Below are 72,089 nucleotides of genomic sequence, written 5' to 3'. Positions count from 1 at the left end.
CAGGGTACATTCTTCTGAGTCTCTTTCTCTGAATGGCTCCCAGGTAGAACCTGGTTTGAAAAAAAGAGCCACACAATGCAAATAGGCAACCTGAAGACCAAAGGTCTCCATTACGGAAGAAAACGGGCTAAAGTTAGAATTAAATGCCCACTTCTATCTTCTGTCAGGCTGGCTGGCTGGGGAGTAAGAAAGACCTGAGGGCTAGTGTAAAAGGAAAACTCCATTGGCTACACCAAAGAGTAATATTCTGCAGGAGATCTGCATTGTTCATTAACAAACAGGAAAAACTGGATTTGGTGGTTTTTCCTGTCCTTCCCATCAGGAAAGAGAAGCACCATTGATTTTGAGGTAAGGAGTTTCTCCATCTAGCTGGTGATAAAGTGTTTGGAGCCTGGACCTGATGCAGTGTTCTTGAAAGGGCCCTTTTGGTTCTGACTAGGTCCTGAAGCATAGTGTGCATATATAAATCATGTTTGACACAGAACGAAGGCATGTCTATCCTTCACTGCACTTACAGAGCTTACCAAGAACCAAGCACTCAGGGACAAGAAGGCCATCCTTCCTTTGATTTGAAGTTACTGTTTGCTCTCACATAGCAAAGGACCAGCGTGGGAGTTTAGCACCAGTCTTTGGTCTCTGCTTGTGCAAAGTGAGTGGAAGCCCAGTTTTCCCTGAATGTGACCAAGGATTTATAAAATAGCAAATTGGTGGGAATGGCTACAAAGGAAACCAGGACATACATTACATATGGGAATGGGGTAATGCTGGGCATGTATATCTACCTTCATTTCTCTTTCCTGCATGTGTAAGACCAGTCCCTCCCCAAACCTCTGGGATCTTCTACACACATCCACCCATACCCAACTTGGCACCTTCACATGCCCTAGGCCTCTCATTGTGAACAGAGTTCTCATGGGAATTTACAAGGGGTCCTGTTGCCAATCTATGCCAGAATCACCAGGACACAGCCAGAGTCCCCAGTTTAAAGTAAAGGATATTGCTCAGAGACACTGATTCTGAATGGACTCCAGCAAGATCCTAGTTTGAAAAACAAGAGCAAAAGGAGGGAAATAAATCGACAGAGGGCCAAAGTACTTCATTACAAAGGAGAGCAGAATGAAGCTGACAAGGATGTGCACAACACAATCTCTGGAGAAGCTGTTGTCTATAGTAAGAAGCCCCTGTGGGTAGGGGCAAAGGGAAACACCCATTGCATGCTCCTGAGTGCCCAAGTGGCAAAAGGCTTGCACCTTTCTTTCAGAAAGAGAAGGAAGGCTCCTGACCTTGGCTCCTTTGTATTCCCTAAACCTCAGGGAGGTGATTCATTGGTAACAGTTAGTGCTCCTGAGGGTGCTGTACGTTTTTAAAAACCAATTCATGGTGCAGTATTCCTTGTGAGGGCTTTTTTAAGCTACATTTTCCTGCAGTCGACTATGCATGCCGCATCCATCAGCCTGAGAGAATGAAGACAATTCAATAAGCCAGGGGATGGAGGCAAGCTGGCTACCCATCACAGAGATTACCTGGGCCAGTCAAGCAACAGGCGCTCATGGACAGGAGGGTCATTCTTTGGGATAAAGGAACTGACTGCTGTGACATACCGCAGGACCAGAGTGGTATTGCATCACAAATCCTGGATGTTGGTTATGTGGCTGAAAGACCAACTCCACCTGGTTGTGACCCATGACCTATTTGTGAAAAAAGAAAATTGCTGGGAAGGGCTATAAGGAAGGCCAAGCTTCTACATTACAGAGGAGATTAGGATAAGGCTGGGAATGAAAGGTCTAGCATGGTTTCTCCTTCAAGCAGAAGTAAGGCCAGCTCCCTCCCAAATCCTGGCATTGCCTACACAGGGACACTCTGCTGGGCACCTTCAAGGACCCTATGCCTTCCATTGTCCACACGCTTCTGAAAGGCACACAGTGAGGGGTCATGCATGCCAAGTATGCTAGAGACATCAGGACTTGGCCAGATTCCACAACTTAAAGGAAAGGCTACTTCTCTGAGACACTGGCTCTGAATGACACCAAGAGAGAAACGACTTTGCAAACAGAAAACAAAATATTCATTGAAATGGAAATATGGAAGGTCAAGGTGCTTCATTATTGATGAGAATGGGACGCAGAGTGCAATGAAGTGTCTAGGATGACAATTTCTTGTCAATGTCCTCTGTCTAAGGAGTAAGAAACACCTGTGGCCAGAGACAAACTAAACCTCTAAAGGGAAACTTCCTGAACGCCCAGTCTGCAAGAGTTCTGCATATTTCCTTCTGAAAGGGAGGGAAACCTTCTGGCCTTGGCTGTGTTTCCTGTCCTTCCCTACAGAGGATAGAAGTAGCAGAGATTCAGGGGCAGTGGGTCCATATGTCAGGCTGTTGCTCAAGTGTTTGGAACCATTCCTGTGGTGCATTAGGTTTTGAAGGGCCACTGTCTGCAACTGACTAGGCCCTGGAACATAACTTGTATGCATGGATTATGTGCTCTTCAGAATTTGAGGCCAGGCACTAAATGCTCTCTGACCATAAGGCAATCTTTCCTGGTGGGTTGCCAGAAACTAATTACTCTTGGTTAGCACAGAAGCAGAGAACTCACCACCAATCTCTGGGAGCACACTGTGTGCTTGACAGCCTCACTGACCCACCCAGCCTGCAAACCAAGTCCTAATTAGCAAATAGCAATGGGATAGGAATGGTTTTCTGAATGGCCAAAGTTTCATTTTCGGTGAGAATGAAAGCTGAGAGGGCAATATCTCCCTCAATTTGCCCTTGCCCCAGAAGTGAGGTGAGTTGCCTTCCAACACCTTGGGCTACACACAAATATTCTGTGCTGAGTGCTGTCCACTGACCTACATGGAATGTTGTCAATATAGATCTTGAAGGCAACATTGCAGGGCTCCTATGGCCCAACCTATTCTGCTGTCTCAAGAACTCATGCGAATCCCCAATTAAAACCAGAGGGATTTTCTCTGAACCATGGGCTCTAATTTGTCCATGGCAGATTCTAGTTTCAAAAAGAGTAAAAGGGGGCGCCTAGGCGACTCAGTTGCTTAATCCTCTGGCTCTTGGTTTTGGCTCAGGTCATGATCTTGCAGTTCATCGTTAGAGTCCCATGTCGGGTTTTGTGCTGACAGCTCAGAGACTGGAGGCTGCTTAAGATCCTCTCTCTCTCTCTCTCTCTCTCTCTCAGCCCTTCCCCCTGGTCGTTATCTCTCTCTCTCAAAATTAAATATTTAAAAAAATTAAAAGAGGAAAAGTATGGGGCTTTTGAGTGTCTCAGTTGGTTAAGCATGGGATTATCACTAAGGTCATGATCTCATGGTTTGCAAGCTTGACCCCCACATCAGGTTTTCTCCTGTCAGCACGTAGCCTGCTTGGGGTCATCCATCCCTCCTTCTCTACCCCTCACCACATGCACACACTCTTTCATCTTCCCTCTCTCTCAAGAATAAAAATAAACACACAAAAAGGAGGAAAAGGGTCAGTATTCCTATGAGAGATGATAATGGGCTAAGCCTGCGGATGAAATGACTAGTACAATCTCCTGGCAAGCTGACCGTCTCAGCAATAAGAAACACATATGCGCTAGGGTAAAGGGAAGCTTCCACTGTTTACAGTGGGAGCCCTCATGGCAAGAAGCCTGTATCCTTACTTGAGAAAGAGAAGGAAAGCTTTGGGATTTGACTGTTTTCCCTTCCTATCCTATCAGTGGATAGAGGCAGCAGTGATTCAAGGGGAGTGGGTTTGTGCTTAAGTGTTTAAAACTGGGCTGTGGTTCTTGAATGGTGTCTCTCAGAGCTAAGAACGTCCTTGAGAATACTGTGCATGGGTGAACCAACTGCGCTCCAGAGTGAAAGCATCTTTTACAGCCACGGACTGGGACTAGTTGGATAACCATCATTTCTTTGATCAAGCATCCAAACACCAAGTACTCCCAGGAAAGCAATCTTTCCTTTGGGGTATCAGAAACTGATTGCTCTTGGTTAGCACAGACCAGAGTCAGAGCTCATTGGGAATGGCTGGGCACTATGTGGCGGACAGCCTCATTAGCCTTGCCTGGGGACCAAGACTTATTTATCAATACAGCCAGGGAGTTGGGATGGCTACACACAGGGCCAAAGGTTTTCATTTCAGCTGACAATGGGAAACAGCTGGGAATGAATGGTCTAGCTCCATGTTCCTCTTGTTCCAGAAGTGAGGATAGCTCCTTCCTGATATCTCTCACCTTGACTATTTGCAAACATTCCTGGTGGACACCTGGAAATGCCCTGGCCTTATCTTTGTCAACAGGGTACTGAGACTGAGACTTTGAGGGACCCTGTGGTACAGCCTATCCCAGAGTGACAAGAACTTGGCCAGACTCCCTAGTTCAAAGAAGAGGAAAGGGCTCTGAGACACTGTGCCTGAATGGACAACAGGGAGAACTGACCTTGAAAAAGAGCAACAGGGTGGAGGAGAATACACGGAAGGCCGACTTTATTAACAGAAGAGAATTGGATATAGCAAAAAAGTGAAGAGACTAGCACAATCTCCTTGAGAAGATGGTTGTCTCGGGAGTAATGATACTGTGTGGGCTAGGACAAAGGGAAACCCCCTGCATTGTTCCTTTAGAAGGAGAGGGAAAGTATCTGCCATTGGATTTTTTTTTTCCTCTGAGGCAGTCATGCTACACAGTTAGCAGTTTCTGGCTTGGGGCTAACCTTCAAGTATGTGCAAAGTGGCTCTGTTGCACTGGTCCTTGAATGGGCTGTTTCTGCACATTCTGCATGTCCTGAAGAATACTGCAAATGGGTGAACTGTCTGATCTTCAGACAAAGGCATCTGTAGCAGCCAGTGTTTGGAGTGCTGCTGCCAACTCCTGGCTTTCAAGCACCAAGTCATCAGTGACCGGGGTCACTGGATCCTTTTGTGTATCAGAAACTGAATGCTTTCAGTTATCAGGGGATAAGCGTGGGTACTTTCCACCAATCTGTGGTTTTTCACTGAGTTATTGACAGGCTCACTGTGTCTAGTGGGAAGCAAGATATAATTAGACAAAGCACAAGGTATGAGGCTCCTGGGTGGCTCAGTTGGTTAGGTGGCTGACTCTTGAATTCAGCTCAGGTCATGATCTCATGGTTGTTAGGTCAAGACCTGCATCAGGCTTTGTGCTTATAGCATGGAGACTGCATCAGATCCTGATCTCCCACTTTCTGCCCCTACTCCACTCATGCTGTGTGTGTGTGTGTGTGTGTGTGTGTATTACTCAAAAATGAGAAATGGTTAAAAGCGAGTTTTCAAAAAAGAAAGAAAACCAATGGCATAAGGGGAATGGACCCATGGATGGCCAAAGTGCTTCCTTTCCTCTGAGAAAGGGATCAGGCAGAGAATAGAGTGGTGCACTTAAGTGCCTGAACAAGACATGTCAAAAAAAAAGGGCAAGAACTATAATAGTGAAAAGAATGAGTGTGCTGTTAGGACACAGCACTGTTGGGGAGTCACTGAAGGGTATTACAGGCCTCACTGGGGTGACATTTTTTTGGTCCAGAATGACAACAGGGAACCACACTGCACATGCCTGCCGTGTGTCAGGGAGAAGATAGGCTGGTGTAGAAAATAGGACACAGAATTGAGTTTGCCCATTAGAAACACTAGAAAGGTGTAAAATGGGGCGGTGGGTTCCTGGGAGGGGAGAGGAAGGAAGAAGGCAAAGCATAGACCGGAGCTGAGACCTAGTAGACTGTCAGTTATGCAATCCTCGCTGACAGCATTATCCAAATACCTTGAATCTTAAAACTACAAATATTTACTAGCTCCCAATTTTTGTGGGAGAGGGAATCCAGGCACAGCATAGCTACGTGAAACTGACTCAAAGTCTCAATGAAGCCAGGGCTGTGGCCCCAGTGGAGACTCAACAAGATGATAATTTTGCCCAAGCTCACTCACACGAGCCATGTCAGAACTCTGAACTGAAAGCCTGTTTCAATCTTTTAACTGGGGAACTTCTTTCTCTCCTGTATAGGGGTCTCCTGCAGTAGTCCTGAACTTTGCTTGATCCCCCACTTCCAAGTGGTAGAAGAGAGACAGAGAAAGCAATTGAAGGAAACCAATAGAGAGCAGAGGGAGCGGGAGGGAGAGAGACGGCGAGAGGATAGAGGGAGAGAAAGAGGAGCAGAGGGAAAGAGAGAGAGATGGACCAAACACAAGACTAAGCAAGAAGAAAGTGGCAGAATTTGTGTCATGAAATCTTCAAACTGACCTCCCATCACTCGAACTGTGTTCTGTTGGTTAGAAGGCAGTCACTAACAGCTGAGTGGTTTCACAAGGAGTGAAGTGTCCTGACTGGACACGGATCACTATCTTTGTCCCCTGGGGAAGTCTAGGAGAGTGTGTTCAGCAAGCTCATCCCTGAACTGAGAACACTGGATACATTTTGCAAATGACTGTAAGTGATGAACAACCAGCCTCACTCATCATTAAAAAGTGAATATGGGAAAATGGATTTGGTGTAATTTCTCACCTATCAAACCAGCAAAAGTATTTCACCAAACTCCTGAAACTAGACCACTTTTTGGACATTAGAGATAATGGCACTTATGTTTCAGTAGTGAGAGTGGCCTCAACTCTGTTATTGGAGGGTAATTGTCATGATTTCAGCTGCCATCACCTTCGATTCCAGTGGTGAGGTGTCTGCTTCTAGAAACGAATGACGGTGGTTGGAGATTTGCACAAGTAATTCATGTAGGCATGTGTCATCTCTACTTTGACATTAAGAGCCCTGAATGGAACACTTCCTCATACAGAGAGGATCCATTTCTTCTGGCAGCAGGACTATGTTACAGCCATTTCAAATGATGGTGCCAAACCTTTTAATGGACCATGCGCAAGTGCTTGTATGATTTTCTTTTCTTTTTTTGATTTAAATGTTAGTGAACATGTTGGTTTCAGAAGAATTCAGTGATTCATCACTTACATATAACACCCAGCGCTCATCACAAGTACTTTCCTTAACATTCATCACTCATCTAACCAGTCTCTCACCCACCTCCCTCCAACTCACAGTTTGTTCTCTATCGTTAAACATCTTCCTTTCTTCTCTTTCTCACCTTCATATTTGTTAAATTCCACATATGAGTGATATCGCATGATCATTGTCTTTCTCCGATGGACTCATTTTGCTTAGCATGATACATTCTAGTTCTATCCATGTAGTTACAAATGGCAGGCCTCCATGCTTTTTGGGGGCTGAGTAATATTCTCAAGATAAAAGCTTCTGCACAGTGAAGGAAACAATCAACAAAACTCAAAGCAGCCTACGGAATGGGAGAAGATATTTGCAAGCATCCTATCTGATAAAGAGGATCCAAAATCTAGAAATGACTTATCAAACTCAACACCCAAAAAACAACCACCCAGACACTCATCATTAGGGACTGCAAAGCAAAACCACAATGCGACACCACCTGAAACCTGGTAGAATGGCTATAAACAACACAAGAAATAAGAGGTGTTGGTGAGATATGGAGAAAGGGGAACACTCTTACACTGTAGGTTGAAGTACAAAGTGGTGCAGCCACTCTGTTATGATTTTTTGAAGAAAAATGTTAGAAAGCACTCCTCCTTCTATGGTTACTTGTTGTCATTTCTGTGTATTATTTAGGGCACTGTAAGCAGGTGAAATTTATTCCCTATGAGGAAAAGAGGAAAAAATTTGAAAACCAATATGAATATTTAAAGATATGGAGTAGGATTTAGTCAGTTTAAATGAAAACTAAACAACAAAAAAGTTTACCCAACCCAACCAAATTCACATTGTGATTCCATTCTGTGAAAAAAATGTTCAAATGTAGAAAAATAGTACAGGCTGCGATTGTCTTTGAATGCCAGGATTTTTAGTTTCTTCATTTTCCTTATTTTGTCTTTCCAAATAATATGGAAACCTGCTGGCAACTGTAACCTGGTTTGCTTAAGCTGTTTCGTTAACAAAGAAGGGGAAGTCTATAAAGAAGATGACACAGTGGAGTCACAGAATTAGATTTGATTGTCACAGAATTAGAGAAGCTGATGGAAAAATTGAAGAAGACTAGAAGATTTCTGCCAACATGCTATAATTTGGTAAGACAAACTGTCAGATACCTGGTCCATTCCAGTTTAATTTTTTGTTCTAGGAATAAGTACACAGGTGACACTCTCACAGACCTTTGTTCAATATAAAAATATACTTTTCCGGGGTGCCTGGGTGGCGCAGTCGGTTAAGCGTCCGACTTCAGCCAGGTCACGATCTCGCGGTCCGTGAGTTCGAGCCCCGCGTCGGGCTCTGGGCTGATGGCTCAGAGCCTGGAGCCTGTTTCCGATTCTGTGTCTCCCTCTCTCTCTGCCCCTCCCCCGTTCATGCTCTGTCTCTCTCTGTCCCAAAAATAAATAAATGTTGAAAAAAAAATTTTTTTTAAATATACTTTTCCAAAAGCTCAAACTCGTTCCTATTATAAGACTTATGTGCTACGTTTTCCTTTTGGAAGAAGCTTCCTTTGAAGTGCAGGTCTCTATTTTAAATGACTCATTGCTGTTGTCCACCAACATGCTAATCCCATGGACCCTCTTTTACTTCTGTCTTCCTCATTGGAAGTCATCTCCACATGGCACAGGTCACGTTTTGTCATGGTCAATAATAAAGATATAGTGCTGGGCACAGAGCAAGCATGGGTGTTGGCTAAAGGAATTCATACAAAATTAACAGGTCAAGAGGGTCACAAGTACAGGCCCAGGATGGCATGCAACAGAGGGTTTACCACTGACCTTTCTTTGCAAAGCCTCCTGTATCTATCTGTAAAATATTGTCATCCTGATTTTTCTTAAATGCCTGCACAATTACTGCTAAATATTTCTGCATGCAAGGAAGCAGGAGGAGGCCGCATGAGGGGGAGTCTCTGTGCTACGTGCCTTAAAAGACACTGTAATTTCCTCCAATGCAGGAATGGCAAGAGTGCCATAACTCAGTTCTCATGTAATTCACCTAGTAAATGACTGGATATGTCCTCATTTAACTTTCTTTCTTTTTCACAGTGTCTTTTCTTTTTTGTTTCTTTAATTCCAGTTAGTGAATATGAAGAGTTTTAGTACTTTCAGGTCTACAATTCCATATGCCACCCTGTGCGCATGATGACAAGTACACTCCTTAAACCCCATCACCGATTTCACCACCCCCACTGCCATCCAACACCCTCTGGTGAGAACAACTATCAGATTGCTCTCTAATCTTAAGAGTCTGTTTCTTGATTGCTCTCTCTCTCTTATTTTTTCCATTTGCTAGTTTGTTACTTCAATTCCACAGATGAGTAAAATTATTGCATGGTATTTGTCTTTTTCTGATTGAATTATTTAACTTAACATCATACTCTCTACCTCCATCCATGGCCTATATATGGATAAATGTATATATGGGTATATATATATGGATATATATGTATTTACATGTATATGTGGATATATATATTTAGATGGATATATACATATATAAATGGATATATATACATGGATATGTACATGGACATATATATGGGTACTGTATGGATATATATACATATGGATATATCTATATGGATATATGGCATATATATGGATATGTAAATACATGGATATATATGCACATATATAAATGGATATATATGAATATATATTTGGATATTTTTATAGATATATATGAATACATATATGGGTATATATGATATAGATAGATATAGATATACAGATATATAAGTGTATATATATAATATATCCTTATACATATATATGTATGTGTGTATCTATATGTATGTATGTATATATATATGTGTGTGCGTATATGTATATCATTAGCCAAAAGAAGGAATGAAATCTTTCGCTTTACACGGACTTGGTGGGAACTAGATAGTATGATGCTAAGTGAAATAAGGCAGTCAGAAAAAAAATACCATTCAACAATTTCACTCGTATGTGGAATTGAAGAAACAAACAAGCAAAGGGAAAAAGGTAAGGGATATAAAGCAAAACTTTATTAGGATTCGCTGCCACAGAACTTGTGAGAAATTTGTTATGGGAGACTGTCCCCAAAACAGGAACAATACATTCATATTTTACAGTCATTGGAAAAGGTGGTCGACACTATCCTCAAGCAGAAATTACTCCTTAAATTATTAGTGGTTACCAGCAACACTGCCTTTGGTTCCCAAAACAAGGAACTGGTGGTCTTGATATTTGGGAACAAGTAGGGAAAACATTTAAAACTGAGCAGTCTGAGGGAGATAATGTTCCCCCTGGGGTAATTCCCACTTGGTCCATTGTCCATACTGCCCTTCTCTCCTTGAGTTCAGACGATGTATATAAAGATATAAAATTATCCAAAATAGAGGCAAACCCTGAGCTTTTTTAGGCAGCCTGTGCCATTGGTGGCTTTACAGCCAAAAAACACTCTCCCTCCCCCAAACGAGTGGGGGAAAATGGAGCTCTAAAAACCTCACCGACCAGTTCTGATAAAGTCCTCACCCCAATGCACATTAAGTACATTAAGGAAGCCCATAAATCTGGTAAATTCCAGCCTTTTCCTGTTGTCAGGCAAAATGGGCAATAGGTCCATGAAGGTCTGCTCTTTCCAACAGTAAAAGAATTGCAAAAATCAGTTCAGCTCTATGTCCATCACAGCCCTTTTACAATGGGCACTTTAAAAAATACTTGTGGTACTTTTTCCATGTGTACCTGGGACTGGGGCTCTCTTATGAACATCCTTTTGACCCCAGCCCAATATGCTGTCTGTGCCCAAGAGTTTCATGCTGCTTGCGTGTCTTCTGCTATGCAGAACTTTGATGCTGTTATTGCAGCGTCTTTTGAACCACTGTCCACTACAGGGCAGTATTCCCAACCAAGGCAGCAAGCCCAGCTTCCAATCATTGTCAGTAAAACAATGCACTGAAATAGTGTGGTGTATTTTACACAGGCCATCCCTAATATAGGGGACTCTAACTCTCTCTCACTGTTTCTCCCTATACACTCCAGTTAGTCTATATGTGGTGGCTTCTCCTTTTTTCATTTCCTGGATTAAGAACTGTGATGATTAGAGCCAATTCTCTCTAGCTAGCCTACATCGGAATGGAGATTTTAAGGAATATTCCCAAGAAGCTGCTGAAACTTCTTTTGTTTCAGGGAACTTCCCTGTCTTTGGCCTGACATGGACTGCCTAATTCCACTAGTGGAAAACCAAACCAAACCAACTAGTACAAAGCAAAGCAAAACAAAACAAAACAAAAAGCGGTCTCTGCTCATCTAGCTGAGCTGACAGGCTTTAGGACCACATGAACTCTTTCCTCTGCCCTCTGTGCCTCTGTCTGCCTTCATGCCCCTTGGCCCCACCTCACCTTTCCTGCCTTCTCTTCCCCCTCCTCTTGTTTCTGTACCTCCTGGGTTTTGGCTTGCCTCTCTGGCTCTTCAATTCCTCAGGTACTATCAGCTACTCCTCCCCACATTGTCCAAAACAAAATTACCCACTTAAACTTCAGATTTCCTCACTGGTTCCCTGGGGAAAAATTGCCAATGGTAAGCTTTTAGGGGGACACAGATAAAGTATTAAGATAGTCATGCCTTTTAAATTATAAAACTTTATTCGAGTAAGGTTTACTAAAGGTCAAATAAGCTCATGTTATCTCAGTTCCAATTTGTTAGCAAAAGGGTGAATTAAAGTAATGGTGAACTTTGTCTCATAGATTTCATGGGGAGTTGTTAAAATAACTTTCAGCGTCTTTGGTAACCTGAAACTTGAACATTTTGATTAAAATACTTAATTGAATTAAGTTCATCGGACATTTAGGCCACTTCCAAATCAAATGGAATGCTGAAACATTGCTTACTAAATATAGGTTGATGCTTCTGACTCCTTATGGCAACAAAACAAAACAAAACAAAAACACTAAAACAATTTCAATCCATTAAAAACATGCTTTATGATTAATGGATTCATAAGTCTACCACCTAAAAAATATTCTGGTGTAACAGGTCACAATTGGTTACTACTTAGTTTTCCCTGGAGACTAAGGTTTCTAAGAGTTAAAATTCTGCTAAATGTAATTAAGGCTAATGGAAAGAAGTAACTTCATATATTAAAAATTAAGAGATATGTAAAAAAGATATAAAAAGGAAAAATGCATTTTTGTTAAAGGTAATGAATAAATAAACAACTAAGTACATTAATGAACTGTTTATTTATAAATGTTTTATAAATAAATAAAATTTTTAACAAAAGGGTAAAACAACAGGACATCATGTCTTTTTCAGTTGTTTACAATCCACAAGACCAAGCAATTGTAAACTGAGCACATAATAAGCTCAAAAACATGTAGAAAAAAGGGGGGGGGAGGAGATACGCCTGGCTATCTGCATTACAACCTCAGCTCCTTCTTGATCGTGCTAGGATTACTCTTAACTTTTTAAATCTTAATCCTCATGGACTAACTGCAGCTGAGTTATTCAAAAGAAGATAAACCCTCTCACCCTAGGGTGCTATGCAAAACACCTGGAGGGGGTCCACAACGGACTGGGCCCACTCAACTTCTCACCTGGGGTCGAGAATATGCTTGTGTTCTTTCAGATTCCCAACCTCTGTGGATTCCCTCTCAGTTGGTGAAGCCTTACCATGGCATGGTGGAGACCCCATGATATTTTCCAATGAACCAAGACTTCCAGAGAATGACTCTGAGTGATCAAGCCACTGCCCCACCCCCCCCCTTTTCAAGATGAAAGAAGCCTCTTCATGGACTCCTCATCCTGAAGCCACTCCACAAATGCAAGTCCTTGTCCCCTGATAGAACATGGGGAAGCCTTAAATGCCTGTCTAACAGGGCAGGCATCCTCTTACAACACAATGATGTTGCATATACCCCTAACTCACATCTGATGGCCATGATTTCTGTCATGAGCAAAAATTCCATATGTGGAACCCTGATTCTTCTCCTTGCCCTCATTTGTCCAGGCCAGGCTCAGTATTCATATTGGGCTCATTTCCTTAACCAACCTCTATTTGATAGCTTAACACTCTTAGATGGGGACATTTTTATTAGCAGTAATGGCAGACTTCATGGAAGGAGCCAATCTTAACCCACCTTTCCAAATGGAACAAGAGCATTGGCTTTATATGCCAAGACCTCAATGGTGGCTTCCTCCAGCACCTCCTGTGTGTGTTACTAAACTTAGCAACTTATCTGTTTGTCTCCAACTAAAACTCAACTGGCTTTTGCACGTACAGCCCCAAACCTCTACAAGGCCAGACAATCTTACCCTTTTTTTCAGCCACAGGCTTTTATATACCTCAAAAAACAAACATATCTCATACTCCTAATGTTATAGCTTTCTCTAATCTCAAATATTCAGACCACGCCTGGAATAATATTCCTGGACAACTTGTTATGGAGAGACTGAGCATCATCTTCACTGGGGTAACTGGACTATTATTGACAGGGGTCCTAGAGGACATTGTGAAACAAAATATTCAAATAAGACCATATCCGCTGACCAGTCAAGTAGGAAGAATGTTTTCTGGAAAGATGAAGGCTTGTCTGTCCCTCTAACTTCTGCACATAAAGGGAAATGAAAAGGGCATTGGCTTGTTAATCTTTGGAAGCTAGGCCTTCCCTTTTTCACTCTTACTGTTGGCCACACTGAAATGTATGCAAATTGACATATCAACATCACTTGGGCCTCCCTCCACAAGGATCAACGTGCATAGACCACTATTGGTGTTCCCTCTCCCTATGTTTTTTTGCTACCTCCACCTTACCGATCAAACCACTAGAAAATAATTATAGTATCTCCACCTCCCAGTGCTTGCTGGTTTATGTCCTGTGTAAGTAATAATATCACCCAATTAAATAATTCCTTTATTAATGCTTAGCCAGTGCGTCCTAGTCTGGGTTCCTGTTAATGGCTCTGAGCCCTATATGCACACTTCAGGACAGGGTGCACTTTCCAAGCTTATTCACCTCAGTGAGGTCTCTCATACCTTCCAGTGACTCCCCAGCCTGTGCTCAACAGCTCAGTTCCTTTCACTGTTACAGTTCTTGCTCCCCCCTTTTATTTTCACATGTCTTGTCTTTCATATCTTTGTTCATCTCCCCACCAGACTGTGGAGTCAGGGCAGGGCAGTCAGGGACCACTTTGTCATTGTAATCCTTGCACTTAGTCCCACCAGATCCCCTAGCACAAGGTGAGTGCTTGGAGAAGTTACTGAATGAAGAAGAAATAGAGGGACCCTGGACCCCTCCATCTGGATTTTGTTTGGCTTCCTCTGTGGAGATATATGCTAGTAATGGGAGATTCCTGTTGTATCTGAGGCAGGGGAAATCCAGAATGACCTCTGCATGACCTTTCCCTTGTTCCATTCCTCCAGAAAATCTCAGTGGGTGCCACTGACACAGGAGGCTGCCTGTTCCCTGGTTCCAGTACTAGCACTGGAGCTGCAGGCATGAAGACCCCCCCAAACAAAATCGGCACCCTAACCCTAATCTAACCTAACCTAAAGTAGCTCTTTAAGGTCCATGGGTAAATCTCAGAACGTACTCACTCCAGGGCTGTGAAAAGGATCTCAAGCTTCTGCCATTGCCTTTGTCTGTCCATCCCCAGTGTATACTCTTGACTCACAAAGCAGCCTCCTGTCAGCCTCCTGTTTCCAAACGAAGAGCCTGGGGGTCCTACATGGACTGGTATTGGGCTTGGGCTCTAGACTCAGTGTACAGTGCTCTGTCATGTCCTTACCTATCCCACGTCTTCACCACCCCAAGTCCCCAAGCCTTTCTAGGCTCTAAAAGCCTTCTTCCAGCAAGAATCAGGCGCTTCTCTAGTATCTCATAACACAGTGAGTCACTGATGGAGAACCAAAGCCATTTGACACTTTATGATTCCATGGAACTCTGGAGGAACCCACTGGTAACACAACAGTATATGGGAGAACACTGAAGGCTTTTCTTCTGTAGCTATTGTCTAAACTAAGGGGAGTTAGCTCATCATAATTCCAGGTGCCCATAGAGTTGGGCTGCAGCACCCTAGTCCTTTCCTCTGGAGGCTGGGCCAAGGATGACCCTGAGTCCAGCAGAAACCTATGAACTTCAATAATTCCTTGCCCATCTTTGGGCCTTTGTGCATACAGCTATGAAATTGGATGCTGCTGCCCCATGTCAGAGCTCTCTCTAACCTCTTTCTTCTTTCTGTCTTGTCATTTCCCCAGTGTCCACTCTTTCTTGAACACATCTTTCAGTGTGTGTGCGTGCGTGTGCCAGTGCACATGTGAGGATTTGGATAGAAAAGTGACCCCAAATGGACAAGTGCTGGCATGATTCCTCCCAGAGTATCAGAGTCTCTCATTTTGAAAGCAAACATGATGGGAGGGGGTTTGAGCCATTGCCTAAAAGGGCAGAGCCCAGCCTGCAAATGTGTGGAGCCAGGGAAGAAAAATCAGGTCCACCACCGGGTACGCAGGACATCACTAACCCAGCAGTGCATGAGTGTGTTCCCTTGCCTTGTGAGGCATGGCAATGCAGCAAAGACTCTGCCCAAGAAGTAGGTCTTCAGCAACCACCCCACCCACCACATACTATTCCCAGTACAGAGGGCATGGGTATCAACCAGGCAGGAGCACTATATCTCTGAATCATACAGTCTACTTCCACACCTGCCACTGCTGCTAGGCATACAGAGATCTGTCTTTCAGAAGGACATACATCCTTTCCACAGTCACACAGTGTTACAAAGGTAAAGTTCTTGCTTTGGTTAGGGTTATATTTGGGCCCCTGTATTAGATGTCTAAGTAAGAAACAGGATATAGATGTTTCTTTCTCATATAAATGAAACCTGGACGTGGCTAGTCTGTACCTGATTTTGGATTGCCCACCGTGGGAGATCACATATCATTGATCTCCCTGCTCTAACAACTTGATATATGTTTCCTTTCTAAAAATTTTAAAAAGCAGAATCTACACGTCATGCATTATGCCATGGCTAGAATGTCAAGTTCTTTACATAGAAATTAATTGGTGCTGAAAAACATTTCATTATTAATTATAAAATAAATTCAGATGAACTATAATCTGTACATTGAGCTACAGTGTTTTAAATTGATCAAGTAATTGAAATGTTTTATTTTTCCCTGAAAAGCACTTTATCCACAAGCATCTTATGTTGGTATATTTCTTTGATGTTTATGAAGCACCTCACAAAAATTTTCGTGTGTGAGCAAAGTTCTCCAAGATAAAATGTCTGAGTCGTGATAGCAGGTTCAAAATAGAGGTGTAAAATTATCAAGACCAAATCATCTGCTCATGTTTTTCCCATTTTTTCCCAAATATGTATTTAAATTCTCATTAGTTAACATACAGTGTAACACTGGTGTCAGGATTAGAATTCAGTGATTCCTCGCTTACAGACAACACCCAGTGCTCATCATAACAAGTGCCTTCCTCAATGCCCATCCCCCATAGCCCATCTTCCACCCACCCAGAAAAAGAAATCAATGACTCGATCCCTTTGACAGTTGCACCAAAGATACTTTTTAAGATACTTAGAAATCACTTTAACCAAAGAGGTATAAGATGTGGAGTCTGAAGTCTTATGAAGGAAATGGAAGAGGACAAAAAGAAATGGGAAAACTTTCCAGGCCCATGGTTTGGAAGTACAAACATGGTTGGAATGTCTGTCCTACCCTAAGCAATCTACAAATTAATGCAATCCCTATCAAAACACCACCAGCATCTCTCACAGAATGGATTCTAAAATTTGTTTGCAATGAAAAAAGTCCTCAGGTAACCAAAGCAATCCTGAAAAAGCAAAGCAAAGCTGGAGGCATTATTTTGAACACATTACTAAGAGCAGTTAAAAGAAAAAAAAAAAGGAAAAAGAAAAAAAAAACCTAATGATTTATTGTGACTGACTCACTTATTCCAAGAATGCTTGCATTTATTTTGTCTTTATGCTTATACTTCAGCAGTAATCAAATAAAATCAAATATTTGCCATTGATATTTAGAATGAATGATGAAAAACATGAAATCAGTATGCATTATCCTGAAGTTTCAATGTTTATTTATGACATTTTCTAATCAGAAGTGTTTCGAAATATTCAGTCTCCTCATTTCTATGTGCTAGTGGAATTTGAAAAAAATGCAGGAACCACAAATGACAGACTGTCTTTCAAGTGAATTTAGATATTTCTATATTTGTGTCAGATATCAGTTATCTGTGTGGAGATCACACAGAATTACTCAAAGCTCAAACTCTGGGAGACTTCCCACTTTAGTCAATTATGTTACTATAATGTCCATGTAGCCAAAGGCATAAAAACAAAGACTGATGTGTCCCTGTGTGTTTAATACAATCCGAAGACAGGTATCATGCTGCAAAGCAATCAGGTTAGATGTTAGGATAGAGACACTAAAACGCAAATGCACTTCAATGCAGGTGGTGCAGGAAAAAGCCCACTTCAGGGGTAAGAAGAGACTGAGATCAGGGGTCAGAGTCAGGAATGACTGGTCTGTTCCCAGACAGTGACAAAAAGCTTTAGGTGAGCTCCCGCTGTGGTGGTGCGCTACCACACAGCAATTCGTTTTTGATGGGAAAGAACATCTGATTCTCTATTACTGAGAATTCAGTGCTTGGCAGGATTGTATTGGCGCAGATGGTCACTTCTTGCTCTCTACCAACCTTCTGGAATGACTGCGCTTCCTACACTCTGAGATTAGTATCTCAGAGTTGGTTTGTCCATGCAAAGTCCATACCTTGAAGAGGTGAGGTTAGAAAAAATAAACTCCATGACTCAAAAGACCAGAACCCATTTCCATGGACTTGGGTGTCAGCCAAAAGCCAGACAAGAGCCCCCAAATCACCACTGCTTTATCACTGAAGGAAAGGAATGGAAAATAGTGATACCCCTTTTGCACACAGGGCTTGTAAGTGTAGCTAATGGATGTTCCCCTTAGACCTGGCCCACAGATGTTGGCGATGACACCAACCTTGCCAGGGAAAAGTGCTAGTGACTTCATTTGAAGTTTTATTCCATTTTCTTCAGTGATGAAGAAATTTGGCCCTCTGTACATCCCTTCAGAGTCCCTTGCTCTTTCATTAATGAGGATTTCATTAGGGGACCTACACAGACATGATCTGGGAGCATTTTCTGATGTTAACAGAAAATGGAGTTGTGACCAGTTCCCAGTAATCTGGGATGGCGTGGTCAATATGAGTCATGGAACTCCTCTGCAAGACCTACCTTGGCAAAAGGTGTCATAGGGCATCAGAAGCTGTTCAGCACAAGAGATTTGCTTGTGCACAGGAACAGATGATGTTCAGAAGGATCTGATCTCCTTTCTGGAGCAAGGGCTTAGGGCTAAATTCAGGAGCTATAGGGCTGTCATTCAGACAGTGCCCAGCCCTTCCCAGGGAGCCTGCACTCACATCATGTGTCATCACATAGCAATTAATTTCTGATACCGAAAAGGAAAGGTTGACCTCCTGCCAGGAAGAACTCGGTGTTTGGCTGGTTTCTGTTACCATGGGACCATTGTCCTGCTCTATGTCCACCCCTTTCAAGAAAGCCTGAGGTACCTAGCTCCTGAGACACTGACGGTTCCTGTGTGTAAAGTCCATTCACCGAGCAAGGTGGGGCATAAAAATACTCAAAGACTAAAATACCAGAGACTGAATCTGCAAATTTGCCAGGAGCAAGAGCGAACCCTGTGAGCCACAAGTACCTCTGTCCACAGATGGGGAGGGCTTGAAAGCTTGTGATAGCTTGACACTTTCCTGACCTTATTGACATTGGGATGCATAACGTTGCCCACAGGACTCCTTTGTATAGCTAGTGGGTGTTCTATTTCTCTTCAGGCCGCAGGTCTTTTCTACTCCTTGGACACCGAACTTGCACAGGGAATTGTGATAGTAACATTATCTACAGCTTCATTCTGTTCTCATCTGAGATGAAGAACTTTAGCCCTCAGTATATCTTTTTCAATTTCCTTACACTTATCCTAACTCTGTGTTCACTGGGAGACATTCCGTGCTGGAGTCTGGCAGCCTTTTTTTCCAATTTTATTTGTGGAGACTTGCCAAGTTTCCATCTATTTGGAATCGTTTGAGGAACAGGTGCCCCTGGGGTGTCTGCCAGATCTACCTTGGGAACAGGAGGTATTGGGGACTTGAGTGTGCTAAGCAGAAGAGGATTGCTTGTGGGTAGGGGCGGGTGATATTGGGAGACAGTTGACCTCACTTATGTGACAAAAGTTGATGGAGATGTGGCCACAGTCAGAAGTAAAAAAAAAAAAAAAAAAGTCACAAAGATAGGGCTAATTATTATTTTTTAACATAATTTATTCTTAAATTGGCTTACATACAACACCCAATGCTCATCCCAACAAGTGCCCTCTTCAATGCCTGTCACCCATTTTCCCTCTCCCCCACTCCTCCATCTACCCTCAGTTTGTTCTCTGTATTTAAGAGGTTCTTATATTTTGCCCCCTCTCTCTCTGTAACTAGGTTTTCCCCTTCCCTTCCTCCACGGTCTTATGTTAAGCTTCTCAAGAATTACGTATGAGTGAAAACATATGATATCTGCCCTTCTCTGACTGACTTATGTCGTTCAGCATAATACCTTCCAGTTCCATCCACGTTGCTGCAAATGGCATGATTTCATTCTTTCTCATTGCAGATAGGGCCGATTAACTCCAAGTGAACATACATGAAAGTTGCTTTCTACCCGCACAACAACTAATTTCTGATATCAGTGAAAACATGTTGCCCTCCTCAATCCTTGGGGCATTGAAGTCTTATGTTTGTGCAGTCGCTATTACTATACTCTCGCCCCTGCGGTAGACTGCCAGAAAGTCCTGCTTTCTGAGACTCTAAGGGATCCTGCATGCCCAGTCGTTTTTCCAGCAGGTGATGGTAGAATGAAATGAATCAAAAAAATTAAACAAAATCAGAACCCAGTCCCACAGACTTGGGCATCAGCCCGTATTCAGACACTGCCCTCCAAATCACGACTGCTTTGACCCACTGACAGTAAAAGCTGCAAATCTGGCAGGAGCCCAAAACCCTCCTCCTACATTGTTTGAGGTCAAATGTAGGGTTTCTTATGCTACATTAGGGCTCCCAGGTGTAGCTAAAATATGTTCCAGTTTTCTATAGCCCACAGGTTTTCCATAGTCATAGGACACCAAACTTCCCTGGGGAATCGTGCCAGTCACTTCATTCACAGCTCTATTCTATTATCATCTGAGACAAAGAATTTGTCTTATTAAATATAATTTACTGTCAAATCGGTTTTCATACAACACCCAGTGCTCATCCCAACAGGTGCCCTCCTCAATGCCCATCACCCACTTTCCCTTCTCCCCCACCCCCAATCAACCCTCAGTTTGTTCTTAGTATTTAAGAGTCTTTTATGGTTTTCTTCCCTCCCTCTCTGTAACTTTTCTCCCCCTGTCCCTACACCATGGTCTCTGTTAAGTTTCTCAGGATCTATATAAGAGTGAAAAAGATATGGTATCTGTCTTTGCTTGACTTATTTCACTTAGCGTAATACCCTCAAGTTCCATCCACATTGCTACAAATGGCCAGATTTCATTCTTTCTCATTGCCAAGTAGTATTCCATTGTATATATAAACCACATCTTCTTCATCCATTTGTCAGTTGATGGACACTTAGGCTCTTTCCATAATTTGGCTATTGTTGAAAGTGCTGCTGTAAACATTGGGGTACAAGAGCCCCTATGCATCAGCACTCTTGTATCCCTTGGGTAAATTCCTACCAGTGCTACTACTGGGTCATAGGGTAGTTCTATTTTTAATTTGTTGAGGAACCTCCACACTGTTTTGCAGAGTGGCTGCACCAGCTTGCATTCCCACCAACATTACAAGAGCGTTCCCATCTCTCCACATCCTCTCCAGCATCTACAGTCTCCTGATTTGTTCATTTTAGTCACTCTGACTGGTGTGAGGTGGTATCTCAGCATGGTTTTGATTTGTATTTCACTGATGAGGAGTGATATTGAGCACCTTTTCATGCAGGACAAAGAATTTGGACAGCTTGATCTCTTTCTAACCAGGTTTTCCTGTGAGGGATTGAGAGTCTGAGCCTGGAAGTATTTTTTTCTGATTTTAATTGTGGAGTCCTGCTAAGTTCCCTTATATCCAGGAGAACATGGGCAATGGGTTCGCCATGGGCTCACCTGTGAGACCTATCTTGACAACAGAAAGCAAAAGGCCCTGGGAAAGGGCAAGTGTTACTGGGAAGGAGACATCCTCACTTCTGCACAAGGGGAGATGGAGATCAGAGGTCGGAGTCAGGAACCACGTGGATGTTACTCAGAGAGTATCCACTGTTGACAACCAGCTAACACATGGTGATTCCTAAGGACACATTCCCTCCTTTACTGAGACCTATGTGTTTGGCAGGTTTCTGTTGACCTGAGGGAGGTTGGTTGTGTTGGAGAAGTGGATAAGGTACACCAAAGATGCCTGATTGGACTAAAACAAACACTGGTCTCTAGCTTAGAGACCCCTCCTCCGGTTTCTTCTTCATTTGCTGTGCGCGTGAAAACCCCCACAGATATGGAGGCTGTCGGCTATAAATTACTCTCCCCACTGGCATTCTGGGCTCAGACCTTTGGAGAAACAGTCTCCTCTGAGCCCGCCGGTGTTAAAATAAATCTCCAATCCACCAAGATCTCCGAGGGCCACTTGGTTTTTCCACCAGTGTTCCAGCCTGGCTCCATAACATACTTGGTTCCCTGACCAGGGAAACCCAACCGCGCTGGCCCATTATTGCCACCTGTTTGGGAGAACAGTGAGGTGGCGACAGAATGAGGGATCACAAGGGAGAGTGCGCGCCCTGCCTAAATGTTGGCAGTCTCCTTCTCTGTCCCCTTCAGGCCGGCCCTGCTCTGCCGTTCCCACCGGACTCGAGGAGACTTGGCAGGTGAGGACCTGGACCCGACGTCAGAACCAGTAAGGCTGGGGCCCAATCTAGTCAGGCCCACTCACAAGAGTGGAAGGGGGACCTGATCACTCCCCGAGACTTCAGAAATCTCACAGATAGGGATTCTATGGTAAGGAATTATAATAACCTCTGGTGTGCATGTGAATGTGAATGTGCGACTTGGTCTAACTTGCCTGCTGAGTTCGATTCTGTGACACCACAGGCAGGTGCCCTTGGGGTGTTCAAGGGGCCACGGAGTCTGAGTGGGCCCATCTGCGATTTCATGATGGATGGCACTCAGTCTGTGGCAAAATCAGAATGTTTCTGATCGTGGATCACAGGGCCGGAAACTGTGGGGCTGAGTGTGGCCTGGGTTGCTTCCAGACAGAGCCAGGTGGGCATCTGGCTGGTCTGTTCATTGGAGGGGGCGCCCCTGTCCCTCTGTCTTTGTGACTCTGTCTCACAGGAGCATTGTGAGATCGGGACAGAGCCACGAGAGCCAGGCAAAGGTTTTAGCTGCTTTATCCGGAGACTCACCCAGGGAGCCAAAGAAGCGATACACTGCTCCCCTAGTGTTCCCTTCTTCATGACTCTTTTGGCTCCCTCCCCTCTCCCCTGAGCTTGAAACTCCTCCCCTGGTGTTACTGGTTCCTGCCACTGCCACTGCCAGCGACAGCCGCCCACTTCTCCTCCCCTTACAGCCCAGAAAACCCTCCCCCACAAGGCCCGGCAGGCAGAATGCCCCCTCAGCCAGGCTCAGGTGCTCTCCAGATGATGGTCCACATCCACTGATATCAAGAGGCCCTCAGGGGGATCAGAGCAGGGGGCTGAGAAGGCCATAAATATGCCCAGCTGCAAGGGGAAAGGACATTAAAAAGAATAAATGTCCCAACGAGGGAGGGTCTCAAAAATCCAGAGCAAATTAGGAGGAACCTCAAGAAGGGGACCTTATTGGTCTAGCCGAGATAGAACCAGACTAAACGTGGGGCACTGACTCTCTCTCTCTCCCTGTTCCTCTGCTTAATAGATGTGAAGGATTCTCCCTCATTTCCCAGGTTAATGGCTATAATTGGAGCCATATGAGGTTAGTCTACCTCGGGACAGGGACTTTAAGGAATATTCCCAAGCAGTTGCTGCTTCTGCCTTCCCTTCCCCCTCATGTTTCTGCACCAACTTGGGTGTGTCCTATACCATCCTCAGTGTCTCGTGCACCACTGGTTCCTTCTCCCACCCTGCAAGTCAAGGAGCAAAGTGCTCCCCCGCCTTGGACAACCCATTTCAGATATCTCCACTGGTGCCCCAAATGAAAAGTGACAATGGGGGAAAATTGATTGACTTTCAGGTGGATGCGGTTGAAACATATTCGATGTTTAAACTAATTTAAGTTTATGGGACCTGTCTTTAAAGTTATGGGCAAAGGTCAAATAAGCTCATGTTATCTCTGTTGCAATTTGTTAATGAGAGTTAATTTTGTCTGTCTCAATGTTTTCATGGGTAATTGTTAAGATAACTTTCAACGTCCTTGGTAACTTGAAACTTTCCAATTGGGATGGAATGCTAAAACTTTCCATTATTGGTTTACCATTTTATGACAGAGCTAAGCTTTCCATTATTGAACATAGGTTTATGTTTTTAACTTCTTATTGCTGAGAAATTAAGGCTATTTGGACCTATTGGAAAACATGTTTTGTACTTAATTGGTTCATGAATTTACCATCTAAAGAAATTCTGATGTAAACACTTCTCAATTGGTTACTAAGTCCTCAATTGGAGAATAAGATTTCCTAAGAGTTAAAATTCTGCTAAATGTACTTAAGACTGATGAAAATAAAGAGAGCAACTCTGTATGTAGGAAAATAGGAAGTATATAAGAAAGATATAAGGAAGTTGAAGGTAGAAGAAAGTAATTTTGTCCTAAATGAGACTGGTTATTTGGAAAGAAATGGCTTTGGGACAAAATTTAGAAGCAAAAGTTATAGAAGGTGTAGATGAATGGAATCTTAAAAATACACTAGTATAAGGTTGAAATCTTGCTTTTCCTCTGCTCAAATGACAAAGTTTTCTTGAACTGTTGATCTGCTCTTGGTAAGACAATGCAAACAAAGGTTTATACTCTGGGAAAATCAAAGTTCTAGGTCTCATCTCTATCAGGTCTTTGATTACTTAGTTAAAACTTCTGAATGTTAAAGGAGCTAGGTTTTGATAACAGCTGTATAATACTGTACATTCACCTTTGGGATCTTTTATTACCACTTTGGTTGAATATATAAAATTGTAAGATTTGTAATGATCTGTAATCCTATTTAGGATGCACTTATGACTTCTGGGGTTTTAACAAACTTCTCAGGATTTAAATGGTAAATAAAGTCTTCTTGACCAATTAGGCCTTTATATTTGGGTTAAGTTACTTGGAAAAGCCCTGTCATACAATGGGAAACCTTAGAGTGTATTTCCCAGGTAAATGTTGTAACTACCCGAATATATGCAATTCCTAAAATTTTAATGTTTTGATAAAAGGTCATCACTTAATATTCTGATGACTTGAGATGTTATGTATCACAGAAATAACCGAATTTCTTTGTCCACTGCATCATAATGAACTCTCATCAGATCTTTAACAATGTGTATTTCTGAGATTTTTGCCATTTATACTTGTTCTTATTCTCTCACAAAATGTGTTCCTCCTTCAAGGAGATTTATAAAAAGGACTTTGGGGATAAATACAGGTATTCTACATCTTTAAGATTAATACTAAAATGGGTAAAAATTTCCAGAACTAAAAAGATGCATTCAAATTGAACAAGAATTAAGAACATGGGATTAAATGAACTGGGGAAGATTATAGTTTTGTGATTCTTGTTGAAAATATTGCTGGTTCCTTAATGTCTCCTCTTCCAGATTAAGGAAACTTTCTCTTAAGGTATCTATGATATACAAAAATGTCATAAAGTATGCAATTGTAAACTGAAGCATTTATCTTTCCTCTCTACATATTTCCCCTGAAATTCAAAACTCTCAGTGAGTATTCTTTCTTTCATGGCAGTTACAATTGTTTGCATAAGTTCAATAAGAATCTGTTCATCTTATAACAGGTCACCATTTGGAAATACTGTTTATTTTATCAAGGCTTTGGCTGGAATGTCATATTTGAGGATGACATTCATAGACTCAGATATGACCAGAAAGCTTTAAGGAATTAAGGTTGGCTTTATAAAACATGGATCCATAAATTCCCTTGGAATTGCTGGCCTGGTGCCTTGCTTACAGAGTTCCCAGCATCTTCACCAGGTAAGTAAAGAAGGTCACTTCCTGGCAGGTGCAGGAACCTCAAGCTATCTTGGGGACCTCATGAAGAAGAATTCACCCAATTCTACAGGTATTGCAGGCCTGTCTGATGGCAAGCAAGTATTTGGCTTGGCTTCTGGCCTGGAGAGGCTACTAAAAGTTCAACCTGGAGATTCCTTATAAAAGGTTCCAACAAAGCAAACTCTAAAAGATCCTCATGATCAATCGTTATTCTTGCTGAGCTTATGTAAATAATTAGGCCAGATTTGTGAAGACTGGATTTGTTCTACAAATGCATTGGTCTCAACTTGGCAATCTCTGGAAAGGGGGCATTTTAGAGAGAACAACTATGTTTCAACAATGCACGGTTATGGTTGTTAAATTTTAGTTACGATTGGCTTGAAATGTTTGTTGTTTGCCTAAGCTAGACAACTTGAGATAAACTTCAGAAAATTGTCACAGTATTTCATATATAGGCAATCTTCTGTGCTTGTTACACTATGGGGATAATAATAAGACCCCATGCACGTATGATTATTTAAACCACTGGAAAACAGGATGGATCTCTTTGCAAACCATATGTTCCCTAAACCTGATCTGACAGTTACCAGAAAGCTGCCCCTTTCGAAGACTTGGAGGTGGACTTTACAGACATACAACCAAATAAAGGATTCAGTTTCAGGGAACTCCCCATGGGTCCATCACTCCAGAGCTAAGAAGGCCAACTCAGAGGAACCCTCAATCTGGCAAAGTGATCCAGATCCAGTCAACCCGCTTAAACTGACCCTCAAAAAGATACTTGGCCCCCTGAGATCTCCAGCCCTGCTCCAGCCACATCCCGGAAGCTGGCTTGCCTGTGCATGGCAGAAGCTTGAAGAATCAACACGTGGACTGAGCCCAGGGGTTTGGGTGCAACTCTGCCAGCCCTTGCCCCTCACTGGTGTCATAGCCCTCACCTTACTTCTTACTGTTGGGCTTCTATCAGCCCAAACAAGCTGGACATGGGACAAAAGATGCATGCTGGATCTTACATACCTCCTCTGGATGGGAGGATTATTAAGTATTGCCTGTATATTATGATAACCTCTCTCACCCTCACAACTGTCGCTTACCCACTTTGCCCCCAGGATTGTTATATGACAATAAGGGGGTCAAAAGGCGTTCAATGCCTTCAGTTCCCTCCACAAAGATTGCTACAAGGGAAAAACACCCACACTCTGTCAGTCACCCAGTGCCCCAAGGACTATTGGACCGTAGAGGTGACCCAAAATATCAGGAACCCATGTCACAACAAGGGCTTCCAGAGAGGGAAGTAAGCTTGCTCCACTTACCTTCTTCAATGGGGGAATCTCAGACGGGGAAGGGATGCAAGACAGGGCTCTTCAAAAGGTTATAAAGGATACCCAGGAAAGGGTAATAGAAGCCATAAAGGCGACCACTCCCCCAGCAGTTTGAACCTTTCAGCCCTCAATCAGATGCTTACCAGTTCCCCACGCCAGGGTTTGGCCAACACTACTTTACAAGTCTTCCGTAAAATAGATAATCACACCCAAACCTGCTGCATGTGCTCGCCCCTCAGTCAGGGGGCTTACTTAGCCCCTCCCATCCCTTTGACCTGGGAAGCTCCTGAAAATCTCAAAACCAACACCTCTGTTTTAATTGGACCTCTGGCCACTGGGATCCATCTCACGAATGCCAACAATCTAATCTGTACAGTCCCTGAAGATATGAACGGTACCTCTCTATATGGAAGAAATATAACCTTAAAGAGTAATACAACCTTATGTTCAACCCTTGGGGTGTTCTATCTAGTACTAATTTGGCCTACCAATGCTTAGAGGCCAACTGGATGCAGATATGTTCACACTGAAGATCAGCTCCTAACAGCCTTAAGCCCCAAGTCCTGGGCTACAATGGGCAGTCCTGCTACCCATTCTTATAGGAGCAGGAATTGCGACAGGAATAGGAACCGGAATAGGGGCCATAGGTTCATCCATAGGACTATACCATAGACTATCTCAAGAGACAAATGAAGACATGGAACAGGTGGCAGATTCCTTGGTAACCTTACAACGCCAAATAAACGCTCTGACGGCAGTGACCCTCCAAAATAGGCGAGCTCTCGACCTCCTCACTTCAGAAAAAGGAGGGACTTGCATCTTTCTCGGGGGGGGGGGGAGGAGGGAATGTTGCTATTTCATAAACCTGTCCGAAATAGTTACAACTAAGGTTAAGGAACTCGAGGGAAGAATTCAACATAGAAAACAGGAAAATAACAATCAATGGAGAAGATGGGATCTCACAGATTGGGCATCCTGGCTTCCTGCCCTGGTGGGGCCCCTTCTCTCCATAATTTTACTTGTATCCATCGGCCCCTGTATACTGAAGGCCATGGTACGTTTTATTGAAAATGCTGTTGCTTGCCAAGCTACTGCACATATCTTAGCCTTCTGAGAGTACCAACCTATAAAACTGAAAGGAGATGCTTACTAAAAGCTTTTTTTTTTTTTTAAGGAATCAAAGGGGGGAATGTTGGAGAAGTGGATAAAAGTACACCAATGATGGTTCATTGGACTAAAACAAACTCTAGCTTAGAGACCCCGCCTCCGGTTTTTTCTTGCTTTGTTTTTTGTGCACGCGAAAACCCACACAGATATGGAGGCTATCGGCTATAAATTACCCTTTCCACTGGCATCCCGGGCTCAGACCTTTGGAGAAACAGTCTCCTCTGAGCCCACCGTTGTTAAATAAATCTCCAATCAACCAAGATCTAGTGCCGCTTGGTTTTTCCGCCAGCATTCCAGCCTCGTTCTGTAACAGTTGCCCTGATCCCCCTGGCCCTCGTGAGGTTCCTGCATTCTGATAAGATCAAAGTTGGAGCATGAGCATTGTCCTTCCCCAGATGGCCAGGTCAGAGAGTCCATTCAAGGACTCTGGGACCAGAACCCAATTCTACAGACAGGGCTGCCAGCCAGCACAGAGAAGACAACATTCAAATAGATCACGAGTGCCTCTTCCCACTGGTTGGAAGTGTAAGCAAGAACCAGAAGCCTTCCTGCCGTATCTAGGTCAGGATGCAGTGTTCTTGTGGCTGGTGCTTCCTTTCATCCCAATCCCACAGGTGTTTCCTACATACTCTCAGGACAGGAAGCTTGCTTAGGAAATGGTGCCCATGTCAGCAGTCCCGGCTTCATTTCATTTTCATCTGAGGTGAGCAACTTTGGCTTTCAGTGTGTTTCTTTTGATTTATTTTATTATGATGATGATGATGATTAACCAGTTCTTCCCTGTGCAGCTTTGGGGGCAGGAGTCCAGAAGACTCTCCTCCAGTTTTAATTGCCAAGTCTTTTATAGCAAGTCCCACGAATGTGGGACAGTTTGGACAATAGGTGCCTCAAGGGTTTCCCTGGCAAACTTACATTGGCAATAGGAAGCAGGAACCCTAGGGCATTGGAGAGCGTTCAGCACAAGGGGTTTGCCTGTGCTCTGTTTGGCACGGAACCAGGGTCAAAACAAACACTGGTTCAGCATCTCATACTCTGGGGTCCTTCTTGTTACCGTCAGGCGTAAGGCAGCGTAAAGATAGGAGTCAGAGGCTCAAAAACTTTAGCAGTCAAAGGCCTTATTTGGGAACTAAGGTCTCGGGCGAGGTTCCGTGACTCGGGGAGAGAGAGAGGAGCCAGGGAAGTCGCACACAGGTGTTGTGGGATGGGGTTTTTAAGCTGCAGCCGTTCCGGGTTTAGGTCTGGGTGGGTCTTTTTCGTGTCAGGTCGTGCTGTCGCTCGGTGATTGGTTGACTTCCAACTTGTTCTGGCAACTTTTCGTTGGGTTGCGCTGGCAAGATGGCCATCCCCTCCACTGTGGTTCCAGGGACATCCTAACACTTCTAAGCTAACATAGGTCACAGTTTACTCCCGGGTTACAGGAGGCTAGCTATGTTTGCCTTTTATAATATCAGCAGTAGGGAGTCAGGGGCATTGCAGCTGTCACCTAGACAGCAACCTCCCAGCAATTGGCGGCAAGCTCCCACTCCTTTCCTGTGCCAACCTAGACAAATCTGTTTCTGATATCACTGAGGAAACATTGTCATCTTCTTACTGAGAAGATGGTGCTTGGCAGGTTGCGGTTGGCAAGACAATGGTCACCGTGCTGAGACCATCCCGTGCTGCCTGAAATGCCTGAATTCTTAGCAGCTGAAATTTTCTTATGCACATTGCAATCCTTGAGCTGGCCAGAAGAGAAAAAAAAATCAATCAAAGTGGACAAGACCAGAGCCCCATTCCACACACTTGCGTGTTAGCTGAGACCCGAAACCACCATCACCTCTTTGCTTCTATACATTGAAGGAAAGGGCAGGAAAACAGGTGAGGGCCAAAAGACTCCTTGACTTATATGAGGTAAGAATGTACAGAGTTTGCATACAGGGCTCTCAGGTTTAGCGTGATAAAGTTTTGGGGAGTGATGGTGGGGTTCAGAGCTGATGGCCAGAAAAAGAATTCTTGAAAACTTCTTTGGTGCAAAAAGGTGATTTTGTTAAAGGCACTGGGACAGGACCTGTGGGCAGGAAAATCTGCCTGCACTGGGGTTGTGAAGACTGACTGGTTATATACTATGGGCTTGGGGAAGGTAAAGTCCAAAGGCAAGTTTCCAAGGAGACTTTCCTAGGCTAAAGATTCACAGATTGCTGGAGGCCTGGCTCTCGTCAAGCTAAGATTCATTTTCCCTTCTAGCAAAGCATTAACATTTAGACAATAGGAAGTTCCTGGGGAAACATTTGACTATGGCAGCCTCAAATATTTGTTAATTAGCTGAAGGTTACAAGGAAATTCAAATTTATTTTTTTAATGTTTATTTATTTTTGAGAGAGAGAGAAGGAGAGAAAGAGTGGGGGAGGGGAAGAGAGAGACAGGGAGACACAGAATGTGAAGCAGGCTCCAGGCTCTGAGCTGTCAGCACAGAGCCCGACATGGGGCTGGAACTCAGGAACCAAGAGATCATGACCTGACCCAAAGTCGGAAGCTTAACCAACTGAGCCACCCAGGCGCTCCAGGAAATTCTATTTTATCTGCCATTTGTATCTTGCCTTTGTTCCCCCATCACTAGGGAGAGGAGGGTGATGTTGGGGTTCCAGGAAACTGAGTAGATAGGTTTCTGGAGATTAGGATGTTGATGAGATTGCTTTTTTCTTGTACTTTACTAAGATATTGAGTGGGGTAGGGGCATAAAGAGAGAGACAGAGGATCCAAAGCACACTTCACGCTGTGAGTGCAAAGCCAGATACGGGGCTCCAACTCTCAACCCTGAGATCATGACCTGAGCCGAAATCAAGAGTCAGCCGCTTAATCCACTAGGCTACCCAGGCGCCCCATCCCTTGCTGTTTTTCTAATTCTATCTTGGTTCCCACCAGGCACAGTGGAAACCCACAGAGTGGTGGAGAGCGCCCACTCTGCTCCCATGCTACCTGAAAGCAATCAATTTCTGATACACAAAAGGGTCCATTGACCTGTCACTGACGACTTGGAGTTGGCATGGAAATGGTTATGAGGGAGCATGAGACAGGCTGAGGGGCAAAGCACAAGATAGCACCCCCCTGACACCCCAGGGAAGATCTGAGTGATATCGCTCGGAAACTCCCGGCTACCCAAGAACAAAAAAAGGGGGCTTAAGTCCTTGTTATGCTATTGTGGGAATCTAAAGCAAATGAAAAATTAAATTCCCTTACTGCCTATAGCCCATTGATAAGTCTTTGAAACTGGCAGAGTGACCTCCTTCTAGGAGCTCTCAGCTGCCTGGATGTTGGCTCCTTGCGGGGGGGGGGGGGTGGAAGAACTTTAGCTTACTATTTTACCCCAACACCGAGGATCCTGTGAGTCCATTTCCTTTATCTCAACTGCCCCCAGATATGTGCTGGCAATCATACTCCAAGCTTATGGCCCCTTGATATACATCTAAACCTTGCTTCCAAAATTTCTTAGAGACTTACTCTATCCCTGACTTTCTGCCAACCTGAAAGTAGATAATGATGAGTTGCCCGTCAGGACTCCAGTGCAGCTTTTTCATGCTTTAATAAAATCATCTTTTTGCACCAAAGATATCTTTACAAATTCTTTCTTGGTCATCGTCTCTGGATCAGCCCACCATCATTCCAAAACTTCATCGTTTTGGCGTCTGAATGTGGGGCTTTGAGTCTTTTCATCTGGATTCTGTGCTTCGGTGCAAATTTGGTGAGTATGTTTTTTCTTTCCTCCTTTACTCTCATTTCAGGGGAGTTTTGAGAAGGATGGTCTTGTTGGAACACTTTCCCGTGGATTGCTCAGGTTGCAATCCTCTAGCCTGTAGCTACCGGGAAGAGAAAGCCGGCCTTTGGTTGGAAGTTAGGACGCTGACCAGAATGGTAGTAAGATGCATAAACTTCATGCCCTCTCTTTGTTCCTGTCCTTATACAAAGTCACGTGTCTTGGGCAGGGGACAACCACCTAAGTGACTAGCCCAGCTGCCAATCTTAAGACTCCCGTGTGAGGTTTCCCCTTCATTGTTCTAATGTGATCCCCTCCACATCTCTGGTGTAGAGACCTCCACTGAGGGCTGGCGGAAACCAGTGCCCGATTGAATTAAAACCCAACCGGGCACTGTTTCCTAGGAAGTTGGAAGTTAGATCATGATGGATTTCTGTCTTTATTGTTTTCTGTCAATGTCCTCTAGTAACTACGACTTAAAATTAGGTAATTCCGTCTTGTCAAACTCTTCTAGTGTTTTTCCATGGGCTAAAAATGACAGTTTCTTCTCTGCCTTCTCAGCAAAGCAGACTCAGGTCCATACGCCAGGCACCCATCTGTAGTCTAGAATGCAACGGGGAACCGGGGGGATGCATCCGTCCTTCGGGGGCCTTTAGTCAGATGGTCAATGGTCATAGCGATTTTGTTCGAGGGATGCCTCGGGTCACTTTGACACCTCAGGAACCTCAAACATCCTGTACGTGAGACATAACCAGGGATTCGGGATGGATTCTAGGGGTAATGGACCTTCTCTCTCTCCTTTTCTCACTAGGTGGAACAGGGGAGCTCCTCTTCAGTCCCCAAGGATTCTCCCATTGGAAACAATTAGGATTGCAAAGTGTAGAAAGGACTGATCCTGTAACACTGCACGGCCTTACTAAACAGGGGAAATAGACGGATGTTACCGTAGACCCACGCCTTCATGGCTACCAGACCCAGGGGCCTCTTGCAAAATGTGTTTGGTCAGAAACCGAGATAGTAAGCTCCCTCCTGATATACTGGATGACATTTGTCTAAATAGGCCTCCTCTTGATAGCCCTCAGTCACTGAAGGAAACAGGCCATCCCTGAAAAGGGGGCGCTGACTCTTTCTGTGCCTCTGTCTAATAGATCTGAGGGCCTCTCCCTCATTCCTTTCCTAGGTTAAGGGCTATAATTGGAGCCAACTGTGCTTAGTGTACCTCAGGATGGGGACTTTAAGGAAAATTCCCAAGCAGCAGCTGAAATCCACTTGTTTGGGGGGAAATTCCCTGTCTTCTCTGGCCTGACATGAACTGCTAATTCCACACTGGTGGAACAAGAGATATGGTGTCTGCTCCTCTGTCCCAGCTGACAAGGTTAGACCCGGGAAATTTTCCTTCTCTGCCTTCTGCTGGAACCTCACCTCTTCTGCCTTTCCTTCCCCCTCCTCCTGTTTCTGCACCACCCTGGGTGCAGCATACATAACTGGTTCCTATACCATCCTCAGTGCCTCAGGCACCATTAACGCCTCTTCCCACCCTAAATGTCAAGGAGCAAAAAGCATCGTGTTGGATGACCCACTTCAGATTCCTGGGACGTACTGGTGTCCCAGGTAAAAACTGATAATGGGGTACAAATGTCTTGTAAGTGGATGTAGGTGACACAATTCGGTGTTTAAACTAATTTAAGTTTGCTGCTTTAATTAAGGTATACCTGTCTTTAGGGGGAGAGGAGCCAAGACGGCGGAACAGCATGGAAGGTTTTTTTTGTGTCTCGCGTCCATGAATTACAGCCAGACCAACACGAAGCCATCCTGCACACCTAGAAAACTGATCTGATTACTACAACAGTCTGCACAACCTGAACCACCGAATTCAGCAAGTATGCAGTGCAGGAAGGTGAACTGGAAGAGAGAGAGAGCCACGGAGGGCAAGGAGCCTCTTTTTGCGTGGAAAGAGATGGAGATGGGGGTGGGGGGAGAAAATATGGGAAAAGCACTCCCCCCCCCCCAAACGCAGCTGGAGAGAACGTGGAAAGGTGGAAACAGCCACAGGGACTGAACTAAAAAGGGAGAAAGGTGAAATGAAAGGGTTTAAATTCCATCAAGACGCTATAAACAGGGGGAGTGCAGAGTCTGAAACGGCCGCTTGATACCTGGCAGTGCTCTGGTGAGAAGGGTGAATCCCCAGGGGCAGAGTGAAATCCGGAGGTCTTTGGGCCATATGGGCAGAGCCGATTCCCCTGCTGGGAAGACACCTGGTAGAGGCTGTGTGACTCCCCCAAAGGTAAAGGCCCCAGTGGACCCGGGAGAACAACCTCATTCACTGGTGCTGGAACAAGGTCGCTGGGGGTGAAGCCTGGTGCCAGATGTGTTTTGTGATTTGCCATAATCCCTGAAATGCTGCTGTTACATGATCGCGTGAACTTTTTATGGGGCGGGCTGGCACCCAGCCACAGTCTCTGGGCATCGGCAGCAGCAGAGTCCCGTGAACGTTCCTGGGTGCAGCCAGCACCTGGCCATTGCTCAGTGAGACCTTCCCACAGAGGACCAGAACGTGTCAAAGCCACAGTCCCTCAGAAATAAGGGGACGGGAAAAAGAGCCACATCTGGGGCTTGGTCACGGACAGTGTAAAAGTGGGGAGTGGATGGAAGCTGAAGACAAAGGACGGGTGCGCAATTGCTGATCGGGGAGAACAGAGCTCCGATACTAGAGACTGGGTAACTGGGTGATGCCATTTTCACCACTCCCACGCAGGCGTTCACACACCTACAAGCACCACAACAATCCACCCCAGTAAGCTAAGCAGCGCCATCTAGTGGAGAACAGAGCGATAACAATAAGCCCTGCCCAAATGAGCCAACCTCGCCCTTCAGGAAGACATGTCTCCCCGCCTGCTTAGGTTATCGACTATAAAGCACTTCATAGTTTGACTTCAAGGGAAAACAAAGTAATTTCAGTCGTATTTCAGCCTGTTCACCGATCCGTCTATTCAATTTTCTTTCTTTCTCTTCTTACCTTTTTTCTTTTTTTTTCTCTTTTTCATTTCTTTTCTTTTTCTGCTAGAAGACCTGGCAGTTGTAAACATTTATGCGCCAAATGTGAGAGCACCCAAATATAAAAATCAACTAATCACAAACGTAAAGAAACTCATTGATAATAATACCATTATATTAGGGGACTTCAACTCCCCACTCACAGCAATGGACAGATCGTCTAATCAAAAAAAAAAAAAATCAACAAGGAAACAATGGCTTTGAATGACACACTGGACCAGATGGACTTAACAGATGTATTCAGAACATTTCATCCTAAAGCAGCGGAATATACATTCTTCTCCAGTGCACATGGAACGTTCTCCAGAATAGACCACACGCTGGAACACAAATCAGCCCTCAACAAGTACAAAAAGATCGAGATCATACCACGAATATTTCAGACAATGCTATGAAACTCGAAATGAACCACAAGAAAAAATTTGGAAAGGTAACAAATACTTGGAGACTAAAGAACATCCTACTAAAGAATGAATGGGCTAACCAAGAAGTTAAAGAGGAGATTAAAAAGTTCATGGAGGCCAATGAAAATGATAACACCACAACCCAAAACCTCTGGGACGCAGGAAAAGTGGTCATAACAGCAAAGTATATAGTTATCCAAGCCTTCCTAAAGAAGGAAGAAAGGTCTTAGATGTACATCCTAATCTTACGCCTTACAGAGCTGGAAAAAGGACGGCAAATAAAACCCAAAAACCAGCAGTAGACAGGAAATAATAAAGATTAGAGCAGAAATTAATGCTATCGAAACCAAAACCAAAACCAGGAGGTCAATGAAACCAGAAGCTGGTTCTTTGAAAGAATTTACAAAATTGATAAACTCCTAGCCAGTTTGATCAAAAAGAAAAAGGAAAAGACCCAAATAAATAAAAGCAAAAAAGAGGAGAGATCATGACCAACATAGCAGAAATAAAAACAATAATAAGAGAATATTTAGAACAGGGGGACAAATTCCTAGAAACATATACAGTACCAAAACTGAAATAGGAAGAAATAGAAAATTTGAACAGACCCATAACCAGTAAAGAAATTGAATTAGTAATAAACATTCTTCAAAAAAAACACAAGAGTCCAGAGCCAGATGGCTTTCCGGGGGGAATTCTACCAAATATTTAAGGAAAAAGTAACACCTATTCTCTTGAAGCTGCTCCAAAAACTAGAAATGGAAGGAAAGCTTCCAAACTCTTTCTATGAAGCCAACATTACCTTTGTTCCCAAACCAGACAGAGACCCCAGTAAAAAGGACTATAGACCAATTTCCCTGATGGACATTAATGCAAAATTTCTCAACAAGATATTATCCATCCGGATCCAACAGTAACGTTGGATGTGTTATTCACCACAACCAAGTGGGATTTATACCTGGGACGCAGGTCTGGTTCAATATCTGCAAAACAATTACTGTGATTCATCACAATAGAAGAAAGGACAAGAACCGTAAGATCCTCTCAATGGATGAAGAGAAAGCAATTGACACAATACAGCATCCTTTCTTGATAAAAACCCTCAAGAAAGTAGGGATAGAGGGATCATACCTCAAGAACATAAAAGACATATAGGAAAGCCCTAATGCTAATATCATCCTCAGTGGGGAAAAACTGAGAGCTTTCCCCCAAGGGGATCCTGAGGGGGACCCAAAGTAAAACCTTTATTACCATCCAAAGGACAAGGCCAAACTTCCAAGATGAAAGAAAAGGATACTGCTCTAAGACACTGGCTCTGGACAAACTCCGTGCAGAAACTGGAAAAAAAGTCCAGTGTTTTCTAGGTCCTTTTGAAGGCAGAAGGCTGAAGAGAGAAAGTTGCTGAAAGGTCTCCCTGATGTGAATGGTAGACGGCGCTGCGTCCTAAGGCTTCTTGTGTTTCTTCTTCTTCCTATAGCCAGGATGCCAGGAACTGGTTCTGGACACTTCTTTCCCCACATAATTCCCCCTTCAATCTCTGAAGAGCTCTGACCCTTCTTATCCACCTTTACACATCTTTTCTTTCCTGTAGAAAGAAGGTTTTTCCCACAGTCCGTTCAGAGTTAGTGGTGTAGGTTCATATCCTCTGCTTTCCGCCTGAGAGTCTGACTCAGTCCTTGAGACTGTGGGAGATATTTTGGACAAAGGTCTCCATCTTCATTAATTCATTGGGTTCCAGAAGAATGTGGACATTCAGAGACCCAGGACAATGGAAGGGTCCTAGCAGAGGATGTTTGTGTGTAGGTTGGGCAAGAGATTTGGGCACAGACCTGGCCTTCTTGTGGGCCAAAGACAAACGAAGTAAGACACGTTCCTTCCAAGTGATCCTAATTCCCACTGAATATGTCGAGATTTGGAGACCCTTCTGCCCATTTTCTTTACCTTGCTGCACTTCTGACAATTGTTTTTTCTCCTTTAGGAGCTATGGAGCTATCATAAACTCAGGTAACCTACCCGGGTGGGCGACCAACTCCCACTCTGCTCCTGTGCTCAATGAGAGATCTCAGGCTCTGAACTAACAAAGGAAAGATGGCTTTTATTACCTGGAAGATTTTTGAATGGCCTGTTTTATGGATAGGGAAGGGGAGCCAAGTTGTCTCCATGTCCTGGATGACTGTGTGCATTCATTCTGAGAAGCACTTTGCATATGAGCAGTATGGACAAGGAAAGTTCAGCACAAGGAAGTCCTTTACAGGAAGAGGAAATGGTTTCCTTGTTCCACTCTCCTGAGTAAGATCCAGCAGAACAAATTAGAGCTCAAAACTGGGGCTTCCATTAACTGATAGAATGCGTCGGAAGGACCGCCAGCCAGAAATCTGTCACCTAAAATCAGAATACAGGACTCCCAGGTGTATTCCTTCAGAGGGCTCCCTTTGCCTAAGCCCACAGGCATTTCTTATTCTCGATACAACCAGGTCGATAGGAGGCTTTGCTGGGTACTTGTTCTCAAAATTCTTCACTTTTCTTGTGTGAGAAAGAACTCTGGCAGTCTCTGTCTCAGTGTCCACCACTTACCGTTTTCTTAAAAAACAGTGCTGCAGGGGCGCCTGGGTGGCGCAGTCGGTTAAGCGTCCGACTTCAGCCAGGTCACGATCTCGCGGTCCAGGAGTTCGAGCCCCGCGTCAGGCTCTGGGCTGATGGCTCAGAGCCTGGAGCCTGTTTCCGATTCTGTGTCTCCCTCTCTCTACCCCTCCCCCATTCATGCTCTGTCTCTGTCCCAAAAATAAATAAACGTTGAAAAAAATAAAAAAAAAAACAGTGCTGCATGAAATTTATGAGAGCCAGTCTTTGAAGAATATCTTCTTCTTTCAGCACTGGAATCTGGTGGTGTCCTTATGGTTATGACATAGGTATTACAATGGGCCCCTGTCAATTTGGTTTCAGAATTATATGACCATCTCCAAACCTAGGATCTGTGAAGGTTCCCAGACAAAATTCTTGTGGGTAAGCTCAGCCAGAAGTTAGGGGTAGACCCTGCCTCATGTTTGCTTAGAGGGTGAGGAAACAGATAAATCTTTCCTAGATTTGGCCAATGGCCTTTTGAATGCAAAACTTTGACTCCCCTGGTAGTCATTCTTATCCCATTTCTGCTTTTCTAACTTAACCTCTCTTCACACACTAAGACCATGGGGCCGGCCTGTAAACAAGCAAGTTCCAAGGATGGATATGTAGGTTTCAGAAAATTCCTGATCAAGGCAGTGCTCTCAGAGTCTGATATCGATGAGAGCTGTACATTCTGTCCTTGAGCCCTCAGTTCATAGCAGGCTACTGTATCATGGGAATGGTTAGCCACATGGACGTCTGACCTTAATTGAGGGACTTACCCTCATGCTGAAGAAGAGACAGACTGTGCATGTGCAGCATGCTCCATGACCTGACCAGCTCACAAAAAGCCTTTTGAATGTATCAAGCACCAGGCCTTTTTCCCATCTCTTTATCCTCCCATGGAAGAATAATCTTCACATCTCAGTATCACTAGGGCCCTGTCTTATGATATGATGGGCAGAAGCACACAAAAAGCCACTGTTTCCCTCTACTTCTTAAGGGAGAACGTGGGTCTGTTGCTCACAGGTCTCCAAGGGGGCATCTTTGGGAAGAGTCCTGTAGCTCAAGCCCACAAAAGATTTTCCTGACACCTGACCAAGCCTACTTTCTCCTCTATTGTACTGGTCAGTGTTTTCTAAACAGCACGCAATTCTTATCCCAAAAAAAGATCTCTGACCCTAGGAGTTATCCAGTTTCATGAGAATGCTTTATTGTCCATCAATGTTTATTTTGCTGTCCATTCAATTCTCTCCGCCAGAATAGCTCAGGTTTGCAAATGTCCACTGTGAACCAACTCTTGTGTCTGTGGGACAGGTTGAGCCAAAGGGGCCCTGGCATTTTGGTTTCAGGAATCAATGGGCATGCAGAGACCTAGGCCATTTGAAGGGGTCCAGCCGAGAACTGTTTGTGTGGAGGCTGGGCCACATGTATTAGAGGGGAGTTGGCCTCCTTTCTGGTCCTAGGAGAAATGAAGTATAACATGCCCTTTTTACATTCATCACATTCCCATTGGATGGACATATCGAACTCCTTTGGTCCTGGCTTCAGCCAGTCCGTTTTACTTTCTCTCTGACTCAGTCTTTGTTCACCGTTATGAGTCATGGAGCTGGCATTCATGTAGACGGGCTTTGGGTGCCCACTCAATCCCTCACTCAGTGATAGCCCTGAGCCTGGAATATCCGAAAAGAGACTACCCCTCCAATCCCTCAGCTTGGTGATTGGCCATTTGTAACAAGGAGTGGGGGGACGGGATCCAGCTTGCCTCATTGCCCTGCCTGATGGAGGGGCCTTCCCTCTGAAAAGCAAACTGTTCATACGTGCAGGAGGCCATCCCAGAAAGAGCCCTTTATTGGAAGAGGGTCCCAGGATCCCTTTCCACACTTTCGGACATCTGGAGACAGATCGTTGCTACAGCAGTGTCACTGCTCACTCCATTCAGTGCTGGGAAAACAAGAAAGGAAGACAAAGTCCTAGGGCTCTCTATATCCTTCTCAAGGAAGAAGGCAGGCCTCTTGCTCACTCGTCTCCCAGATGCAGACTCTAGAGGCTTCTTTTGCATAAGTCCTCAGGCCTTTCTTCTTCCATTGCCAGTTTGCCAGAACAGGTGCTGGGCACTTCTTTCTCCATATAAAATCCCTTCCTGTCTCTGAAGAGCTCTGGCCCTCCTATCCCCATCACACATCTTTGCTCATTTTTAGAAACAGAGTTCTCCCCACAACCTGTACAGAATCAGTGTCTCACAGTCATATCCTCTGCCTTTCACCTGGGAGTCTGACCCAGACCTTGTGCTGTGGGACAGATTTCCCACAGACCTTGTCCCTGTGGGACAGCCACGCACCACAGGGCTCCTTCTTCGTTAATTCATCGTGTTTCACAAGTATGTGGCTCTCAATGGGCCCAGGGATTTGTAGTTGCCCAAAAATGGATGTTTGGGTGAAGATTGGGCCAGAGGCTTGGGCAGGGAATTGGCCTCCTTTTGGCCAAGGCCCAAAGAAGGAAAACATCTTCTTTCTAAGTGGGTCCCAGTTCCCACGGGAAATGTCGAACTTTGGCCCACTCTTGGACCCATTTCCTTCCCCTTGCTTTATTTCTGACTTGTCCCCCCCTTAGGAGCCATGGTGCCATCACTCAGCTGGCACCTCTGGATAGGCATCAAACTCCCACTCTGCTCCTGTGCTCAGAAAGAGCTTTCAGGCTCTGATTTAACAAAGAAAAAATGGCCCTTAGTCCCCGAGTGCTTGCTGTGGTATGGGAGGTGAAGGGGAGCCAGGTTTCCTCCCTGAGCTGGATGACTGAGTTGCCTTCATTCCAGAAAGCACCCAGTCTGCACATGGGCAGTATGGACCAGGACATGGTCAGTACAGGAAGAGCCTTTTCCAGGAATAGGGTATGAAGTCCTCATTCCAGACTCGAGCAAGAGCCAGCAGAACCCAATAGCGACACCTCAAATACCGCCTCCTCTGTCAACTGCTACAAAAAGTTGGAGGGACAGACATAACTAGATATCTCTGTCTCCGAAAGATTGAATGGAGGTTTCTTGACAGGGCTTTCAAGTGTGCCTTTTCAGAAGGCTCCCTTTGCCGAAGCCCATGAGCATTTCTATTTCCGGATACAAGCAGATTAATAGGAGACTGTGCTCGGTACTTCATTCTCAACATTCTCCAAATCTCAAGTGTGACGAAGAACTCTCAGAGTCTGTGTCTCCATTTCCACCACTTAGCCTTTTTTTTTTGTCCAAAGAGTTTCTGCATGGAGGTTATCCAGAGCCAGTGACTTAGAGTAATATCCCTTTCTTTCAGCTTGGGAGTTTGGCGGTGTCCTTTGGATGGTGATACAAGTTTTACTTTGGGTCCTCCTCAAGATAGTTTTAGAATCTGTGGGCAACCCCACACCTAGGGTGTGTAATGATACCTAGGGAGAATGCTTGAGGGTAGTTGAAGCCAGAGGTTAGGGGAGTGTCCTGCCTCCTGTGTAAGAGAAGATGAAGGGATGATAGGGAGATAGCTCCTTCTTTGACTTGACCCATGCCTGTTGGAATGCAGAACTTGGACTCAACTTCCTATCCCATTGCTACTTTTTTCACTTGGTCACAGCCACGCACCAAGACCATGGGACTGCCCTATCCACAAACAAATTCTAAGATTAGTTGGCCATAAATTTGTGGGTCCAATTCTGGATTTTCTATTCTATGCCATTGGTCTATGTGTCTGTTTTGGGGGCAAAACCATGTTGTCTTGATTACAGATTTGTAGTAGAGGCTAAAATCTGGGTATGTGATGCATCCTGCTTTGGTCTTCTTCAATATTTCTTTGGTTATTTCGGGTCTTTTGTAGTTCTGTACTAATTTTAGGATTGTTCTAAGTTCAAGTAGGATACTGGAGCAATTTTTATTGGGATTGCACTGAATGTGTAGGGTTCTTTGGGTAGTATTAACATTTAACAATATTTATTCTTCCAATTCATGACAACGGAATGTTTTTCCATTTCTTTGTGTTTCTTCAATTTCTTTCTATAGTTTTCAGAATAAAGATCTTTTACATCTTTGGTTAGGTTTATTCCTAGGGATTTTATGGTTCTTGGTGCAACTGTGAATGGCATCAGTTTATTTCTCTTTCTAATGCTTCATTATCGGTGTTTAAAAATGCAACCGATATCTGTACATTGATGTACCCTGTGACTTTGGTGAATTCATGTATCATTTATAGCAGAATTTTGGTGGAGTCTTTCAGGTTTTCCATGTGGAGTATAATGTCGTCTGTAAAAAGTGAGAAAGTTTGTCTTCATCTTCACCTATTTTGATGCCTTTAATTTTGTTATCTGGTTGCTGATGCTAGGACGTCCAACACTATGTTAAACAACAGTGGTGAGAGTGGACATCCCTGTCGTGTTCCTAATCTCAGGGGGAAAGCTCTGTTTTTCCCCAATGAGGATGATATTAGCTGTGGGCTTTTCATAAATGGCTTTTTGATGTTTAAATGTGTTCCTTCTATCCCGAATTTCTCAATGGTTTTTATTAAGAAGCAATACTGTATTTTGTGAAATGCTTTTTCTGCAACTATTAAGATAGTATGGTTCTTATGTATTCTTTTATTAATGTGATGTATCACATTGATTGATTTGCAAATGTTGAACAAGCCCTGCAGCCCAGGATGAATCCCACTTGATCATGATGAATAATACTTTTTCTTTCAAAATATGAATTTTATTTTCATATTTGTTTCCATACAACACACAGTTCTCATCCCAAAAGTGAATAATACTTTTTATATGCTGTTGAATTCGATTTGCTAGTGTCTTGTTTAGAATTTTTACATCCATATTCATCAGATATATTGGCCTGTAGTTCTCTTTATTTGCTGGGTCTCTGTCTGGTTTGGTAATCAAAGTAATGCTGGTTTCATAGAATGCGTCTGGAAGTTTTCCTTCTCTTTCTATTTTTTTAGAACAGCTTGAGAGGATAGGTATTAACTCTGCTTTAAATATCTGGTAGAATTCCCCAGGAAAGCCAGGACTCTTATTTATTCAGAGATTTTTGATAATTGATTCAATTTCTTCACTAGTTATGGGTCTGTGCAAATTTTTCTATTCCCGTTTGAGTTTTGGTATTGTGTGCGTGGCTAGGAATTTACACATTTCTTCCAGGTTGTCCAGTTTAATTTTTCATAGCAATACCTGATGATTGCTTATATTTCTGAGGGATTATTTTTAATAAATCCATTTTCATTCTTGATTTTATCTACTTGGGTCCTCTCCCATTTCTTTTTGAGAAGACAGGCTAGAGGTTTATCAGTTTTGTTTATTTTTTCAAAAAAACCCAAACTCGTATTCATTGATCTACTGATTTTTTTTTTCGTTTACTTCTGCTCTGATCTTTACTATTTCTCTTCTGTTACTGGTTTTGGGACTCTTTGCTGTTCTGCTTCTAGTTCCTTTAGGTTTGCATTTAGGTTTTCTATTTGGGATTTTTCTTGTTTCTTGAGATAGGCTTGGATTGCAATGTGTTTTCCTCTCAGGATTGCCTTCGCTGCATCCCAAAGCATTTGGATTGTTGTAATTTCAACTTCATTTGTTTCCATATATTTTTAAATTTCTTCTCTAAATGCCTGGTTGACCCGTTCATTATTTAGTAGGGTGTTCTTAACCTCCATGCCTCTGGAGGTTTTCCAGACTTTTTCCTGTGGTTTATTTCAAGTTTCATAGCATCGTGGTCTGAAATTGTGCATGGTATGATCTCACTTCTTTTTTACTTATTAAGGGCTGTTTTTTGACCCAGTTATGTGACCAATCTTGGAGAATATTCCATGTGCACTCGAGAAAAAGTATATTCTGTTACTTTGGGATGCAGAGTTTTAAACATATGTCAAGTCCATCGCATCCAATGTAACATTCATGGCCCTTGTGTCTTTATTGATTCTGTTTCTAGATGGTCTATCCATTGTTGTAAGAGGAGTATTAAAGTCCCCTGAAATTACCACATTCTTATCAATAATGTTGCCTATATTTGTGATTGTTTTATATAATCGGGGTCTTCCGTATTTAGTGCATAGACATTTATAATTGTTAGCTCTTCCTGATGGATAGACCCTGTAATTATTATGTAATACCGTTCTTCATCTCTTGTTACAGCCTTTAATTTAAAGTCCAGTTGGTCTGATACAATTTGACTTAGAGTAGCATGATAGTTCTCCATCCCTTCACTTTCAGTCTCAAGGTGTCCTCAGGTCTAAAATGAGTTTCTTGTAGACAGCAAATAGGTGGGTCTTGTTTTTTTATCCATTCTGATACCCTATGTCTTTTGGTTGGAGAATTTAGTCCATTCAGTGTTATTATTGAAATATATCAGTTTAGAGTCATTGTGATGTCTGTAGGTTTCATGCTTGTTGTGGTGTCTCTGGTACTTTGTGCTCCTTGCAACATTTCACTCACAGCGTCCCTCTTAGAATCTTTTGTAGGGCTGGTGATGAATTCCTTCAATTTTTTTTTTTGTTTGGGAAAACTTTATCTCTCCTATTCCGAATGTCAGACTTGCTGGATAAAGGATTCTTGGTTGCATATTTTTTTCTGTTAATCACATTGAAAATTTCCTGTCATTCCTTTCTGGCCTGCAAAGTTTCAGTGTCTGCTACTACCCTTATATGGCTAACTTTGTATGTTAAGGCCTGTTTATCCCTAGCTCCTTTCAGAATTTTCTCTTTATCCTTGTATTTTGCCAGCTTCACTATATGTCATGCATAAGATTGATTCAAGTTACGTCTGCAGGGAGTTCTCTGTGCGTGTTGGATTTGAATGCCTTTTTCTTTCCCCATATCAGGGAATTTCTCAGCTATGATTTGTTCAATTACACTTTCAGCCCCTTTCTCCTTCTTCCTCTTCTTCTTTCTTCTTCTTCCTCTTTTTCTTCTGGAATTCCTATGATACGGATATTGTTCTGTTTGATTTCATCACTTTGTTCTCTAATTCTCCCCTCATATTTTTTTATCTCTTTTTGTCAGCTTCCTCTTTTTCCACAATTCTATCTTCTAATTAACCTAATCTCTCCTCTGCTTTTTCAATCCGTGCTATGGCCACCTCCATGTTATTTTTCACCTCATTTACAGTATTTTTTAATTCCTCATCACTATGTTTTAGTCCTTGATCTCTGTATCAATAGATTCTCTGTTGTTCTCTATGCTTTTTTCAAGGCCAGCGATTAATTTTATGACTATTACTCTAAATTCTTCTTCCGTTATATTGCTTAAACCAGTTTTGATCAATTTTTTAGCTGTCGCTACTTCCTGGAGTTTCTTTTGAGGAGAATTCTTCCGTTTCATTATTTCGGCTAGTAGTTCCTGCCGTAGCTCCAAACTCCCGGGCATTTCTCCTGTGCTGTCCGGAGACGCTTGTGTTGGTGGGTGGGGCCGCAGTCAGACCCGATGTCTGCCCCCAGCCTACTGCCAGGGCCACAGCAGACTGGTGTGTGTGTACCTTATCTTCCCTTCTCCCAGAGGCAGGACTCACTGTGGAATGGTGTGGCACCTGTCTGGGCTGTTTGCACACTGCCATGCTTGTGATGTTTCAATGGGATCTGGCCAATGGTGTATTAGATGGGGTGGATCCGCAAGGTGCACAGGGGCGGGAGGGGCAGGCTTAGCTAGTTTTGCCATCAGTGCTTCCCTGCTGGAGGGGCCCTGCAGCACCAGGAGGGAGGCAGGCCAATCGGAGGGATGGATCAAAAGAAGCAGGGTGTGGGGCGTTTGCCCAGTGCAAGCAAGTTTGCTGATGGAACAGGTTCCCTTTGTAATTTTGCTTGGGGGATGGGAGGGAGAAATGGCTCTTACCAGCGCCTTTGTTCCCCCACTGAGCTCTGTCCTTCCGGGGCTCAACAACTCTCCTTCCTGGCGTCCTCTTGCCCTCCCCACTCTCTGAGAGCAGAGCTGTTGGCTTTTAAAATTCCAGATGTTAAGTCCTGCTGGCTGTCAGAACTCATGCAGTCCGGCCCCTCTGCTTTTGCAAGTCAGACTTTGGGGGCTCTTCCTTGCCTTTGGGAGCTGCCCCTCCACCAGTCCGTGTAGCACACACCGGCTCTCTGTCCTTCCTACCCTCTTCCGTGGGCCTCTTGTCTACGCTTGGCTCTGGAGAGTCCATTCTACTGGTCTTCCGGTGGTTTTCTTGGTTATTTAGGCTGATGTGGGTGGAATCTAAGTGATCAGCAGGACGAGGTGAGTGCAGCATCTTCCTATGCTGCCATCTTCCCTTCAATCTGTAGAGCACATTCTAAAGAGGATTAGAGATCATTACAAATCTTAAACTTTAAGTTATTTATTTAACCGAGATGGCAATAAGAGAGTCCAAAGGCAAACATGTAACATTATATACAGTTTTTAGCAAAATCTAGCTCCTTTACAATTGAGAATTTTTTTTTGAGACAGAGAGAGACAGAGCATGAACGGGGGAGGGGCAGAGAGAGATGGAGACACAGAATCGGAAGCAGCCTCCAGGCTCTGAGCCAACAGCCCAGAGCCCGACGCAGGGCTCGAATTCACGGACCGTGAGATCGTGACCTAAGCTGAAGTCGGACGCTCAACTGACTGAACCACCCAGGCGCCCCGACAATTGAGAAATTTTAACTTTAAGTAATCAAAGACTTGATAACAACCAAACCTAAAGATTTGGTTTTCCTGGCAGACAAAAAAGAAAGCAAAACAAAACAAAACAAAACTTTACATTTTCTTATCAAGATGTCAACAATCCAAGAAAACATGGTCTTTCCAAAAGAGAAATTTAATGTTATATCATTATAGCTTTAGAATCCATCCATGGCAACCTTAGTCCATCCTTACCACCCAGAAAATCTTTCCAAAGATTTCCCTTTGCGGACCTTCTACAACTTTCCTTTGCCTTCAGATTTTATTGCAAGCCATTTCTCTCTGCCCTAGTCCATATGTATCTCTTATTTGTTTATTCCTGAGACTGTCCGCTTGCCAAGGGATTGTACTAGTCACTTCATCAGATTAATCCCATTCTCATCTCTCATATGTCCCATTCTTTTGCTCTTTTTTTAATGATTTTCTTTTTGAGAGAGAAGGGGAGGGAGCACAAAAGCGGGGGTGGGGAAGAGAGAGAGTGGCAGAGAATCCAAACAGGCTCTGCACTGACAGTAGAGAACCCCATGTGGGGCTTGAATTTGCGAACCATGAGATCATGACCTGAGCCAAAATCAGATGCATAACCAACTGAGCCACAGAGTCGCCTCATCCTTTTCCTCTTTTGAAAACTAGATTCTCCCATGGGCCAATCTGGGCCCTGGGAGCAATTCCCTCTGATTTTAATTAGGGATTCTGGAAGAGTTCTTGTGAAAACAGAACAGGATGGGCCATAGGAGACTTAGGGACTTGCCTTCCAGATTTATATTGACAACATTAGCTGTAGGTCAGTGGAAGGTACCCAGCACAGAATATTTGTGTGTTGGTAAGGCCAAAGGTGTTGGAAAAGAACTGCCCTCACTTTAGGGGCAAGGACAAATAGAGGGAGACATTTCATTCTCAGCTTTATTCCATTCTCATCAAAAATGAAAGCTGTCCATAGTCATCCTCATCCCATCGCTATTTGCTCAATAAGACTTGGTTTGCAGGCTGTGTGGGATAGAGAGGCTATCAATCACACAGTGAGCTCCCAGAGACTGGTGGTGAGTTCTCACTCTGCTTATTTGCTAACCAAGAGTAAATTTTTTCTGACAGCCCAAAGGAAAGATTACCCTGCTGTCAGAGAGCACTTAGTGCTTGGCCTAAGATGCTGGAGAGCACATCCACACATACGAGGTATATTTCAGCACCTAGACAGTGCAGAAAGTGACCATTTAGAGAGAAATGGGCCACAGGGCCAAGGTTCCAAGCACTTGAGCAACAGCCTGGAGCATGGACTACCACTACCCCTTAATCCCTGCTGTCTCTATCCCCTGATGGAAAGGGCAGGAAAAAGAACCAAGGCCAGCAGCTTTCCCTCTCCTTTAGAAGGAAATATGCAGACCTCTTGCAGACTGGACTCTCAAGAAGTTTCCGTTTAGAGATTGCATTTGTCTCTGGCCACAGTTGTTTCTCTCCTTAGTACCTTGCCAGGAAAATGTGCTGACACTTCATTCTAATCCTCGTCCCATTCTCATCTATAGGGAAGCACTTTGGCCTTCCACAATTCCATCTTAATACCTTTTTTTTTCTTTTGGCAAAGTAGTTTCTCCATGTGTGCCAGTGTCTCAGTGAACTAGCCGTTCCTTTAAGTTGGGGGATCGGGCCAAGTCCTTATATCTCTGACAAATGTTGGGACACAGGGCCCCTCATTATTTACCTTTGAGAACTATGTTGACAATGGGATGTATAGGGCACTTGAGGGTGCCCGGCTGAGTGTCCATGTGTATGTAGGCAATACCAGGGTTTGGGAGGGAGCTGGCCATACTTCTGGTTGAAGGAGAAACTATGTTAGCCATTTCATTCCCTGATTCTCCTAATTGACTCTGTCATAAGGAGCCTTTGCCTTCCCTACAACCCTTCCCATCAATTTTCTGTTTTCATAACGAGGTCATGGGTCACAACCAGGAGGAATGGTCTGTCAGCCATACAGCCAACATCCAGGGTTTTGATGAACTACCACTCTGGGCCTGGGCTATGTGAGAGCTGTTACTTTATCCCAGAGAACAAAGGCGCTCTTGTCCATGAATGCTTGTTGCTTGACTGGCCCTGGTAATCTCTGTGATGGGTAGCCACCTTGCCTCACTCTCCTGGCTGAAGGAATTGTCTCATTCTCTAAGGCAGATGGATCAGGCATGCACAAGAGACTGCAGGACTATTAAGCCCAAAAAAGCCCTCACAGGGAATATTGCACCATGACTTGGTTACAAAACCTAGAGCACCAAAGGGAACACTAACATGCTACCACTGCATCACAGCTCTTTATATACAGTGAGGTGTAGGGCATACAAAGGAGCCCAGGTCAGAATCCTACCTTTTTTTCTGAAAGAAAAGTACAGGCCTCGTGCCAACTGGACACCTAGGTGTAGGCAATGGATGGTTCCCTTTGCCCCAGCCCACAGTTGTTTCTCACTACAGACAACAGCTTCTCAGGAAATTGTGCTAGGCAACTCCTCAGTTTCATCCTGCTCTCATTTGTAATGAAACATTTTGGTCCTTTGTGTATTCATCTCCATCCTCTTGCTCTTATTTTTTCAAATGCGGATCTCGCTGGAGTCCATTCAGGGTCAGTGTCTCAAGCAATATCCTCCATTTTAAACTGGGGGCTCTGGCTGAGTCCTGGGGACTCTGAATAGACTGGCAACAAGACCTCTTATAATTTCCCATTAGAACTCCGTGCACACTGAAAGGCCTAGGACATAAGAACGTGCCAAACTCTGTATGTATGGATGCGTGTAGGTGGTCCCAGAAGTTTAGGGAGGGACTGGCCTTACACATACAGCTGGAAGAAAAGAAGGTAGATAGACATGCCCAACAGCATACTCCAATTCCCATGTGTAATGTAGAATCTTGGCCTCCCTTGTAGCCATTCCCCCAAATTTGCTATTTTCTAAGTTTCTAACATTCAGGGATGGTTGGGGTTTAACTCCCACAAGAAGATCCCAAAGATTGGTGCTAAACTTCCATTCTGGTCCTGAGCTCTGTGAAAACAAAGAGCATCTTCATATCAGAGGAAGGATGGCCTTCTTGTCCCTGAGGGCTTGGTACTTGGCCTGCTCTAGTAAGTGCAGTGAAGTGCAGAGATGCCCTCATTCTGTATGACACTTGGCTCTCATATGCACAGTAGGCCTCGGACTTGGTCAGAAAAGAAAGTACTCTTTTGAGAACTACTACTTCAGGTCCAGGTTGCAAATACTTGAACACCACCTGGGAGCAGGAAGGCCTGGCCTCTAAATCAATGCTGCATCTTTTCACTGATGAGAAGGACAGGAAACCACCAAAACCATTTTTCCCTCTGTTTCTGAAGGAATAACACATAGCTCCTGCAGAATTCACTCTCAGTGTAGCAAATGGAGGTTGCCCTTGACTCCAGTCCTCGTTTCTTACCCTCCAGAGAGCCAGCCTACCAGGAGATAGAAGCAGGCACTTAATTCTAACGTGAGCCCACACTTTTCTGTAAGGAAGAACTTTAGTCTTCCAGGAACCTATTTGCATTTTGTTGCTCTTTGTTCAAATTGGTGCTACCTGGGAGCCATTAGGAGCAAGAGCCTCAGAAGAATATCCTTGGCTTAAATAGGAAGATTCCAGGATGCATGGGGCTGTGTCAGGTACACAGGCCAGGGGCAAAATTTGGTGTGGTGTGCTCAGTCAGTTCCTGAGCCAATGGACCGCTTTCAGTGTCAGGTATCCCAGACAAAAGTTGGACTCTCTGTTGCTGGGGACTTGGTGCTTAGCTGTAGTCATTGCAGGGATGTGTAGTCAGCTGTCCTTTCCCTGGCTGACCTGCAGAGTAGATGGTTCATGTCCCAGTAATTTACTGGGGTCTCTGGTTTTGGAACAAAGGTAATGGCTTCATAGAGTTTGGAAGCTTTCCTTCCATTTCTAGTTTTTGGAGCAGCTTCAAGAGAATAGGTGTTACTTTTTCCTTAAATATTTGGTAGAATTCCCCCCGGAAAGCCATCTGGCTCTGGACTCTTGTGTTTTTTTTGAAGAATGTTTATTACTAATTCAATTTCTTTACTGGTTATGGGTCTGTTCAAATTTTCTATTTCTTCCTATTTCAGTTTTGGTACTGTATATGTTTCTAGGAATTTGTCCCTCTGTTCTAAATATTCTCTTATTATTGTTTTTATTTCTGCTATGTTGGTCATGATCTCTCCTCTTTTTTGCTTTTATTTATTTGGGTCTTTTCCTTTTTCTTTTTTTTTTTTTTCAACGTTTATTTATTTTTGGGACAGAGAGAGACAGAGCATGAACAGGGGAGGGGCAGAGAGAGAGGGAGACACAGAATCGGAAACAGGCTCCAGGCTCCGAGCCATCAGCCCAGAGCCTGACGCGGGGCTCGAACTCATGGACCGGGAGATCGTGACCTGGCTGAAGTCGGACGCTTAACCGACTGCGCCACCCAGGCGCCCCTCCTTTTTCTTTTTGATCAAACTGGCTAGGAGTTTATCAATTTTGTAAATTCTTTCAAAGAACCAGCTTCTGGTTTCATTGACCTCCTGGTTTTGGTTTTGGTTTCGATAGCATTAATTTCTGCTCTAATCTTTATTATTTCCTGTCTACTGCTGGTTTTTGGGTTTTATTTGCCGTCCTTTTTCCAGCTCTGTAAGGCGTAAGATTAGGATGTACATCTAAGACCTTTCTTCCTTCTTTAGGAAGGCTTGGATAACTATATACTTTGCTGTTATGACCACTTTTCCTGCGTCCCAGAGGTTTTGGGTTGTGGTGTTATCATTTTCATTGGCCTCCATGAACTTTTTAATCTCCTCTTTAACTTCTTGGTTAGCCCATTCATTCTTTAGTAGGATGTTCTTTAGTCTCCAAGTATTTGTTACCTTTCCAAATTTTTTCTTGTGGTTCATTTCGAGTTTCATAGCATTGTCTGAAATATTCGTGGTATGATCTCGATCTTTTTGTACTTGTTGAGGGCTGATTTGTGTTCCAGTGTGTGGTCTATTCTGGAGAACGTTCCATGTGCACTGGAGAAGAATGTATATTCCGCTGCTTTAGGATGAAATGTTCTGAATACATCTGTTAAGTCCATCTGGTCCAGTGTGTCATTCAAAGCCATTGTTTCCTTGTTGATTTTTTTTTTTTGATTAGACGATCTGTCCATTGCTGTGAGTGGGGAGTTGAAGTCCCCTAATATAATGGTATTATTATCAATGAGTTTCTTTACGTTTGTGATTAGTTGATTTTTATATTTGGGTGCTCTCACATTTGGCGCATAAATGTTTACAACTGCCAGGTCTTCTAGCAGAAAAAGAAAAGAAATGAAAAAGAGAAAAAAAAGAAAAAAGGTAAGAAGAGAAAGAAAGAAAATTGAATAGACGGATCGGTGAACAGGCTGAAATACGACTGAAATTACTTTGTTTTCCCTTGAAGTCAAACTATGAAGTGCTTTATAGTCGATAACCTAAGCAGGCGGGGAGACATGTCTTCCTGAAGGGCGAGGTTGGCTCATTTGGGCAGGGCTTATTGTTATCGCTCTGTTCTCCACTAGATGGCGCTGCTTAGCTTACTGGGGTGGATTGTTGTGGTGCTTGTAGGTGTGTGAACGCCTGCGTGGGAGTGGTGAAAATGGCATCACCCAGTTACCCAGTCTCTAGTATCGGAGCTCTGTTCTCCCCGATCAGCAATTGCGCACCCGTCCTTTGTCTTCAGCTTCCATCCACTCCCCACTTTTACACTGTCCGTGACCAAGCCCCAGATGCGGCTCTTTTTCCCGTCCCCTTATTTCTGAGGGACTGTGGCTTTGACACGTTCTGGTCCTCTGTGGGAAGGTCTCACTGAGCAATGGCCAGGTGCTGGCTGCACCCAGGAACGTTCACGGGACTCTGCTGCTGCCGATGCCCAGAGACTGTGGCTGGGTGCCAGCCCGCCCCATAAAAAGTTCACGCGATCATGTAACAGCAGCATTTCAGGGATTATGGCAAATCACAAAACACATCTGGCACCAGGCTTCACCCCCAGCGACCTTGTTCCAGCACCAGTGAATGAGGTTGTTCTCCCGGGTCCACTGGGGCCTTTACCTTTGGGGGAGTCACACAGCCTCTACCAGGTGTCTTCCCAGCAGGGGAATCGGCTCTGCCCATATGGCCCAAAGACCTCCGGATTTCACTCTGCCCCTGGGGATTCACCCTTCTCACCAGAGCACTGCCAGGTATCAAGCGGCCGTTTCAGACTCTGCACTCCCCCTGTTTATAGCGTCTTGATGGAATTTAAACCCTTTCATTTCACCTTTCTCCCTTTTTAGTTCAGTCCCTGTGGCTGTTTCCACCTTTCCACGTTCTCTCCAGCTGCGTTTGGGGGGGGGGGAGTGCTTTTCCCATATTTTCTCCCCCCACCCCCATCTCCATCTCTTTCCACGCAAAAAGAGGCTCCTTGCCCTCCATGGCTCTCTCTCTCTTCCAGTTCACCTTCCTGCACTGCATACTTGCTGAATTCGGTGGTTCAGGTTGTGCAGACTGTTGTAGTAATCAGATCAGTTTTCTAGGTGTGCAGGATGGCTTCGTGTTGGTCTGGCTGTAATTCATGGACGCGAGACACAAAAAAAACCTTCCATGCTGTTCCGCCGTCTTGGCTCCTCTCCCCCTAAAGACAGGTATACCTTAATTAAAGCAGCAAACTTAAATTAGTTTAAACACCGAATTGTGTCACCTACATCCACTTACAAGACATTTGTACCCCATTATCAGTTTTTACCTGGGACACCAGTACGTCCCAGGAATCTGAAGTGGGTCATCCAACACGATGCTTTTTGCTCCTTGACATTTAGGGTGGGAAGAGGCGTTAATGGTGCCTGAGGCACTGAGGATGGTATAGGAACCAGTTATGTATGCTGCACCCAGGGTGGTGCAGAAACAGGAGGAGGGGGAAGGAAAGGCAGAAGAGGTGAGGTTCCAGCAGAAGGCAGAGAAGGAAAATTTCCCGGGTCTAACCTTGTCAGCTGGGACAGAGGAGCAGACACCATATCTCTTGTTCCACCAGTGTGGAATTAGCAGTTCATGTCAGGCCAGAGAAGACAGGGAATTTCCCCCCAAACAAGTGGATTTCAGCTGCTGCTTGGGAATTTTCCTTAAAGTCCCCATCCTGAGGTACACTAAGCACAGTTGGCTCCAATTATAGCCCTTAACCTAGGAAAGGAATGAGGGAGAGGCCCTCAGATCTATTAGACAGAGGCACAGAAAGAGTCAGCGCCCCCTTTTCAGGGATGGCCTGTTTCCTTCAGTGACTGAGGGCTATCAAGAGGAGGCCTATTTAGACAAATGTCATCCAGTATATCAGGAGGGAGCTTACTATCTCGGTTTCTGACCAAACACATTTTGCAAGAGGCCCCTGGGTCTGGTAGCCATGAAGGCGTGGGTCTACGGTAACATCCGTCTATTTCCCCTGTTTAGTAAGGCCGTGCAGTGTTACAGGATCAGTCCTTTCTACACTTTGCAATCCTAATTGTTTCCAATGGGAGAATCCTTGGGGACTGAAGAGGAGCTCCCCTGTTCCACCTAGTGAGAAAAGGAGAGAGAGAAGGTCCATTACCCCTAGAATCCATCCCGAATCCCTGGTTATGTCTCACGTACAGGATGTTTGAGGTTCCTGAGGTGTCAAAGTGACCCGAGGCATCCCTCGAACAAAATCGCTATGACCATTGACCATCTGACTAAAGGCCCCCGAAGGACGGATGCATCCCCCCGGTTCCCCGTTGCATTCTAGACTACAGATGGGTGCCTGGCGTATGGACCTGAGTCTGCTTTGCTGAGAAGGCAGAGAAGAAACTGTCATTTTTAGCCCATGGAAAAACACTAGAAGAGTTTGACAAGACGGAATTACCTAATTTTAAGTCGTAGTTACTAGAGGACATTGACAGAAAACAATAAAGACAGAAATCCATCATGATCTAACTTCCAACTTCCTAGGAAACAGTGCCCGGTTGGGTTTTAATTCAATCGGGCACTGGTTTCCGCCAGCCCTCAGTGGAGGTCTCTACACCAGAGATGTGGAGGGGATCACATTAGAACAATGAAGGGGAAACCTCACACGGGAGTCTTAAGATTGGCAGCTGGGCTAGTCACTTAGGTGGTTGTCCCCTGCCCAAGACACGTGACTTTGTATAAGGACAAGAACAAAGAGAGGGCATGAAGTTTATGCATCTTACTACCATTCTGGTCAGCGTCCTAACTTCCAACCAAAGGCCGGCTTTCTCTTCCCGGTAGCTACAGGCTAGAGGATTGCAACCTGAGCAATCCACGGGAAAGTGTTCCAACAAGACCATCCTTCTCAAAACTCCCCTGAAATGAGAGTAAAGGAGGAAAGAAAAAACATACTCACCAAATTTGCACCGAAGCACAGAATCCAGATGAAAAGACTCAAAGCCCCACATTCAGACGCCAAAACGATGAAGTTTTGGAATGATGGTGGGCTGATCCAGAGACGATGACCAAGAAAGAATTTGTAAAGATATCTTTGGTGCAAAAAGATGATTTTATTAAAGCATGAAAAAGCTGCACTGGAGTCCTGACGGGCAACTCATCATTATCTACTTTCAGGTTGGCAGAAAGTCAGGGATAGAGTAAGTCTCTAAGAAATTTTGGAAGCAAGGTTTAGATGTATATCAAGGGGCCATAAGCTTGGAGTATGATTGCCAGCACATATCTGGGGGCAGTTGAGATAAAGGAAATGGACTCACAGGATCCTCGGTGTTGGGGTAAAATAGTAAGCTAAAGTTCTTCCACCCCCCCCCCCCCCGCAAGGAGCCAACATCCAGGCAGCTGAGAGCTCCTAGAAGGAGGTCACTCTGCCAGTTTCAAGGACTTATCAATGGGCTATAGGCAGTAAGGGAATTTAATTTTTCATTTGCTTTAGATTCCCACAATAGCATAACAAGGACTTAAGCCCCCTTTTTTTGTTCTTGGGTAGCCGGGAGTTTCCGAGCGATATCACTCAGATCTTCCCTGGGGTGTCAGGGGGGTGCTATCTTGTGCTTTGCCCCTCAGCCTGTCTCATGCTCCCTCATAACCATTTCCATGCCAACTCCAAGTCGTCAGTGACAGGTCAATGGACCCTTTTGTGTATCAGAAATTGATTGCTTTCAGGTAGCATGGGAGCAGAGTGGGCGCTCTCCACCACTCTGTGGGTTTCCACTGTGCCTGGTGGGAACCAAGATAGAATTAGAAAAACAGCAAGGGATGGGGCGCCTGGGTAGCCTAGTGGATTAAGCGGCTGACTCTTGATTTCGGCTCAGGTCATGATCTCAGGGTTGAGAGTTGGAGCCCCGTATCTGGCTTTGCACTCACAGCGTGAAGTGTGCTTTGGATCCTCTGTCTCTCTCTTTATGCCCCTACCCCACTCAATATCTTAGTAAAGTACAAGAAAAAAGCAATCTCATCAACATCCTAATCTCCAGAAACCTATCTACTCAGTTTCCTGGAACCCCAACATCACCCTCCTCTCCCTAGTGATGGGGGAACAAAGGCAAGATACAAATGGCAGATAAAATAGAATTTCCTGGAGCGCCTGGGTGGCTCAGTTGGTTAAGCTTCCGACTTTGGGTCAGGTCATGATCTCTTGGTTCCTGAGTTCCAGCCCCATGTCGGGCTCTGTGCTGACAGCTCAGAGCCTGGAGCCTGCTTCACATTCTGTGTCTCCCTGTCTCTCTCTTCCCCTCCCCCACTCTTTCTCTCCTTCTCTCTCTCTCAAAAATAAATAAACATTAAAAAAATAAATTTGAATTTCCTTGTAACCTTCAGCTAATTAACAAATATTTGAGGCTGCCATAGTCAAATGTTTCCCCAGGAACTTCCTATTGTCTAAATGTTAATGCTTTGCTAGAAGGGAAAATGAATCTTAGCTTGACGAGAGCCAGGCCTCCAGCAATCTGTGAATCTTTAGCCTAGGAAAGTCTCCTTGGAAACTTGCCTTTGGACTTTACCTTCCCCAAGCCCATAGTATATAACCAGTCAGTCTTCACAACCCCAGTGCAGGCAGATTTTCCTGCCCACAGGTCCTGTCCCAGTGCCTTTAACAAAATCACCTTTTTGCACCAAAGAAGTTTTCAAGAATTCTTTTTCTGGCCATCAGCTCTGAACCCCACCATCACTCCCCAAAACTTTATCACGCTAAACCTGAGAGCCCTGTATGCAAACTCTGTACATTCTTACCTCATATAAGTCAAGGAGTCTTTTGGCCCTCACCTGTTTTCCTGCCCTTTCCTTCAATGTATAGAAGCAAAGAGGTGATGGTGGTTTCGGGTCTCAGCTAACACGCAAGTGTGTGGAATGGGGCTCTGGTCTTGTCCACTTTGATTGATTTTTTTTTCTCTTCTGGCCAGCTCAAGGATTGCAATGTGCATAAGAAAATTTCAGCTGCTAAGAATTCAGGCATTTCAGGCAGCACGGGATGGTCTCAGCACGGTGACCATTGTCTTGCCAACCGCAACCTGCCAAGCACCATCTTCTCAGTAAGAAGATGACAATGTTTCCTCAGTGATATCAGAAACAGATTTGTCTAGGTTGGCACAGGAAAGGAGTGGGAGCTTGCCGCCAATTGCTGGGAGGTTGCTGTCTAGGTGACAGCTGCAATGCCCCTGACTCCCTACTGCTGATATTATAAAAGGCAAACATAGCTAGCCTCCTGTAACCCGGGAGTAAACTGTGACCTATGTTAGCTTAGAAGTGTTAGGATGTCCCTGGAACCACAGTGGAGGGGATGGCCATCTTGCCAGCGCAACCCAACGAAAAGTTGCCAGAACAAGTTGGAAGTCAACCAATCACCGAGCGACAGCACGACCTGACACGAAAAAGACCCACCCAGACCTAAACCCGGAACGGCTGCAGCTTAAAAACCCCATCCCACAACACCTGTGTGCGACTTCCCTGGCTCCTCTCTCTCTCCCCGAGTCACGGAACCTCGCCCGAGACCTTAGTTCCCAAATAAGGCCTTTGACTGCTAAAGTTTTTGAGCCTCTGACTCCTATCTTTACGCTGCCTTACGCCTGACGGTAACAAGAAGGACCCCAGAGTATGAGATGCTGAACCAGTGTTTGTTTTGACCCTGGTTCCGTGCCAAACAGAGCACAGGCAAACCCCTTGTGCTGAACGCTCTCCAATGCCCTAGGGTTCCTGCTTCCTATTGCCAATGTAAGTTTGCCAGGGAAACCCTTGAGGCACCTATTGTCCAAACTGTCCCACATTCGTGGGACTTGCTATAAAAGACTTGGCAATTAAAACTGGAGGAGAGTCTTCTGGACTCCTGCCCCCAAAGCTGCACAGGGAAGAACTGGTTAATCATCATCATCATCATAATAAAATAAATCAAAAGAAACACACTGAAAGCCAAAGTTGCTCACCTCAGATGAAAATGAAATGAAGCCGGGACTGCTGACATGGGCACCATTTCCTAAGCAAGCTTCCTGTCCTGAGAGTATGTAGGAAACACCTGTGGGATTGGGATGAAAGGAAGCACCAGCCACAAGAACACTGCATCCTGACCTAGATACGGCAGGAAGGCTTCTGGTTCTTGCTTACACTTCCAACCAGTGGGAAGAGGCACTCGTGATCTATTTGAATGTTGTCTTCTCTGTGCTGGCTGGCAGCCCTGTCTGTAGAATTGGGTTCTGGTCCCAGAGTCCTTGAATGGACTCTCTGACCTGGCCATCTGGGGAAGGACAATGCTCATGCTCCAACTTTGATCTTATCAGAATGCAGGAACCTCACGAGGGCCAGGGGGATCAGGGCAACTGTTACAGAACGAGGCTGGAATGCTGGCGGAAAAACCAAGCGGCACTAGATCTTGGTTGATTGGAGATTTATTTAACAACGGTGGGCTCAGAGGAGACTGTTTCTCCAAAGGTCTGAGCCCGGGATGCCAGTGGAAAGGGTAATTTATAGCCGATAGCCTCCATATCTGTGTGGGTTTTCGCGTGCACAAAAAACAAAGCAAGAAAAAACCGGAGGCGGGGTCTCTAAGCTAGAGTTTGTTTTAGTCCAATGAACCATCATTGGTGTACTTTTATCCACTTCTCCAACATTCCCCCCTTTGATTCCTTAAAAAAAAAAAAAAGCTTTTAGTAAGCATCTCCTTTCAGTTTTATAGGTTGGTACTCTCAGAAGGCTAAGATATGTGCAGTAGCTTGGCAAGCAACAGCATTTTCAATAAAACGTACCATGGCCTTCAGTATACAGGGGCCGATGGATACAAGTAAAATTATGGAGAGAAGGGGCCCCACCAGGGCAGGAAGCCAGGATGCCCAATCTGTGAGATCCCATCTTCTCCATTGATTGTTATTTTCCTGTTTTCTATGTTGAATTCTTCCCTCGAGTTCCTTAACCTTAGTTGTAACTATTTCGGACAGGTTTATGAAATAGCAACATTCCCTCCTCCCCCCCCCCCGAGAAAGATGCAAGTCCCTCCTTTTTCTGAAGTGAGGAGGTCGAGAGCTCGCCTATTTTGGAGGGTCACTGCCGTCAGAGCGTTTATTTGGCGTTGTAAGGTTACCAAGGAATCTGCCACCTGTTCCATGTCTTCATTTGTCTCTTGAGATAGTCTATGGTATAGTCCTATGGATGAACCTATGGCCCCTATTCCGGTTCCTATTCCTGTCGCAATTCCTGCTCCTATAAGAATGGGTAGCAGGACTGCCCATTGTAGCCCAGGACTTGGGGCTTAAGGCTGTTAGGAGCTGATCTTCAGTGTGAACATATCTGCATCCAGTTGGCCTCTAAGCATTGGTAGGCCAAATTAGTACTAGATAGAACACCCCAAGGGTTGAACATAAGGTTGTATTACTCTTTAAGGTTATATTTCTTCCATATAGAGAGGTACCGTTCATATCTTCAGGGACTGTACAGATTAGATTGTTGGCATTCGTGAGATGGATCCCAGTGGCCAGAGGTCCAATTAAAACAGAGGTGTTGGTTTTGAGATTTTCAGGAGCTTCCCAGGTCAAAGGGATGGGAGGGGCTAAGTAAGCCCCCTGACTGAGGGGCGAGCACATGCAGCAGGTTTGGGTGTGATTATCTATTTTACGGAAGACTTGTAAAGTAGTGTTGGCCAAACCCTGGCGTGGGGAACTGGTAAGCATCTGATTGAGGGCTGAAAGGTTCAAACTGCTGGGGGAGTGGTCGCCTTTATGGCTTCTATTACCCTTTCCTGGGTATCCTTTATAACCTTTTGAAGAGCCCTGTCTTGCATCCCTTCCCCGTCTGAGATTCCCCCATTGAAGAAGGTAAGTGGAGCAAGCTTACTTCCCTCTCTGGAAGCCCTTGTTGTGACATGGGTTCCTGATATTTTGGGTCACCTCTACGGTCCAATAGTCCTTGGGGCACTGGGTGACTGACAGAGTGTGGGTGTTTTTCCCTTGTAGCAATCTTTGTGGAGGGAACTGAAGGCATTGAACGCCTTTTGACCCCCTTATTGTCATATAACAATCCTGGGGGCAAAGTGGGTAAGCGACAGTTGTGAGGGTGAGAGAGGTTATCATAATATACAGGCAATACTTAATAATCCTCCCATCCAGAGGAGGTATGTAAGATCCAGCATGCATCTTTTGTCCCATGTCCAGCTTGTTTGGGCTGATAGAAGCCCAACAGTAAGAAGTAAGGTGAGGGCTATGACACCAGTGAGGGGCAAGGGCTGGCAGAGTTGCACCCAAACCCCTGGGCTCAGTCCACGTGTTGATTCTTCAAGCTTCTGCCATGCACAGGCAAGCCAGCTTCCGGGATGTGGCTGGAGCAGGGCTGGAGATCTCAGGGGGCCAAGTATCTTTTTGAGGGTCAGTTTAAGCGGGTTGACTGGATCTGGATCACTTTGCCAGATTGAGGGTTCCTCTGAGTTGGCCTTCTTAGCTCTGGAGTGATGGACCCATGGGGAGTTCCCTGAAACTGAATCCTTTATTTGGTTGTATGTCTGTAAAGTCCACCTCCAAGTCTTCGAAAGGGGCAGCTTTCTGGTAACTGTCAGATCAGGTTTAGGGAACATATGGTTTGCAAAGAGATCCATCCTGTTTTCCAGTGGTTTAAATAATCATACGTGCATGGGGTCTTATTATTATCCCCATAGTGTAACAAGCACAGAAGATTGCCTATATATGAAATACTGTGACAATTTTCTGAAGTTTATCTCAAGTTGTCTAGCTTAGGCAAACAACAAACATTTCAAGCCAATCGTAACTAAAATTTAACAACCATAACCGTGCATTGTTGAAACATAGTTGTTCTCTCTAAAATGCCCCCTTTCCAGAGATTGCCAAGTTGAGACCAATGCATTTGTAGAACAAATCCAGTCTTCACAAATCTGGCCTAATTATTTACATAAGCTCAGCAAGAATAACGATTGATCATGAGGATCTTTTAGAGTTTGCTTTGTTGGAACCTTTTATAAGGAATCTCCAGGTTGAACTTTTAGTAGCCTCTCCAGGCCAGAAGCCAAGCCAAATACTTGCTTGCCATCAGACAGGCCTGCAATACCTGTAGAATTGGGTGAATTCTTCTTCATGAGGTCCCCAAGATAGCTTGAGGTTCCTGCACCTGCCAGGAAGTGACCTTCTTTACTTACCTGGTGAAGATGCTGGGAACTCTGTAAGCAAGGCACCAGGCCAGCAATTCCAAGGGAATTTATGGATCCATGTTTTATAAAGCCAACCTTAATTCCTTAAAGCTTTCTGGTCATATCTGAGTCTATGAATGTCATCCTCAAATATGACATTCCAGCCAAAGCCTTGATAAAATAAACAGTATTTCCAAATGGTGACCTGTTATAAGATGAACAGATTCTTATTGAACTTATGCAAACAATTGTAACTGCCATGAAAGAAAGAATACTCACTGAGAGTTTTGAATTTCAGGGGAAATATGTAGAGAGGAAAGATAAATGCTTCAGTTTACAATTGCATACTTTATGACATTTTTGTATATCATAGATACCTTAAGAGAAAGTTTCCTTAATCTGGAAGAGGAGACATTAAGGAACCAGCAATATTTTCAACAAGAATCACAAAACTATAATCTTCCCCAGTTCATTTAATCCCATGTTCTTAATTCTTGTTCAATTTGAATGCATCTTTTTAGTTCTGGAAATTTTTACCCATTTTAGTATTAATCTTAAAGATGTAGAATACCTGTATTTATCCCCAAAGTCCTTTTTATAAATCTCCTTGAAGGAGGAACACATTTTGTGAGAGAATAAGAACAAGTATAAATGGCAAAAATCTCAGAAATACACATTGTTAAAGATCTGATGAGAGTTCATTATGATGCAGTGGACAAAGAAATTCGGTTATTTCTGTGATACATAACATCTCAAGTCATCAGAATATTAAGTGATGACCTTTTATCAAAACATTAAAATTTTAGGAATTGCATATATTCGGGTAGTTACAACATTTACCTGGGAAATACACTCTAAGGTTTCCCATTGTATGACAGGGCTTTTCCAAGTAACTTAACCCAAATATAAAGGCCTAATTGGTCAAGAAGACTTTATTTACCATTTAAATCCTGAGAAGTTTGTTAAAACCCCAGAAGTCATAAGTGCATCCTAAATAGGATTACAGATCATTACAAATCTTACAATTTTATATATTCAACCAAAGTGGTAATAAAAGATCCCAAAGGTGAATGTACAGTATTATACAGCTGTTATCAAAACCTAGCTCCTTTAACATTCAGAAGTTTTAACTAAGTAATCAAAGACCTGATAGAGATGAGACCTAGAACTTTGATTTTCCCAGAGTATAAACCTTTGTTTGCATTGTCTTACCAAGAGCAGATCAACAGTTCAAGAAAACTTTGTCATTTGAGCAGAGGAAAAGCAAGATTTCAACCTTATACTAGTGTATTTTTAAGATTCCATTCATCTACACCTTCTATAACTTTTGCTTCTAAATTTTGTCCCAAAGCCATTTCTTTCCAAATAACCAGTCTCATTTAGGACAAAATTACTTTCTTCTACCTTCAACTTCCTTATATCTTTCTTATATACTTCCTATTTTCCTACATACAGAGTTGCTCTCTTTATTTTCATCAGTCTTAAGTACATTTAGCAGAATTTTAACTCTTAGGAAATCTTATTCTCCAATTGAGGACTTAGTAACCAATTGAGAAGTGTTTACATCAGAATTTCTTTAGATGGTAAATTCATGAACCAATTAAGTACAAAACATGTTTTCCAATAGGTCCAAATAGCCTTAATTTCTCAGCAATAAGAAGTTAAAAACATAAACCTATGTTCAATAATGGAAAGCTTAGCTCTGTCATAAAATGGTAAACCAATAATGGAAAGTTTTAGCATTCCATCCCAATTGGAAAGTTTCAAGTTACCAAGGACGTTGAAAGTTATCTTAACAATTACCCATGAAAACATTGAGACAGACAAAATTAACTCTCATTAACAAATTGCAACAGAGATAACATGAGCTTATTTGACCTTTGCCCATAACTTTAAAGACAGGTCCCATAAACTTAAATTAGTTTAAACATCGAATATGTTTCAACCGCATCCACCTGAAAGTCAATCAATTTTCCCCCATTGTCACTTTTCATTTGGGGCACCAGTGGAGATATCTGAAATGGGTTGTCCAAGGCGGGGGAGCACTTTGCTCCTTGACTTGCAGGGTGGGAGAAGGAACCAGTGGTGCACGAGACACTGAGGATGGTATAGGACACACCCAAGTTGGTGCAGAAACATGAGGGGGAAGGGAAGGCAGAAGCAGCAACTGCTTGGGAATATTCCTTAAAGTCCCTGTCCCGAGGTAGACTAACCTCATATGGCTCCAATTATAGCCATTAACCTGGGAAATGAGGGAGAATCCTTCACATCTATTAAGCAGAGGAACAGGGAGAGAGAGAGAGTCAGTGCCCCACGTTTAGTCTGGTTCTATCTCGGCTAGACCAATAAGGTCCCCTTCTTGAGGTTCCTCCTAATTTGCTCTGGATTTTTGAGACCCTCCCTCGTTGGGACATTTATTCTTTTTAATGTCCTTTCCCCTTGCAGCTGGGCATATTTATGGCCTTCTCAGCCCCCTGCTCTGATCCCCCTGAGGGCCTCTTGATATCAGTGGATGTGGACCATCATCTGGAGAGCACCTGAGCCTGGCTGAGGGGGCATTCTGCCTGCCGGGCCTTGTGGGGGAGGGTTTTCTGGGCTGTAAGGGGAGGAGAAGTGGGCGGCTGTCGCTGGCAGTGGCAGTGGCAGGAACCAGTAACACCAGGGGAGGAGTTTCAAGCTCAGGGGAGAGGGGAGGGAGCCAAAAGAGTCATGAAGAAGGGAACACTAGGGGAGCAGTGTATCGCTTCTTTGGCTCCCTGGGTGAGTCTCCGGATAAAGCAGCTAAAACCTTTGCCTGGCTCTCGTGGCTCTGTCCCGATCTCACAATGCTCCTGTGAGACAGAGTCACAAAGACAGAGGGACAGGGGCGCCCCCTCCAATGAACAGACCAGCCAGATGCCCACCTGGCTCTGTCTGGAAGCAACCCAGGCCACACTCAGCCCCACAGTTTCCGGCCCTGTGATCCACGATCAGAAACATTCTGATTTTGCCACAGACTGAGTGCCATCCATCATGAAATCGCAGATGGGCCCACTCAGACTCCGTGGCCCCTTGAACACCCCAAGGGCACCTGCCTGTGGTGTCACAGAATCGAACTCAGCAGGCAAGTTAGACCAAGTCGCACATTCACATTCACATGCACACCAGAGGTTATTATAATTCCTTACCATAGAATCCCTATCTGTGAGATTTCTGAAGTCTCGGGGAGTGATCAGGTCCCCCTTCCACTCTTGTGAGTGGGCCTGACTAGATTGGGCCCCAGCCTTACTGGTTCTGACGTCGGGTCCAGGTCCTCACCTGCCAAGTCTCCTCGAGTCCGGTGGGAACGGCAGAGCAGGGCCGGCCTGAAGGGGACAGAGAAGGAGACTGCCAACATTTAGGCAGGGCGCGCACTCTCCCTTGTGATCCCTCATTCTGTCGCCACCTCACTGTTCTCCCAAACAGGTGGCAATAATGGGCCAGCGCGGTTGGGTTTCCCTGGTCAGGGAACCAAGTATGTTATGGAGCCAGGCTGGAACACTGGTGGAAAAACCAAGTGGCCCTCGGAGATCTTGGTGGATTGGAGATTTATTTTAACACCGGCGGGCTCAGAGGAGACTGTTTCTCCAAAGGTCTGAGCCCAGAATGCCAGTGGGGAGAGTAATTTATAGCCGACAGCCTCCATATCTGTGGGGGTTTTCACGCGCACAGCAAATGAAGAAGAAACCGGAGGAGGGGTCTCTAAGCTAGAGACCAGTGTTTGTTTTAGTCCAATCAGGCATCTTTGGTGTACCTTATCCACTTCTCCAACACAACCAACCTCCCTCAGGTCAACAGAAACCTGCCAAACACATAGGTCTCAGTAAAGGAGGGAATGTGTCCTTAGGAATCACCATGTGTTAGCTGGTTGTCAACGGTGGATACTCTCTGAGTAACATCCACGTGGTTCCTGACTCCGACCTCTGATCTCCATCTCCCCTTGTGCAGAAGTGAGGATGTCTCCTTCCCAGTAACACTTGCCCTTTCCCAGGGCCTTTTGCTTTCTGTTGTCAAGATAGGTCTCACAGGTGAGCCCATGGCGAACCCATTGCCCATGTTCTCCTGGATATAAGGGAACTTAGCAGGACTCCACAATTAAAATCAGAAAAAAATACTTCCAGGCTCAGACTCTCAATCCCTCACAGGAAAACCTGGTTAGAAAGAGATCAAGCTGTCCAAATTCTTTGTCCTGCATGAAAAGGTGCTCAATATCACTCCTCATCAGTGAAATACAAATCAAAACCATGCTGAGATACCACCTCACACCAGTCAGAGTGACTAAAATGAACAAATCAGGAGACTGTAGATGCTGGAGAGGATGTGGAGAGATGGGAACGCTCTTGTAATGTTGGTGGGAATGCAAGCTGGTGCAGCCACTCTGCAAAACAGTGTGGAGGTTCCTCAACAAATTAAAAATAGAACTACCCTATGACCCAGTAGTAGCACTGGTAGGAATTTACCCAAGGGATACAAGAGTGCTGATGCATAGGGGCTCTTGTACCCCAATGTTTACAGCAGCACTTTCAACAATAGCCAAATTATGGAAAGAGCCTAAGTGTCCATCAACTGACAAATGGATGAAGAAGATGTGGTTTATATATACAATGGAATACTACTTGGCAATGAGAAAGAATGAAATCTGGCCATTTGTAGCAATGTGGATGGAACTTGAGGGTATTACGCTAAGTGAAATAAGTCAAGCAAAGACAGATACCATATCTTTTTCACTCTTATATAGATCCTGAGAAACTTAACAGAGACCATGGTGTAGGGACAGGGGGAGAAAAGTTACAGAGAGGGAGGGAAGAAAACCATAAAAGACTCTTAAATACTAAGAACAAACTGAGGGTTGATTGGGGGTGGGGGAGAAGGGAAAGTGGGTGATGGGCATTGAGGAGGGCACCTGTTGGGATGAGCACTGGGTGTTGTATGAAAACCGATTTGACAGTAAATTATATTTAATAAGACAAATTCTTTGTCTCAGATGATAATAGAATAGAGCTGTGAATGAAGTGACTGGCACGATTCCCCAGGGAAGTTTGGTGTCCTATGACTATGGAAAACCTGTGGGCTATAGAAAACTGGAACATATTTTAGCTACACCTGGGAGCCCTAATGTAGCATAAGAAACCCTACATTTGACCTCAAACAATGTAGGAGGAGGGTTTTGGGCTCCTGCCAGATTTGCAGCTTTTACTGTCAGTGGGTCAAAGCAGTCGTGATTTGGAGGGCAGTGTCTGAATACGGGCTGATGCCCAAGTCTGTGGGACTGGGTTCTGATTTTGTTTAATTTTTTTGATTCATTTCATTCTACCATCACCTGCTGGAAAAACGACTGGGCATGCAGGATCCCTTAGAGTCTCAGAAAGCAGGACTTTCTGGCAGTCTACCGCAGGGGCGAGAGTATAGTAATAGCGACTGCACAAACATAAGACTTCAATGCCCCAAGGATTGAGGAGGGCAACATGTTTTCACTGATATCAGAAATTAGTTGTTGTGCGGGTAGAAAGCAACTTTCATGTATGTTCACTTGGAGTTAATCGGCCCTATCTGCAATGAGAAAGAATGAAATCATGCCATTTGCAGCAACGTGGATGGAACTGGAAGGTATTATGCTGAACGACATAAGTCAGTCAGAGAAGGGCAGATATCATATGTTTTCACTCATACGTAATTCTTGAGAAGCTTAACATAAGACCGTGGAGGAAGGGAAGGGGAAAACCTAGTTACAGAGAGAGAGGGGGCAAAATATAAGAACCTCTTAAATACAGAGAACAAACTGAGGGTAGATGGAGGAGTGGGGGAGAGGGAAAATGGGTGACAGGCATTGAAGAGGGCACTTGTTGGGATGAGCATTGGGTGTTGTATGTAAGCCAATTTAAGAATAAATTATGTTAAAAAATAATAATTAGCCCTATCTTTGTGACTTTTTTTTTTTTTTTTTTACTTCTGACTGTGGCCACATCTCCATCAACTTTTGTCACATAAGTGAGGTCAACTGTCTCCCAATATCACCCGCCCCTACCCACAAGCAATCCTCTTCTGCTTAGCACACTCAAGTCCCCAATACCTCCTGTTCCCAAGGTAGATCTGGCAGACACCCCAGGGGCACCTGTTCCTCAAACGATTCCAAATAGATGGAAACTTGGCAAGTCTCCACAAATAAAATTGGAAAAAAAGGCTGCCAGACTCCAGCACGGAATGTCTCCCAGTGAACACAGAGTTAGGATAAGTGTAAGGAAATTGAAAAAGATATACTGAGGGCTAAAGTTCTTCATCTCAGATGAGAACAGAATGAAGCTGTAGATAATGTTACTATCACAATTCCCTGTGCAAGTTCGGTGTCCAAGGAGTAGAAAAGACCTGCGGCCTGAAGAGAAATAGAACACCCACTAGCTATACAAAGGAGTCCTGTGGGCAACGTTATGCATCCCAATGTCAATAAGGTCAGGAAAGTGTCAAGCTATCACAAGCTTTCAAGCCCTCCCCATCTGTGGACAGAGGTACTTGTGGCTCACAGGGTTCGCTCTTGCTCCTGGCAAATTTGCAGATTCAGTCTCTGGTATTTTAGTCTTTGAGTATTTTTATGCCCCACCTTGCTCGGTGAATGGACTTTACACACAGGAACCGTCAGTGTCTCAGGAGCTAGGTACCTCAGGCTTTCTTGAAAGGGGTGGACATAGAGCAGGACAATGGTCCCATGGTAACAGAAACCAGCCAAACACCGAGTTCTTCCTGGCAGGAGGTCAACCTTTCCTTTTCGGTATCAGAAATTAATTGCTATGTGATGACACATGATGTGAGTGCAGGCTCCCTGGGAAGGGCTGGGCACTGTCTGAATGACAGCCCTATAGCTCCTGAATTTAGCCCTAAGCCCTTGCTCCAGAAAGGAGATCAGATCCTTCTGAACATCATCTGTTCCTGTGCACAAGCAAATCTCTTGTGCTGAACAGCTTCTGATGCCCTATGACACCTTTTGCCAAGGTAGGTCTTGCAGAGGAGTTCCATGACTCATATTGACCACGCCATCCCAGATTACTGGGAACTGGTCACAACTCCATTTTCTGTTAACATCAGAAAATGCTCCCAGATCATGTCTGTGTAGGTCCCCTAATGAAATCCTCATTAATGAAAGAGCAAGGGACTCTGAAGGGATGTACAGAGGGCCAAATTTCTTCATCACTGAAGAAAATGGAATAAAACTTCAAATGAAGTCACTAGCACTTTTCCCTGGCAAGGTTGGTGTCATCGCCAACATCTGTGGGCCAGGTCTAAGGGGAACATCCATTAGCTACACTTACAAGCCCTGTGTGCAAAAGGGGTATCACTATTTTCCATTCCTTTCCTTCAGTGATAAAGCAGTGGTGATTTGGGGGCTCTTGTCTGGCTTTTGGCTGACACCCAAGTCCATGGAAATGGGTTCTGGTCTTTTGAGTCATGGAGTTTATTTTTTCTAACCTCACCTCTTCAAGGTATGGACTTTGCATGGACAAACCAACTCTGAGATACTAATCTCAGAGTGTAGGAAGCGCAGTCATTCCAGAAGGTTGGTAGAGAGCAAGAAGTGACCATCTGCGCCAATACAATCCTGCCAAGCACTGAATTCTCAGTAATAGAGAATCAGATGTTCTTTCCCATCAAAAACGAATTGCTGTGTGGTAGCGCACCACCACAGCGGGAGCTCACCTAAAGCTTTTTGTCACTGTCTGGGAACAGACCAGTCATTCCTGACTCTGACCCCTGATCTCAGTCTCTTCTTACCCCTGAAGTGGGCTTTTTCCTGCACCACCTGCATTGAAGTGCATTTGCGTTTTAGTGTCTCTATCCTAACATCTAACCTGATTGCTTTGCAGCATGATACCTGTCTTCGGATTGTATTAAACACACAGGGACACATCAGTCTTTGTTTTTATGCCTTTGGCTACATGGACATTATAGTAACATAATTGACTAAAGTGGGAAGTCTCCCAGAGTTTGAGCTTTGAGTAATTCTGTGTGATCTCCACACAGATAACTGATATCTGACACAAATATAGAAATATCTAAATTCACTTGAAAGACAGTCTGTCATTTGTGGTTCCTGCATTTTTTTCAAATTCCACTAGCACATAGAAATGAGGAGACTGAATATTTCGAAACACTTCTGATTAGAAAATGTCATAAATAAACATTGAAACTTCAGGATAATGCATACTGATTTCATGTTTTTCATCATTCATTCTAAATATCAATGGCAAATATTTGATTTTATTTGATTACTGCTGAAGTATAAGCATAAAGACAAAATAAATGCAAGCATTCTTGGAATAAGTGAGTCAGTCACAATAAATCATTAGGTTTTTTTTTTCTTTTTCCTTTTTTTTTTTCTTTTAACTGCTCTTAGTAATGTGTTCAAAATAATGCCTCCAGCTTTGCTTTGCTTTTTCAGGATTGCTTTGGTTACCTGAGGACTTTTTTCATTGCAAACAAATTTTAGAATCCATTCTGTGAGAGATGCTGGTGGTGTTTTGATAGGGATTGCATTAATTTGTAGATTGCTTAGGGTAGGACAGACATTCCAACCATGTTTGTACTTCCAAACCATGGGCCTGGAAAGTTTTCCCATTTCTTTTTGTCCTCTTCCATTTCCTTCATAAGACTTCAGACTCCACATCTTATACCTCTTTGGTTAAAGTGATTTCTAAGTATCTTAAAAAGTATCTTTGGTGCAACTGTCAAAGGGATCGAGTCATTGATTTCTTTTTCTGGGTGGGTGGAAGATGGGCTATGGGGGATGGGCATTGAGGAAGGCACTTGTTATGATGAGCACTGGGTGTTGTCTGTAAGCGAGGAATCACTGAATTCTAATCCTGACACCAGTGTTACACTGTATGTTAACTAATGAGAATTTAAATACATATTTGGGAAAAAATGGGAAAAACATGAGCAGATGATTTGGTCTTGATAATTTTACACCTCTATTTTGAACCTGCTATCACGACTCAGACATTTTATCTTGGAGAACTTTGCTCACACACGAAAATTTTTGTGAGGTGCTTCATAAACATCAAAGAAATATACCAACATAAGATGCTTGTGGATAAAGTGCTTTTCAGGGAAAAATAAAACATTTCAATTACTTGATCAATTTAAAACACTGTAGCTCAATGTACAGATTATAGTTCATCTGAATTTATTTTATAATTAATAATGAAATGTTTTTCAGCACCAATTAATTTCTATGTAAAGAACTTGACATTCTAGCCATGGCATAATGCATGACGTGTAGATTCTGCTTTTTAAAATTTTTAGAAAGGAAACATATATCAAGTTGTTAGAGCAGGGAGATCAATGATATGTGATCTCCCACGGTGGGCAATCCAAAATCAGGTACAGACTAGCCACGTCCAGGTTTCATTTATATGAGAAAGAAACATCTATATCCTGTTTCTTACTTAGACATCTAATACAGGGGCCCAAATATAACCCTAACCAAAGCAAGAACTTTACCTTTGTAACACTGTGTGACTGTGGAAAGGATGTATGTCCTTCTGAAAGACAGATCTCTGTATGCCTAGCAGCAGTGGCAGGTGTGGAAGTAGACTGTATGATTCAGAGATATAGTGCTCCTGCCTGGTTGATACCCATGCCCTCTGTACTGGGAATAGTATGTGGTGGGTGGGGTGGTTGCTGAAGACCTACTTCTTGGGCAGAGTCTTTGCTGCATTGCCATGCCTCACAAGGCAAGGGAACACACTCATGCACTGCTGGGTTAGTGATGTCCTGCGTACCCGGTGGTGGACCTGATTTTTCTTCCCTGGCTCCACACATTTGCAGGCTGGGCTCTGCCCTTTTAGGCAATGGCTCAAACCCCCTCCCATCATGTTTGCTTTCAAAATGAGAGACTCTGATACTCTGGGAGGAATCATGCCAGCACTTGTCCATTTGGGGTCACTTTTCTATCCAAATCCTCACATGTGCACTGGCACACGCACGCACACACACTGAAAGATGTGTTCAAGAAAGAGTGGACACTGGGGAAATGACAAGACAGAAAGAAGAAAGAGGTTAGAGAGAGCTCTGACATGGGGCAGCAGCATCCAATTTCATAGCTGTATGCACAAAGGCCCAAAGATGGGCAAGGAATTATTGAAGTTCATAGGTTTCTGCTGGACTCAGGGTCATCCTTGGCCCAGCCTCCAGAGGAAAGGACTAGGGTGCTGCAGCCCAACTCTATGGGCACCTGGAATTATGATGAGCTAACTCCCCTTAGTTTAGACAATAGCTACAGAAGAAAAGCCTTCAGTGTTCTCCCATATACTGTTGTGTTACCAGTGGGTTCCTCCAGAGTTCCATGGAATCATAAAGTGTCAAATGGCTTTGGTTCTCCATCAGTGACTCACTGTGTTATGAGATACTAGAGAAGCGCCTGATTCTTGCTGGAAGAAGGCTTTTAGAGCCTAGAAAGGCTTGGGGACTTGGGGTGGTGAAGACGTGGGATAGGTAAGGACATGACAGAGCACTGTACACTGAGTCTAGAGCCCAAGCCCAATACCAGTCCATGTAGGACCCCCAGGCTCTTCGTTTGGAAACAGGAGGCTGACAGGAGGCTGCTTTGTGAGTCAAGAGTATACACTGGGGATGGACAGACAAAGGCAATGGCAGAAGCTTGAGATCCTTTTCACAGCCCTGGAGTGAGTACGTTCTGAGATTTACCCATGGACCTTAAAGAGCTACTTTAGGTTAGGTTAGATTAGGGTTAGGGTGCCGATTTTGTTTGGGGGGGTCTTCATGCCTGCAGCTCCAGTGCTAGTACTGGAACCAGGGAACAGGCAGCCTCCTGTGTCAGTGGCACCCACTGAGATTTTCTGGAGGAATGGAACAAGGGAAAGGTCATGCAGAGGTCATTCTGGATTTCCCCTGCCTCAGATACAACAGGAATCTCCCATTACTAGCATATATCTCCACAGAGGAAGCCAAACAAAATCCAGATGGAGGGGTCCAGGGTCCCTCTATTTCTTCTTCATTCAGTAACTTCTCCAAGCACTCACCTTGTGCTAGGGGATCTGGTGGGACTAAGTGCAAGGATTACAATGACAAAGTGGTCCCTGACTGCCCTGCCCTGACTCCACAGTCTGGTGGGGAGATGAACAAAGATATGAAAGACAAGACATGTGAAAATAAAAGGGGGGAGCAAGAACTGTAACAGTGAAAGGAACTGAGCTGTTGAGCACAGGCTGGGGAGTCACTGGAAGGTATGAGAGACCTCACTGAGGTGAATAAGCTTGGAAAGTGCACCCTGTCCTGAAGTGTGCATATAGGGCTCAGAGCCATTAACAGGAACCCAGACTAGGA

This window comes from Lynx rufus, unplaced genomic scaffold, assembly GCF_022079265.1.
Source record: "Lynx rufus isolate CCGP_SWC_20201006 ecotype Redwood Valley unplaced genomic scaffold, mLynRuf1.p SCAF_2, whole genome shotgun sequence".
Taxonomy (NCBI): domain Eukaryota; kingdom Metazoa; phylum Chordata; class Mammalia; order Carnivora; family Felidae; genus Lynx; species Lynx rufus.
The sequence above is the reverse complement of the archived record's forward strand: the minus strand, read 5'-3'. Positions refer to the sequence as shown.